General features: G+C 37.1%; 1 protein-coding gene across 1 annotated transcript in view; it reads right to left on the bottom strand.

The window, feature by feature from the left end:
• Positions 1-70,322: 70,322 nt before the first annotated feature.
• Positions 70,323-72,089, bottom strand: part of LOC307135971 (leucine-rich repeat transmembrane protein FLRT2) — a 5,624-nt gene continuing 3,857 nt past the window's right edge. The window contains exon 2 of the mRNA XM_079832710.1: positions 70,323-72,089. This exon is cut by the window's right edge and continues 888 nt beyond it. Within this exon, the coding sequence (XP_079688836.1) occupies positions 70,558-72,089 (1,532 nt within the window). The 3' untranslated portion in view covers positions 70,323-70,557.

The following is a 72,089-nucleotide window of genomic DNA, read 5'->3' as shown; positions in this document are numbered from 1 at the left end:
GTGCGGTAGGGTGCCCAACATCATATTCTTTCATAGGGCCCAAAATTGCTAGCGGCGCCCCTGCCCCTATGATTACGAGCCAAGGACCATTTTTGGAGTGTAGGCTGCACTCTACGGAGGTCAAATTTGTTGGCTGCATACATCACCAATAATGTCTCATTTGTGAGGAATTCAATTACTGTAAGTTTTTTCTTAATTTGCAATGTTACTTTTCTAAAATGAGGCAGCCAGAATGATGTATGTGGCAAAAGATGCTACTTCCAGAGGGTGCAGCCTTAGAAATTAGTCCCAATAAATGTTTTTATTGTTCAAAAATGGTTCTGAAAGTGATTCCAACTATTGTTCCTCGGTGGTTTTATCGCTATAGCTGTGTTGTGGATTTCCTTATTCACAGCGATTTATTAAAACTCAGTTATAGTTATCATTCTTGGTGTGAATGGGCCTTAATGGGCTTTTTTAATGGAAGCTTTAAGATCATATCCAGGTAAGATTATAAAATATTTTCAACTCAAATAAATACATGGGCATGGAATATTGATTTATTTGGTGAGTAGCCATGAGATAAGCTGGATAATGGAATGGCAGAATGGCAGAATAAGCCCCAAAAGGGTAGCAGAGGAGTAGGCTACATTTTATTTCAAACATGTAATGGCATGCATAAACACCCGGCTATATTTGGATGTTCTTCTGCTTCATGTGTAATGTCTTTAAGCTTATAAGCAGAAGGTGGGAGATGGCAGATGTGAGATTCCTCAGACATATCCCAACCGTCATTACATTATTGGTTCAAATGTTTACTGTGATAATCTTCTTACCACGACAGTGAATCCATGTTTGAGAAAACATTTCAATGTCTTGAAATGAATGAATCCGCTCCCTCGCCTTCCAGAAGCAATCACTTAAAGCGAAGGCCATGTATTTCATTGGTCGGACTGCAGAAAACACAAAGACTGCAAAAAAGGTCATTCATCTTGATTAAATATACATTGGCAGCAGGTCAGGGCTGCATAAGGGATTCAGATTTAAACTGCACCGCTTCAGAAATGAATTTGATAGCTTCTAGTGTTTATGTGAGTCTTTGTGTTTGGTTGTGTACATGTGTGCAGATGTGTACGTTTGTATATTTCATTCGAGAATAGTCATGACTTCTTTCATTAGTGAAGTGGACCTGAGTGCATTCATCTCTGTGTAAGGCCAACAACCTTGAGTGTTTATGACTCTGGAGGCACTGTCAAGCCACAACCATCACTTCCTCTTTTCACTCATTGCCTTTTAGAGAGTTTTCACTCTGTGTGGTTTTGTTAGTTAATTCTAGAAGACATTTTGTATGTTGTTTTGAAAAATAACTTCTATACATACATTACATTCATTAGTTACAGTGGAAAGATTTAGCCATTGTTATTGCACAAACCTTGACTGTGATTTATTTATTTACTTATTTTCTTGAAGGAAATGCTTAACATTTCTGTATATATTTTTGCAACAACAACAACAAAAGTACATTTCAACTGTTATGGCCCAGTAGACAAGATAATTGAAACATTTAAACAATGATGAAACTCGAAGTAATTAACCGAAAATCAGATGTAACAGAATAGTATGCAATTAATTGTTTTGGAATTGTATTAAATAAAATGGCAAAATATGATGAAATGCATGAGACAACTTCTCATCGATAAAAATGTAACAAATATCCCTGACATTTAGGAAATATAGCCTCCCGGATTTATTTATTTGTTTGCACTACCATTCAACAATTAGGGGTCATTTTTTTAATGTCAAGATTTTTTTTAATGTTTATGAAAGAAGTCTCTTATGTGGCTGCATTTATTTGATCAAAAATACAGTAAATATTGTGAAATATTATTACAATTTAAAGTAAAAGTTGTTTTTGTTTGTTTTAATATATTTTTTATTTGTGATTTGCAAAGCTGCATTTTCAACAGCTATTATTCCATTCTTCAGTGTCTTTTTTATCGCACTATCGCTTTTGAACAACAGTCTATATATTTTTCAAATGGTGTTTAAATGATTTTTAAAAGTGTGGGGGAATTTTAAATATTATGTTTAATAAATGTAATCAGCATAATTATGCTCTTGATCTTGATGCGCAAAAGACCATCTTGGCAGATGTTTGCAAAATAATTGATTTTCAGGCTGTTGGATAGCGTTGCCTAGTTTTGCTTCTCCAAAGACATGCGCTGTGATGGATAGTTTGCCTCTGAAATTAGCTTGAACATAGAGTTCCACTTTCATCCTTCTGCCAAGAGGATATTCTATCAGAATATCCCTCATTGATCATGATTACGTAAATCATTTCACTACCCTGTGCTATTATATAAACGTGCCGTGAATACATATTGAGGAATCTGAATTAGTGTGATCAGTCTGGAAAGTATGAATTGATGTACTTTAATACACTATCGGCTTTAAATGGGTACCAGACTTTGCTCTTACTTTTAAACTTTTATAGTTTGTATAAATTTACACTTATGTACCATAAGAAATGAATATGGTATAAAGACTAATCATTAGTACATCAGTATTTCAGAATATGTTAAGGGAGTAAAACTCCCTCATGTAACGCTTGAATGCGCAGCACAGAATGCAATAGATACTTACATCAACACATTGTTTTATAAGGGGCAGACTTCAATTTGCAGATGGCTTATGGAGAACGGATCCAAGTTTTTCTATCAATAAATGATGAAACCTGGATAGAGAGATGAGTGTACGACCTGCTAAAACGTAGTGTTTACTATTGACAGGATTAACCACCCATCACCAGTCATTTATCGGCCCTTTAGAATCTCTGAGAGGATCATTAAAAGAAAACAGCCATGGCTTGGCAAGGCTCGTTTTGGCATTTCCTATTTAACAATAATCTATATGCTTATCTGTGCTCCCTCGTGACCTTAGCATGTTGTGAATCCAAAAGAGGTGTATTGAACTGTGCTGAAAAGAAGGACAACAAGCTTGTTAATTCTCTATCTCTATCTCTATCTCTATCTCTCAAACTAGCTCACGACATCAACGTCATTGTTGTCAGCCAAGCCCTCTGTTCGTTGATTGGACCGGTAAAAAATTGTTTGGAGAAAACCTAAGAATATACCGCAGTCCCAGACGGAGTACTGAAGGAAAATTAAAATTGAGTGGAAGTAAATTGGAGGGTGGAGCCAGGCTAGGTTTTCATAGCCTGACAAGCCAGACCCACATCAAGATGTTGGGTCTGGGAACTCACCATTAGCAGGGCTCAATCCGAGGGGCGGGATAAACGGTTATCTTTCAAAACTCCCTCTGCATGCAATACGATAGCGCTACAACCAACCAGAGCAACGAAGAAGGTGAAGCGGGCTAGTTGATAGATTAAACTTTCGCCGTATCCGGTCGGCAAAACTCCGAACACATCTTCCTTTCTTAAGAATGACTTCAGTGCCATTCTTTGTTCTTTTCTCAAAGAAAAGCTTAACTCCAAGTCTTCCAGATTTCTAGGCTAGGGTTTTCATGCTTAAAGCTGCACTATGTAACCTTTGCGTCCACTAGAGGTCGCCTGTTCAAAACAAAGGTGTAGTTTGATGACGCCACGTTTGAGGGCAGAATCTTGGGACATGTGGTCTTCATCTCACAGCCGGTGGAAAAGAATCAGGATAGGACTCGGGCAGAAATCATGTTCATGGATGTGATTATTAACATTACTGTAGTATGAAGCAGAGCAGGACCGAGTGTTGTGGAGCTGAGCAAGGCCGCTGGAACGATTTGTTAACGAGAAGAGTGGCGGGACTTTTATTATGACAGTCTCCGACAGGACTTTTATTATGACAGTCTCCGGCAGGACTTTTATTATGACACAGTATCCGGCGCCACTTCCGGTTTTCAGGTCATGAGTATGAGGTAACGCAGCTCTGTTTATCATATTAGACACATTTGAGTGTGTTTAAAATGATGTTATGACCTTACTCTGTGCGTTTGCTCTGCGGCTGCTATGACACTTGTTCACGCTGCAGTGAGGGTAAAGCGTTTCTGCAGAATAAAAGCGGAAACTGAGGGTAATGCAGATATTACGCAATCGACAGGCGACTCCCTCACGCGTTCCGGTTCCTAGGTTAAAATAGAAATTTTCTCACGATTTACAAATAGTTGGAAACATTTGGGATATTGTAAGTAGTCAACTGAACAAAATATTTAACACTGACCTAGTGGTTTTTGGATATTTTACTCAAAATGTTTACATAGTGCACCTTTTAAATGTAAAAAAACAAACATTATTTTTCACATATTTTATATTGTTGACGCACATCTCTTCCTGGTCTGTCAACACTTCAGTTCCGCCCTCTATGAAGCTCCTACTTCTGAAAAGCACAATGTGCTCTGATTGGTCAGCTGGGACAGTGTGTTGTGATTGGTCAACTGCTTTAAGCATGTTTCAGAAATGTCACGGCTCTTACCATAACCCGTAAGTTTCAACACACTACTAACACGACTAAAGCTTCAATCAAGGCATTTCAGGGAGCTCAGAAAGAGTGCTGACTGATAGAGATTACAGTGGACTTAGTGTTTTGTAATTTTGCAGACCGTTTTCTCAAACAGCAACATTAAGGCCTGTACACACCGGGACGAATATCGCACGCGCTTATCGCCAGCATTTTTCGTGCCGTTTTTCGGCGCGTCTTGAGTGTTCACACCATAGACCGTAAAAAAATATGGACGACGCGACTTCATTGACTTCCGCTGACCAAAGTTGAAGCTTTCATAGGCCCGCTCACGGCGCTGACATCTTGGGACCGAGTCTGCGCAGTAGCGATCTCGGGACCGGAGTTGCGCAGTAGAGAACAGGAAGTAGAGGCGCGATTATCAAAAGCCCGCCCACACTCTCGCAGATGCAGAACAATTAATTATGTTGGTGTGAAATAAACAGTTATGGAAGTGTAGAAATTAAAGCTAAAGCTCCAATCTCCTCCCAAAAATCCAGAAAAAAGTCCGTTAGTGCCTCAGTGACAACTTCACTCAGAGAAGCCGTCAATCTCAGCTGTCAATCATGACGTCACACCCCTCGTTTTTATAGCATCAAATAACTCACTAAAACTAAACTTATTTAAAAAACGAACACTTGAAATGAAATTATTGTAATAAAAACTGCCTAAATGTTTTTACTTAAATTGTTTAGTGTGTCTCGCGCCCATTCTAATACATGGAGAGGCGGGGTTTAGGAGCTATACTGGGACCGGCCACTGGGGGGGCGATCGATGCGTGAAAGCTTCAATTTCTGACTGAAGCACTACAGGCTTGGTTCACACCCAAGCGATTTTCACTGGCGCTGCGCCGAGTGAACGTGCACATTCAGTCGATGCGCTCGCGGTACACAAGGTGGTGCTGCGGCACTTTAAGCCTCTGACACTCGCTTGTCACACAGAAGGAGAAGAGAGACAGTATTTATGTGCTTGCCAAAACCATAGACATATTATGTATATGGACAAAACCATTCACACACTTTTTGCTAACTGGCAAGCAGCATTAGCAGTTCATCTTCTTCTTTGTCTACTTACTACTTCTTCGTCGTATCAATGTGTGCTCGGCAAGACCGTTTTGTGCTTGAGCGCCACCAAGTCGTGTTTTACTGTCACTTCAGCAGCTCCAGGCACGTGAACAAAAGCGCAGATCTCATTGGTCGGACAGTTTTTTACGCGCCGCGTCAAAATAAAAAAACGAACCAGAGGCGTTTTTTTAAAAATGACGCTTTTACGCCTGGCGTTTTGCGCGTCGGTGTGAACACTCACATTGGCGCCCATTGTTTAGTCCCGAGGCGTTAAACGTCGGCGATAAACGCGTGCGAAAATCGTCCCGGTGTGAACAGGCCTTCACACACAAAAGGAGGTTGAAAATGTAAAAAAAAGCATAATGGGTCCTCTTTAAATCCATAAAACCTTTGTCGCTACCATATTTTCTAGCAACCACAGGTCCCATTTTTTATGTAAATTGCACAATTTGTTTTGTAATGTACTGTAGAAAAACTTAAAGGCACTATGTAATTTTCCCTCTAGAGAATGCTTATTTAAAAAAAAAAAATCGAAATCGAGGGTAATGCAGGGATGATGTCATTGATAGGTGACGCACAGTCATTGTCCTGGTTAAAATTGCTTATTTTTTCTGGATTTAAACATTCTTGGAAACATTTGGGATAATGTAAGAACACAAGTCAACAAAATATATAACATTGTTCTTGTGGTTTTTGGTTATTTGAATCCAAAACTCTTAAACATTGTGCCTTTTAAGCATAAATAAATATATTAGCTCAATGCTGTGACAAGCTCACTGGGCATTTCTTAACCTTTACATCATAGTGTTTTTTTGATTGCTGCTTCACGAGGATGTTTTGCCGGCTATGTTGAGAAATAAACAGTGGCACAGCACCACAGGAGGCAGCCAAAAACACCAAACTGGCATTCGATTTCCTCTTATTTTTGTTCTAAAGTGCTTCAGGATACAAGGCAGATGATGCCCCAGGGGCACCACCATCTGAAAGTGTACATATGGCCAGTGGCGGAGAAGTGCAGACGCTATTCAACCTCGACCCTGGGGTGTAAACACACAATGTGCCCCTGGACATAAAGTCTCACCACACTCCGTATCTAGAAAAATGATGAGATATTATCTCTCAGGTGTTGAAGGGGACAGAAGCGTCTACGTGGATATCAGGTTAGAAGTGGTTTCTTCATTGTACCGCTGGAGTCTGCTGAGGATCAGACCTCTCAGTCATACACACAATTTGTCACGGTTACACCAGGAAATGTGAATTTGATTGACATTGCTGAACCGCGCTTATGACAAGGACGATTACAACTGACATGTGATTGGCAGTTTACACGGATGTATCATTCATCCGTAATAATTGAAAATAACAAAAGAAAATAAAAAGAAAACAATGCGACAGCACATGCTGTGAAGAAAGAATAAGATTTGAGAGATGTTTAATGTTTATGCAAATGCGCCTGAAAAATACACACAATGGTGACATGACTCGCCTATGAATATGTTCTTAATTATAATATATTTGGTAAAATATTTAATCAATCATTTTGATTAATTTTGTGGGTTTTAAAGTCAAAATTGCCATTGTGGTGTTGCTGTCCAGATATTGTAAAAAAATGTACACTTTAAAAACGTTTTCATTTTAGTAAACTAAACTAAACTAAACTAAACTAAACTAAACGTAATTTAATGTGTGTATCCAATTGAATTGGTCAATGTATTTGAACTAACAAATAATAAAAAAAAAAGTTCTTAACTTTTGTGAAAAGCCATGCAAACAAAAGAAACAAAAAATTAGTTAAGATTTTTAGTGTAGTTTAAATAGTTTGAATCATTAATATTGTGATCAAGAATGTTGTGAAGAATAATAGTTTTTTTTAAAATTATGCATATCTGTTATGTTCTTTATTATGTATTATCATATTATAAAAGTATTTTTTACATTTTATTTTGTGCACTGAAGTCTATTCAAGGTGTTTACTTTATGGTATGGTTACATCACATTTTTGGAGTCATTAAAACATGTTTTTTTATTTTTTAAGCTTTGTGTTTTTTGTAACTTTGCAGACTGTTTTCATGCTCAAACTGCAACATTATACACAAAAAGCATAATAGGTCCTCTTTAAATCTCTAAAACCTTTGTTGCTGCCATATTACAATTCGTCCCGTCAAATGAGCAGAGCTGTTGATGAGGTCAAATCATCAGAGCCGCTTTCTATAAAATTGCATTATGGATCAATGGAATGGCTGATGAATTAATGCAGGCACCAAAACTATATAATCATGTTTGCTTGTTGGGCATTTTAAAGCTACTGGCATTTATCTTGCTAAAACTATTGGCTGTTGCATGGGCATTTTTCATCCACATGCAATCAGAAAAAAAACAAAACTGCAAACAAACTGACAGTGTTTTTAAATGACAGTAACTGAAGATGAAGGAATACAGTTGAGAGAGCATGAAATGGCTTGGCAAGCCATTTCATTTTAATAGTAACATCAGACACAAAACACAATTTGCTACGTGCTACTCATTTGTAGGTGGTATTAAAGCATGGGATATTCTCATTCTAGCGAGACAAAAATTGTGCAGGAAGTCTTTTTTTTTCTGGATGAGTCACTGTAAATGTTTATATATTTGAATTGTATATGTACTAGGGGTGTAACCGTATATTGTGTCACAATATATCGCAATACAATAATGCAACAATATGTATTGAGGATAGTGACAATCTGTATTGTGTTGGGAATATTTGTGGGTCCTGATAATGCCAAATATCTTGCGTTACCAGTAAAAAGTGGTTATTTTGTATATCTCATATTCAGCTAACATAATTCTGTATTTTCAGCATCAGAATCATGAATATTTTTATTGGTGTCTCCATTGCACCAAGTCTAAGCCTATTCATTTCCACCCCCAAATTAGCATTTCACCATGTCTTGTGGTCTCGCAATAATATTGTTTCGTGATATGTATCGAATCATGATATGAGGGTATCATTACATCCCTAATATGTACGATATTAGTAAGATGTAAGTGCATGTAGTAAATGTTACACCAAGCATATGAATAACCTCAAATCTAACACATGAACTAAAAGTCCTATTTTGGTTTGAGATGTAGGCCTATATTCCTATGCATTTCCATTACATTTAATGTTTTAGCAGATGCTTTTATCCAAAGCGATTTACAAATGAGGAGAGCAATAGAAGCAATGGTGTAGTATAAGAATCAACCTTATGGCTTACAAACTGTTTTAAAGAATGAACTCTGGGAATTTTGGAGCATTTTTATGTTGAATAAACATTAGCAGCCCTCATGCGCTACAAATGACTTGAGGAAAAAGTACAGCAGTCTTTTTTTTTATCATCTTCAGCTCATTATGCAGCATTTGTTCATTTTATTCCTTCACTTCATTGACTTGATAGTCCAAAAAAAGAGTGTAAGAGAAGAAAAGAGCTAGCAAGTACAAATACGAGTAAATGTTTTTCAGCACAAACCAAAATGGCATGTTTTGGTTTACCTAGGCTCACTTAACTGATTAAAAAAAAGGAATTGCAGAAACAAATAATTGGCGATTTGTATCATCAATACCACAATCAAACCGTTCGGAAGGAATATAGCCATCAGAGCACCGTACACATAAACATTTAACGTTTATAGATGACTTTAGCCTGCTTTATTGGCATCATTACCTGTTTACAAATGAAACAATCTAGCTTTTATGTGTTAAAATCGTTTCCCTTTCTTGACATGACCCGTTTTATTTGAAGTCCCGAGAGCCGATTTTCTGATACACAAATATGAGCAATCTCCATTGCACTCTGCAGCTCTTTTTGTCTGCAAGGCCGTTTTTGCTGATAGAGAAACACTCTTGTGGAAAATTGGAATGCTTGATATTTGTGGAGGCGATATCTGTTACTAATTAAAACTGAACATTTTAACTGCCAGAAGAGACAGCTCAGTATGACTTGTTGCACTTGAGAGGAGTTATGTAAGGGCAAATGTGAGACTTCTATACTTACAAGTCAGCATTTATTATCAAACGTCATTTGAGTGATTTAAAACTGTGCTTCACTCATGGGACCGTGATCTTTTTTGACTGTACACTGAATGCTCTGACTTGTTTGACTCACCTCAACCTCATGTTTTGCAGAATAACAGTATTTGTGCTCCTCCATGTGGCATTGAAATGTTGATTACCATGATATTCACTAACAGGCTTATTCAGTTCATATTTTTTACTTTAGATGCATGCATGACTGCACTTTAAAATGGAATGAAGCATTTTTATAAGCTACTTGTCCAAATTATAGTATTGTGGTCTGATCGAGTGCTTTTTTTTATTTTATTATTATTCTTTTTTTTATTTTTTTTACTTATCCGGATCTTGAATAATGCATTAAGGTAACCAAGTCTTTAATAGAACTGGTCTGAGCAGATCTTGCATTTTGTAGGCCAGCTAGCTATCATTGGTTATCGCATTGAACTGGATAACCACATTAATCGCATTCAGAAAGCAACAGTCGCATGTTTTCAGGTCCATGGATGTTGTGCAAAGCTGTAGGCCGTGTGCATTTAGCAGTGGATGTTTTAATGAAAGATGAGTATCTGTTTCTCCCCAGGCAGTCTCCTTGGTAATAAGCATTTTCACTTAAAATAAAGTGGGGTATTAATCTTCACCGCATCCTCTCTGTTATGTGTGCAAATTACTTGTCGGCCATAAACATATTACAGTAATTTGTAGTGAAAAATACAATATGCTGAGGATGAAAAGTCATTCCTTATACCATGCAAAACCTCAGATTATGCAGTGCAAAGGATTTTATTAAATAATATACATATGTACTCTGTGCTTCTCGACTGGTTTTGCTCCAGGACCCAGATTTTTATAGATGCTGATAAATTATGATCCAACAAAGTACAAAATAATTTATTACATAGTTTGATGAGTACTGTGCCAAATATTGTATTAGGCAGCTAAATATGCGAAAATGCGATGTTGGCATCTTTCTAATCTGGCTATCTTTTTGGCAAGCAATATATTGTTGTTATTATTATTAGATATTTTACAGGTAAATGGAGCAGGGATACACCGGACATGCTCATTTACATGGATGCAAGACCACATGACATAAACTGGATCATAAATTGATCTGGTTCACTTCTCACCCTGTTTTGTAAATGTGCGCATTTTATTACTATTATAAAGCAGTCATGGTTCACGGCTGATTGTTAATGTGTTGGTATAGCTGTAGACACTTAATGTTCTGACTTCTTTGAGTAATGAGGCTAGATTTTATGAGAAAGAATGGGGATGTTCAACATGGTGAACAAATTAAGATCTTAATAAGGATGAGAGGATCCGTGTTTTAATTGTGTGTAAAGAATGGATTTTGATAAGGGTACGTGTCATTAAGAAAGAGAACTCCAGTGGAATTGTACAGTAGCTCTCACATCTGATATCACTGATAGAAACGCTGGGGAATGGCTCTTATGTGGTTTCTGTCTCTTACTTCAATTTGGATAATAGTTCTTCCTTCCTGTGTTAAATCTGAAGTATTATGCAAACCCATGTCACCATGGCATAAGCCAATGCTTGATTAACCATCAAAACAAGCACAATAATCCTGGATTAGGCAAATTAATCCTACAGCGCAGTTTCTATGCTGTTTTTATTCCTCCAAAGATCACGTCTTTGTAATGTTAGGTATTTAGGGATAGTTCACCCAAAAATTAAAGTTAGCCCTTGATTTACTCACCCTCAAGTCATCCTAGGTGGATATGACATTCTTCTTTCAGACGAATAAAATCAGAGCTATATTAAAAAAGTCCTGCCTCTTCCCAGCTTTATAATGGGAGTGAATGGTTGTTTTATTTTTGTGATGTAATGTTTTTAATAAATGTGATGTAAAGTCCATAAAAGTGCATCCATCCATCATAAACTTACTCTACACGGCTCCGGGGGGTTAATAAAGACCTTCTGAAGTGAAGTGATGCGTTTGTAAGAAAAATATTAAAAAAAATTTACTTTAAAAAGTAAAATATCTAGCTTCCACCAGATCGTCTTCCGTATTCAACTTATGGAAAAAGTGTTGTGCCTCTTGCAGTTCAAAATGCTTATGCTATACGTCTGACGACATAGCAGTGAAGCTTTTTTCCCGATCTTGCGGAAGCTTAGATATTTACTTTATAGAGTATTAAATATGGATGTTTTTATACACTAACGCATTGATTAGCTTCAGAAGGCCTTTATCAACCCCCTGGAGCCGTGTGGAGCACTTATGTGATGGATAGATGCACTTTCATGGACTTCAAAAACCAAACAAGTCACTGCTATTATAAAGCTTTGAAGAGCCATGATATTTTTAATATAACTCCGATTGTATTCGTCTGAAAGAAGAATGTCTTATTCACCTATGACTTGAGGGTGAATAAATCATGGGCTAACTAAAATTTTTGGGTGGACTAACCCTTTAAAGTCATGATGTTTATATTTTGTGATTTTTAAATTACCTTTTTTTTATAGGTTTAGCATTTTCAGTTTGTTGTTTCATTTAAATATCATCTTTGTCTCAGACGTACAGTTCCCTAAGAGAAAAAAAGGGTACAAATGTGACAATTGTTGCCATAAATTAAGAGGTATAAAATGAATTCAGATAGCAAAACTAGCTTGGCTTTGGTAGGATTTGAGAAATTAGTTTATTTTAAAATATCTGGCTATTGATTGCTTAGTTTTATTTTTATTGCCAATGTGTGAACAGCTTGTAACGAAACAAAAAAAAAATTAGACCTTCCCCGACACTGTTTTCTCACTGCAGTCATTTTTGTTGTGTGTTTATTCTGTAATGAGTGAAAGCACACAGCACATATTTACATATTTATCTAAATATCGCTCTCAGCAGCACGGATGGCGTCGGGATGTCCGTTGCATTTAAACGTTGCAAAGGTATTACAACTTTTTTCACCAACACCGTGTCTACACCGGACACGGGCAGTGAAATGCGCCACGACAAAAGACAATAGAACCCATTATAATTAGTGATGTTGTCTACACTGGATGCGGCGTGGCGCGACACGACAACTCCCCAAAAGTCACTTTGTTGTCACTCTGTCCTGCTTCTAGCTGGTGTGGTGTGATGCAACGCGTCAATGGACGCGTCTGGTGTAGACTGTGTAAGTGAAGAATGGAAAAGAACTTTACCATGAGCATATTGGGGCATTGAATCGCGTTCACACCATGTCTACATTGGATGTGTTTGGTGCGATTTGACGCGACAATATAACCCATTATAATCAGGGTTTTTGTCTACACTAGTGGTGCAACGCAACACAACATGACACAACAGATCCCCAAAAGTAAACTGATGCAAGTAGTGCTCACTGCAGAGTCAAAAGACATCCAGCTCCACCTCTCTGGACATGGAATTGTGGGTAGGGTTAGGGTGTGGTTGGATATTCTAGCTCCATCCATTAGGCCCAAATTACATTCGCTCTTCCTCGCTGGACATCTAGTGAGGGGGAGCTAGACGTAAGCTCCACCCATTTGCTCTGCTGTGAGCAGCCTCTCCACTGATGCCTTGTTCTTGCGATACTTCTCATAGGAAGGACAAGCGGATTTGCAACGATCACGCTGTTGCGGTACGACACAATGCATCAATTGTCGCATCTGGTGTACACATGGTGTACACACTTGAGGCCCTATCATACACCTGGCGTAATGCAGCATTGTGTTTTTTGCTAGTTACAGCCTGACGCAGTTATCATTTTCACATCCTGCGCCATAATGTTTAAATAACAAATGCACTTACACAATGCGCATACACTTTGCTTATTACGCACACAGTGACACGCAGCAGCACACAAACATTTTTAAATATGAAAAATGAAAGGATTAAAATGTAAAATATTATTGTGTACATAAATATAAAAATGCCTACATGTCATAATGGATATTCATTTCATGTATCAGAATTGGCCTACCTATTTGCAGCAATGACAATCCGAATGATCCGTTTCCTCGCTAGAGAAGCGTTCAGTTTTTCCGCTTGCAATTTCCGCCATGTAAATAGCGAATCCGCCATGGCGCAGAATTTCAGTATGTGCAAATCCAGGCTGTTACCCTTACTAGGAGAAACTTGGAGAAAGTAGGTTTTTTTTTTCCACCTGAGCTATTTTCTTGCTTTAAATTCTCTAAAGGTGCCCCAGGGCATTTTGGACAATCAATATGTGAGCAACAACACCACAGCTTTGTGAATACTTAAAAAAAACACAAAACAAAACAAAAAAAAAACAAATTCTAGGATGCAAGAAAGCATAAATCAAAATAGGAGCTTCAGAAGTGTGATCGAGTGAGGCAGAATGAAACTCTTATTGCTGACTAGCTTCACTACAGAAGTAACAGATATGGATGAGGTCAACATACTGGAGCATTGCCTGAGGGTTTAAAAAGCACAATATTCCATCGGGACATGAAGAATGGCAAAAAGAAAAGGCTGCTACTGTTCAACATTGTCAGCTCTATCTGTAGATAAATAAAATACTTTTTTATTTTTCCTCCTACAGTTTATAGGCTCGAAATGGTCAGCACAAGTCAGAATTTAAAAAAAAAATATTTCATTTATTTATTTATTTAATGTTGTTGTTGTTTTTTTTTTGCAGAATGTCAGTCCAATTTCAGAATTATAAAAAAAAAAAAACTCCAATTTTATTTTATTTTAAAAAGCACCACATATCTCACAAGAGCTGTGGTGATAAAAGTGTCTGCCGCATTAACCTTGGAAGTGTAGGCGACTTGGCTAGATATGGAATCGACGTTACAGAACGAAGGTGGGAAGGTGACATCTTGACTCATTTCCACACCTGCTTGATATGTTCTCTTTGATATCGATAATCTGGACGTGTATAATACTGGCACAATTTTTAGTTTTAAATTACTGATAGAACTCCGTAAGGAGCAGGAATGCTCCCACATCAGTTGTAATGCTTTGCAAGCAATTATGCCCATAGCAGAAGGCAAAAGGTCATTATGAAGATAAAAAGACATTTTAAATCTAAAATGGGTGGCGAGAATATCTCAACAATGTTTTTTTAGTAAACCATTTTGGTACTAAGTGTGCTTTCTGTGAATAATAGAACCAAAGAGTCATTAAATCTTTTAAACCATAGACTCAGCAGACAAGAACAATTGCTTGTGATTTTAAAATTAAAATAGCCTGTCTTTTTCTTTTCTTCAACATGTTTTCATTTTTCAGAACACATCATTTTCATCACTTTACCTATAAAAAAAATCTTCGGTTCATCTTTTTTTTTTTTTTTTCATCTTTTTTTACATGAAATTGAGCATTGGTGATTAGTGTGCTCCTGTTTGTTAGGGCCATAGTTACTAAAATACAAAAATATACATAATTAATAATTATTTAGCACCGAAGACATAGTCAACAAAAATAGTCACTGTACATCCATCTGTCTTAATATTTATTTTATAGAGGCTCAAATATATATATATATATATATATTTATAATGTATAGAAAAACTATGAATATAAATGATTCGTAAATATTTACTCTGATGCTTTTAATGTTTTCAATACATAAATGCACATGTACAGTATGTGCAAATGTTACGTATATAAATACTAGTAGTAATAAGATCAGGCTGTAATTTGACTGTGAGTGATTTTGCTATTCTATGATTTGTCTCTGCCAACATACAGGTATTTAATGAAAAAAACAAAACAAACATGCGCTAGAAACCATGGCATCAAGTATTGACGCAAATCGACCCGAGGTTCGAATTCGCCTTTTGCCGAACGTACTCTACTCCCTTTTCCCATCACATATCAGATCGGAAAGGCTTTTATTTTCAAGAAAAATTCAGAAAATATTAGAAAAGTGGAAATAAAGTGTCTAACGTGTTTAATAATAAGTGTTTTTCGGTTAGGGGTAGGTAAACAGAAATGTGCTGAATTAGAGACGATTAAAGTAGGTGGGTCCAATATCATTGATCGTAAAAAGTGGGTGGGTCTTGTCCCATTACTGACATTATAAGCAAGCATGAAATCCCTTTATGTATGAACAGAGCATTAGACAATCAAAAGGTCTTGTACAATTGACCATAGGTCATAAGGTCAAATAGGTGTTAAATGCTCGATAGCATTTCCTCACATCTTCTCTGATGGGAACAAAAGCCCTGATGCAGAATCATCAAATGCAATTCAGACGTACTCCACAGTCCCCTGTGTTTCTTTATGCCGCTATATGAGTTCTTAAGTGAATGATTGGAGGATTATTTTGGGAGAAAATGAGTTGAAATGTAAAATCTTTGCTTGGGTGTGGTGGTTGCATAAAAACAATGATATTTTGGACTCTGTTGTCTTAGTAAGCTTTCTTAAACCAACCTCCTGGGCAAAACTAAGGCTTCAAAGGCTCCATATATTACAAACTAACTTGATGCTTTCAGCAGGCTGGAGAATGATTCAAGTAAAGTGAAGAGTCAAAAGTGCAACATATTTTTTTAGTGGGAGAGAATGGTCCAAACCCGGCCCGTTCAGATTCTACCTTGAGGTCTTGACATGGAGCAGAGGGAAAAAGGGACACTTGGGAATGAGGTGGCAAAATTGGGGAAAAAACAAAAGCGGTGTGTAAACAGTAACTCAGAGCTTAATTGCTGAGAAATGGCACATTTCTGTGGCTCTCGGGAGACCGGGGTTGCGTTATTAGATGGTAATGTGTGGTGATTGAGAACTCCAACAAGCATAATTCTGCCTTGGGGCATCTTCCTTCTCCCGTTTAATTCCCTAGTCGAACCTCAGTGGGGTAATTTGGAGGAGCCCAATAGATGGCTCAGCTCATTACAGTGCCTTTTGCTGGGCGAGTGCTATGCTGAAAACTCGATGTCCAGGGTCTACCAGGCAGGGACGTATTGATCCGCTGCCAAGATGCGTAATATCACCTCCTGTGGGCAGATTTTGCAGTCACCAGCTCTTCATCTTGCAGAAGTTCCTTAGAGTCTTCTCCTGTTTTATAACAACCTGACAACAGAGGCAGATGCTTTAACTTCTGTAATTAATCTTTTAATGAGGAATTTAGCCACACATTTGCACGCGTGTGTGTGTCTGTGTGTGTGTGTGTGTGTGTGTGTGTGTGTGTGTCTTGTTGTCTGATTTTTCGTTTTGAGATGTCTTTTAGCATCTGCAACATGACTGCTAATAACTGAAACTGGGCATGACCCCCTTAATGGCCCAAGGGTGGAAATAATTAACATGGCAGACTTTCGCATGCCAGAAAAATTTCATCAAGAGGCTCTCTCAACGTTTTGTCGTCCTGGTTTCTGACTCCGGGACGTGTTCGACTAATTAAGCGAAAATTACAGTGAGACTGTTACTCAAAAGTCCTTTTGTGCCAGAGCATTTCACGCCTTGCATTTTAATTGTAATGCATTATCCATTGACTTACCTCTGTTTGAAGCCCATGTCTAATTAACTACAGAAAATTACAGATGAGGTCACAGAACAATAGAATGCATCCTGTGCTTATTATTATTATTATTATTATTATTATTATTATTATTATTATTATTATTATTATTATTATTATTATTATAATTATTAATAATAATAATAATAATAATATAATTATTATTATTATAATTATTATTATTATAATAATAATAATAATAATAATAATAATTATTATTATTATTATTATTATTATTATTATTATTATATGCACACTTTTGGTACCAATATGTAGCTTTTGAGGTACTAATATGCACTCTTTAGCTGCAAAGGTGTACCTTTTTAAATGTGTTAATAATTGCAATGTTAATGTTTAATTTAAATCATGATTGACAATAGAAAATCCTGAAAGTTGATTTTTTATTATTATTATTATTATTATTATTATTATTGTTATTATTATTATTGTTCTTGTTGTTTTAAAAAGTCAGTATTACTTTAAACAAATTTATGGTACATTTAAAATAATAATCCATGATTGTCGTGTTAATGTTAGTATTTAAATGATAATTGACTAGCAAGTCATGGAAGTTGATTTATTAAACATTATTTATTATTATTTATAACAAATTACAATACATTAAAACATTTAAATAAAAAAGAATCACAGTTTTAATGTAGCAGTTAATCTTTAAAGGGATAGTTCACCCAAAAATTAAAATTCTGTCATAATTTCCTCATCCTCAGGTGGTTTCGAACAACTTATTGAGAAAAATATCTTATTTTGTGTTCAGCAGAAGAAATAAATTCATACAGGTTTGGAACAACTTGAGGGTGAGCAAATGATGGCAGATTTTTCATTTTTGGGTGAACCAAGTTAAATTATTGAAATAAAAAATCCTGAAAGTTGATTATTATTATTATTATTATTATTATTATTATTATTATTATTATTATAGAAGTTATTTTAATTTTATTTTTTTTATGACAGTGAATAGTAAAATGGACACATAAAGGATGTGAAGGACAAAGGGCTTAAAGCATGTGCTCTCAAGTTAGTAGCAACCATTCAGTGAGTTTAAGTGGTTTTTGTCAGTCTCCCCTGGGAAGATCAATATCTAGAGTTCTGGCCTTGTTTGGCAGAGTGCACTATAAGTTGACCTTGGTCTGTACACTGAAGCCATGTCCCCAGCTACTGTGTTGGCTCATCATGTCACAAACCAAACTAGTTTTAGAGTATTTCTTTGATGAATATCTTGCGGGCTGTAGCTGAAAAGGTTGGCTGTATTAATGAAAATTCCATATGTTTTGCATGATTTGGCATATGGCCCCATTTTTAAGATGGCAGAAAAAGGGCACCTCATTTTTCCATGATGAATCATCAATGAAGAGCCCCTCCCCACCCCAATGAAAGGTTATTTTTACTTGCATAAGAATGATGTGTCTGCATTTGCATTGAAACTCTAATGTGCAACCCTGCAATTCAGAGATACTGTTTGAAACAACAGTGCAATTCTTACTGAGGATGAATTTGTGGATAATTTGTATTGTTTTGGTAATGACAACAGTATCCATTTACAGCCGACAAAGCGATATAAATGCAATACGACTTTCACAGATCATCACAAATTTCCCACAGACAGTCATCTTTTAGGGACAGAAGGCAGAAAATCCTAGACAAAAGGCTGTTCTCTCTTAATCTGTATTAAGTTTTTTGGTGCTCACTACTATCTCACTACTGCACACCAAGATTTAATGTATTCTTACTCTAGTATCAGTGTGTTGATGCACAGTAATCAAATACAATTAGACACGCAGTTCAAATCTGATTTAGACTTCTCAGTAGTTTTTAGTTACTGCCCCTTTTGCATAACAAGCAGACATATCCTGAACTTATTTTTATGTCATTAGTTTCACCCAGGAGTTACTGCTGAGTCACAGTTAATAACTTTTAGAGAGTGTATTCAAAGCTAAAATTATGTTATAACAATACAGATTATTGTTGTTCAACCATTAGATTCTTATTTGCTCTTGACAAACTGTAGCTTTAGAAAGAGATAAGACTCCAGCTTCGATATTGGACCATTTCAGGCAGTCCTTGAATGAGTCTGTGCCCCACATTGGCTATCCTAATCGGAAAAAAGGCTACGTATGCCACTGCAATAAATGTCTTTCCATCTACTGTAACGGCTCTTTTTATCAGAAATTTTAACGATCATGTTTGAGAGCTGTTGAGTTTTGTAATGAGGCCCAGCAGAACAAGCTATGGTTGCCTTCACACCTCCAGCTCTCTCTCCTGATATCTCTCTCAAACACATGTTCCCTCTGAGCCTTAACATAGACCATGTGAAATTTGGTGGGGAAAAGGTGTTAAAATACACCAACAGGAAGGCAGCATTCGAAAGGTAAAGTTTAGTTGCTCTGTCTCCGCAGTACAGTCTAGCCCTAAAGTGCTTGGGCGACTGTGTCAGAACTCTCGTAGGATTTAAACGTGAAATGAATAAGCTAAGGAAGAATAATGTCATCTTGGCTCTCTGGCACGCTGCAGTGCAGATTGAAATTCTGTCCTGAGAAAATATTGGCGGTTCAGGTCAGAAATTACTGTCTGAGTGCATTTCCATCAGACAGCCTCATTGAGTCGTGAGTGTTTCCTCAGTTGTGGCTCATTGTCTATCATTGTCAGTCATCTGCTGGGTTTTACATGCAATGTGAGCAAAGTTTATCTTGCTTCTACAAGTCTCTGATCGCTTTTATATCGACTCGTGTTTCACAGGACTTGTAACCAAGCTCTTTGTATCGCAATACTGTACCAGTTGAGCAACCGAGCAAGTTTACTACATCAGAAAAGCCATACATATGCTGTTTATGTGATGCAAATACAAATAATGCACTATGGTAAAAGTGTTTTGAGGTCATAACATAGTATTGGGCAAGGAATTGGGCCTCATCCCTCCCTCACAACCTGTAACAAATTGAACTTGTATATAAACATTTTTTTTTCTATTTTCTAATGCAATATTTTGGAGATGTTATTATTTTATTTACCTTTAAATTACTAGATTGTAAATAATATCAATAAATCAATAAATAATATAATTTAAGCACATTCTTCACATTGTTTCAACTTAAAGGTGCTATAAGCCATGTCACGCATTTTTTATGCCAAAACATGTTTTGTCACATATACAGCAAACATCTCCTCACTATCCGTTAGCTGCCTGTCCCCTGAACACACTGTAAAAAAAACGCGGTCTCTGTAGTCAGCACAAGCTCCACAAATGGCAACAAAAACAAACTTGGGCAGTCTGCACAGCGAAACATAATAAACAGTGCTCCAGCCAATAACCGACAAGAATGATTTGGGGGTGGGGGTTTGGGGTTAGTGCGCATGCACATGAAGGGGTGTGTGTAGAAGAGAGAAGCATAAAGAGGGAAGTTTGAATTGATATATATATATATATATATATATATATATATATAATACAATAATATATATATATAATACAATAATATATATATATAATACAATAATATATATATATATATATATATATATATATATATATATATATATATATATATATATATATATATATATATATATATATATATATAATACAATAATATATATATATAATACAATAATATATATATATATATATATATATAGATAGATATTATTGTATTATATATATATATATTATTGTATTATATATATATGTGTGTATGTGTGTATGTGTGTATGTGTGTATGTGTGTATGTGTGTATGTGTGTATATGTATATGTATGTATATATAATAAAATAATATGTATATATATATATGTATGTGTATATATGTGTATATATATATATATATATATATATATATATATATATATATATATATATATATATATATATATATGTATATATACATATATATATATATGATTTTGATATGGCCGACACACGACCAAAGAGACGACATTCTGATGACAACTTGCAACGAATAGGGATAAGGAGAAGGAACGCGTAAAGTCCCGAATTTACATTGGAAAAGCCTTCGAAAGGTGGCGAGAACTCCAGTGGCAGAAGGGCTTCCAATCAGGAAGCAGGGAGGGGAGGGGAGGAGAAGAGGGTATAGCTAGCCTCTGTTTTGTTTGACAACACTTCGAACGTCAACAAGAAGTTACTCCAACCAGGATCGCTTAGAGCACCTTTAAGTTCAAATTAACTCTCCAATACATGGATAACCCAGCTCAAAATATCTCACATTGGTCAATTTAGGTGTCTCTGCCGACCTCTTGTGGAAAATAATAATAATAATATAACATGATATTTCATGACTCTTGTCACCTAGATGGCCATTGTTACGTCCCAAAGGTGGCTAAGGGCATGAGGAACACAACATAAAATAAATAAATATTTTCCTGGATCTTAACTCTGGGAGACGTTCAGTGGTGCAGGTGCAAAAAGAACACAAGAGCAAAAATGGAGTTTTAAATGAAGCGGGGTAATTTATTCACAATAACATTTAGGAGGGAAACTCAACACAGGAGGTTGAGAAAACAAAACAAAAACCGATGCCAGGGAGTAGGAACTTAAACGGGGCTAAATCAAAGAAAACAACAAAACAAAACCCCACACATTACCTATCCCATTCCCAACTAAACTACTTAACACAATAAAATAAAAAGAAAAGGAAAATCTTCAGCATCCAAGACGCCGTACATAAACTACACTAACTAACAAACTCAAAACATACAATGGTGGCACCCGTTTCTTACCTAGTGTGTTAACACCGCGCATCCCTAGATGTTTTGCGAAATGGAAGTCACGTGACATGCTTTCTTTTTCCCTACTCCCTGGTCGGGGTAAAATATTGGAGGGAAAAACAATAAAAAAAATAATAATGGTTCAAAGTACCAAACTAACTTAGGGACAAACCACCAAAAGAAAGAACAAAACGAACGGATTAACTCATCAAAATCATACTCTTCAAAGAGCAAACAAAGAATTAATGAAAACAAAAACCAAAACACGCAAAAAGACAAAGCGTGGCCGGCAATCAAACAAACAATCCCGCTCCTTCCTCCTCCTGCCGTTTCTGGTTTGCGTCTGCCCTTTTATCGCCACAACGCCCATTCAGGTAGGCCTACAGGGTCGTAATGATGACTGACAGCACACCAGCCAATAGTATCGCCCTGAGAGGTGATAGCGGAGAAAGTGAAAGTAAGGGAAAAAACACAACAGCCATACCCCAAATCCTCTGAGCACGTAACAGCCATATAGCTCTAAATGGAGCAAATGAGCTGTTCCACTGGGTCCAAAAGTCAGTTCTTGAGTTTATCTCTTCAGTATTCAATTCCATTCAAATGTATTTGTATAGCGCTTTTCACAATACATTTCGTTTCAAAGCAGCTTCACAGAAAATGCATCTACATTACAATTTAAATTGATTTGTACATGTTATGCATTTCAGAAATGCACATATACAAAGCACACCGATTAGCTAACTATCTATTATTAATCAATATAATAACTATGGCACAGAAATAAGAATACATGTTGTTATGCATTAAGGTACACATGTAGACATTTTATAAAATATTTTTTTGTAATGTTTTGGCATTCTTATAGTTTTTAATTTTAAGAATTTGTTAGGTTTCCTTTGTATACTGAATCATTCCTCACATCCCATTCATTCCTAAGGGGGGTTGAATTGACCCGCGAGGAAAGGATTTGTTACTTGTTTTTATTAACCACATAAACTTGAATCCAGTCAAGTTTGTGTGTATTCATGGTTCAAGTGCGACAAAAGCTCTTGGACCACTCCAATGAACACTCAATTTTTAATTTTGTTTTAAAAAATGAGTTATGGGTCAACTCATCTGAACTCATCAGAATCATCATTTGTGTGAAAAGGAATAAAAGTTGTTATTGTTGCACTACCACAAACTGTTGTGAAATGTACTGTAGTTTTGGAGAAATGTTGCATGTTGTGTTATAGTCAAGAGCAAGTCCAGATGATAGTTGGCTAGATGATGCAAGTGTTTCAGCACTTCCTCCTAATAATCTATGGCTATACCTGGCTTTGACAAGGCCTGCCTTGAGGTTAAGAAAAAACTGAGGTTGCTCCAATGGCTGGGAGCTGCCAACGGGAGCTAAACACAACAGCCTTCCTCCAGCCCTTCTGTTTGTGCCCCGAAAGCCTTGTGTCAGTCAAGCTTTTGTTTTATAATGTGGAAGAAGAAACCCTAGAGTGTGTCTCACTGTATACAGGGTGATTTCATACCACACTTTGCTCCTGGAGTCTCCTGATTGATCTCCTACAGCTGAACAAACTTGCACTATCAAGACGTATATCTAATCTGCAATATGCACCATTAGTAACCATTATGTAGCCCCGTTGCACTGCAGTCTTTGTGGCTTCAGTGTTTACTGATTCACCTAAAGTTTAAGTGCAGGGTGGTTTATATGCAGTTGGTTTCCCGGGCCGTGAAATTCTTCAAGATAAAATACTACGAATTTGGGTCAGCTGTAACCTGTTTATTTATTTCCACCCGAAACTTTAATTAAAAGATATCATCTCTCCCCTAAGCCCTTATAAACTTTACAGCCCTGTGTCTATCGCCCATGTTAGCCACTGGAAGGCTATGCTGATGAGCGGATCTGGACAAGGGAGGACTTTTGCATGACTCTTACAAGTTAAGAGCGTGACTAACATCAGTTTCCCCTCTGCTGTTTTTATCACCTTTTGACCTTTTCTTTTTCAAACCCTGAGTGGTGTCTTTTTTTATCCCTAAGGATTTTAGGGATATTGTGCCCATTCTTTTTCCAAGAAATTGTAATTGTTACTTATTAAATTTAATAGATAATCTTAGATAATGCCTAGATAATTATTGTTAGATAATGCCTTTACTTTCTCTTTTTATCAATGTAATGTGTCCTTGCAGAATACAGCTATTAATTTAAGGCCTTATATATTAAATGTATTTTTGTTGTTAAATAATATTAACCTCTTGAACCTCTATAGGTCTCAAGCAACATTGTTGATTTGCTTAGTCTATGATTTCCGTCTGTTTTTCTCAATGCCATTTTAAGCCAACTCAATGCGCGTATTACCTTTTAAATCAATCTTAACTAAATTGCCTCAATACACAAACACAATATGCCATGGTCTAAATATGCCACGGTCTAAAGAGTCTCATTTCGTGTCTGAGAGAGTAAGACCAAACAAGAGTAGGCTATTATCATCAAGGCCATTTGCATGAGATCCAGTTCAATAACTGGACACGTGCCACAGTCCGTCAGACAAGACAAGGTTATGGCAAGGATTTATGTTAAGAAACCTTGTAATTACCTTTGCAAACAATGAATTGTGATGAAGGTAAACAGTATTGAACTGTTGTTGATTTATAGCTTTCTTAAAATTCACTGCTTCTGATGTGTATCAATCACTGTGGTCCCACCCAATTGCTTTTGCATGTTTTTGAGCATCGCACAAGTTTCTGTAGAATGCAACAGTAGGTTTCTGGAATGTATATACAGAATACTCATTATTTCACAATATTAAGGCTGATTCACACTGTGCTGACAAGCGTAGACAATCACCAGATTACAGTACGTCACTTCTCAGACATTCCATGACTCGACAAGCACAGACTGATGTTCAGGCAGCATAAACCATATCCGACAGACGGCAACAGACATCAACAGGGGTAACACACTGATCCGACAAAACCAGACAAAGTGTCTGTTGCCATTTGTTGGTGTCTGTCGGTGCAGTGTGAATTGGCCTTCGCATACGTCTGGGAAGGTAAGTGTTATTCTTATTCCTATGATCCTCATGAGAGATGCACCAATCAAAGTTAGTGTTCCCATTGAAATGAAAACATAATGTTTTGCATTACATGTAAAATATATTGTTTTTAAATAATCAATTAGTATTTTAGTATTTCAAGTAGTATTTTTAAAGCTTTAAATGGGTGAAGTAGTTAATTGATATTTGAATGATTTTGCAATTGTAAAACAATATAATAAACAACTGCACCTTTTATCTTTTTACAATTTTTAAATACTTTTTATAAGAAAAGATTGTAATATTATGATTAATATCAGAGCTGTTTTATTTGGTTCATGCTAGATTTCTTAAAAAAATTAATTCCTCTGGGGAATGAGTGGGAAATATATTTTCATAACCAAGGTTGCTGAAAAAGTGGGCGGCCATTTTTGTGGTTAATTTTTATTTTATTTTTTTTATCACTGTTTCTATTGATATGTTGGCCTTGAGGGACAACATATGACGTGGTATTTTGTCTAAATAGGCATTGTCAATAATATAATCAATAGCCAATTGTAGCATTATGATCTATATTTCTCATGAAGATGGTGTTCTGGTTCAGCTTGTAAAGGATTGCGTTCAATCTGCCAAATAGCTAGCAATATTATTGCTCCAGTTGACCATAAACAGAGCCACTAGGATAAATAGCAAGATGTTGTGGAAATATGATTTGACTAACTTCAGTCGAAATGAGAGTGCTCACAGATGCATCGATAACTCTTATTGAGCTATGTTTGCTGTTTTTAAACGAATAGAGTCGATTTTATGAATGTTTGGAAGCAATATTGTGCTGGTAGGATCTCATATTGCCTCATATGCACATTAATTATTTATTCCTTTTCTGACATTTCAGCTGCCCTTTACCGAGCCACTTTTTTGCCAGCCACAGTGTATCTCCCTCAATGCACATCAAAGAAATGTATGTTGCATCAAGATACCAAATTTATTTATAGATATTAATTTTAATATCATGTTTGGGATTTGTGGGAGTTTTACATTTTGAGGCTCAGGGCTTCAGGCGAATCCCTGGTTGAAATTTTAATGCAATGCAGTGGAAAGAAGTGGAATCAGATTTAATCAGCAGAAATACAAACATCTCCTCCATACCCATGGTTTGATATTTTGAACTTTCACCATGTGAAATCTACATAAATATGTGAATTAGTGTGTTATTGACAAGCTGAGAACATGATGCATCAGAGGCTTTGCAAAGATGATTAACTTGAGATTTTGCTGTAAAAACATCACTCTCTAGAGAGGTTTAGCACTGCTGCTATGCATGGGTTGCTCAAATACCGAACTGCAGTGCTTCTATTCGCCGAATGTTTACCATTTACTCAATGTGAATGTTGAGTTAATGTCTCATGTGTTAGAGTGCTTGTGAACTTGTAACCTTAATAATGCAAGATACATTTCATCACCCTCCTTTTTGAGCATACAGAAATCTGAACTTAAATGGTTGTCTCTCATGAATGCTTTGGCAATAAAAATAAAATAAAACCGCAAATAAAAAAGTGTGCCAACTGTCCAGCTACCGGGATACGACTGGCTTGGGTAAACGTTGAAATTAAGTGTTAATGTGTGATTGTGGCAAGCAGCGAGGCCGAGGGACTGTGAGAACGGGCCTCGGGTCTCACGGAGGAGCTCGAGCGCATAAAAGGAGGAGCGACGACAGTGATGGACGAGAGAGGACCAGGCCCTCAACCGGAGGAGGATTGAGCCGTCCACCGAGCGTCCATTACCATCGCATGGCACCGCAAGGAAGAGCGGCAGTGTGTCCGGAACCGGACCATAATTTTTTTTTCTCCTCTTCCCCCCTCTCTCATCTCTGTCGCTCCTCATGCTCCTCCGGCTCCTTTTCTCTTGCTTTGTCTGTCCTTACCCCTAGATGCTGCGGGAAGAGCGCAGTCTTGGGAGTACCCCCCCATCCTGTAAGGGGTGATGGGGGTATGTGGCAAGCAGCAAGACCGAGGGACTGTGAGAACGGGGAGGAGCGATGACAGTAAAGGACGAGAGGGGACCAGGCCTGGAATTTACGTTGTGTTTTGTTTGTTTTGTTATGTGTGTGCGCGGCAGTCGTCCGTGAGGGGCTACTTTCAGTTTATTTATTTTTGATTAAAGTTTGTTAAACGTCCGCCGGTTCCCACCTCCTTCTTCCCCTACCTACAAACCCTGTTACAGTGATGTTGAATAAAGGGGTCCTATTATGCCCCTTTACAAGATAAAATAAGTCTCTGATGTCGCCAGAGTGTGTATGTGAAGTTTGGCAGCGGCTATTTGCACTAAGTGCAAATAGTGATAGAGGCTATTTACACCAAGTGTTAATAGCAACTATATTCTATTTCACTCAGTGAAAATAACATATTTTCTTAATGATAATTGCTCTTTACTCTAAGTGCAAATAGCAATAGATGCTATTCACACCAAGTGCAAATAGCGATAGATGCTTTTTACACCGTGTTAATAGCAACTAGATTATATTTACACAAGTGAAAATAGCATACCAAGTTGATATATTCTATTTCTATACAAAAGTAGCAGTTCTTTGCAAAATGTGTAAATAGTAATTACATGTAATTTATACTTTATTTTGACAGATACATACTATTTGCTCCTCAGTATTGTTGTACATTAACAGGATGCAATAATAACATATAGAGTAAATAATAAAAATACAACTTGGGAGTACAGGAAGCGATCGGTCATGAAGAGTCGAGTAAGCACAACAAGTGCCTGAAACACTGAGTCCGTGTACATTGCTCAGTGTAGCACAGGCTAGAGTAGGGAGGGAAAGGGGGAATAAAGAGGAAAAGAGAGGGTTTTTTTATTATGAGGTTAAGTGATCACGGAAGAGATTAGTTTTTAGTTGACTTTTGAATGTTGTCAATGATTATGCGTTTCACCAGCTGGGAACGTTGAATGAAAATGTTCTGGAAAGGGATTTTTTTGCCTTTCTGTGATGGTACCACAAGCCGTCACTCCTTAGCTGAGCGAAGGCTTCTGGTGGGGGTGTGGACTCGTAGAATCGAGTCAAAGTATGCTGGAGCTGAGCTCGTGGTGGCTCTGTAGGCAAGCGTCAGGGCCTTAAACTTGATGCAAGCAGCGAGTGGTAGCCAGTGCAGAGAGATGAAGAGAGGTGTGACATGGGTTCTTTTGGGCTCGTTGAAGACGAGACGTGCTGCTGCATTTTGGATAATTCGAAGTGTTTGGATCGCACAAGAGGGAAGTCCAGCCAGAAGCACATTACAGTAGTCAAGTTTAGAAATAACCAGGGCCTGGACAAGAAGCTGTGTTGCATGCTCTGTTAGGAATGGTCTGATCTTCCTGATGTTGTGGAGCGCAAACCTGCATGAGCGAGCGGTCTTAGAAATGTGTTCTCTGAAGGACAACTGGTCATCAAATGTTACTGCAAAATTTCTGACTGACTTTGATGGGGAAATCAAGGATGTACCTAACTGGATGGTGAAGTCGTGTTGTATAGTGGGACTGGAAGGGAAGACAAGAAACTTAGTCTTTGCCAGGTTGAGCTGCAGGTGATGTTTTCTCATCCATGCAGAGATGTCCGCCAGACAGCTTGAGATTCGTGCAGCTACTGTGGGATCATCTGGTTGGAATGAGAGGTAGAGCTGTGTGTCATCAGCATAGCAGTGGTATGAGAAGCCATGAATGATGGGTCCCAATGAAGTAGTGTAGATGGAGAAGAGGAGAGGTCCAAGCACTGAGCCCTGAGGAACCCCCGTGGTCAGTTGATGTGCTTTGGATTCCTCTCCTCTCCAGGCAACCATGAAAGACCTACCCGTGAGATGAGACTCAAACCAATGGAGCGGAGTCCCTGTGATGCCCAGTGATGAGAGGGTGGACAGAAGAATCTGATGATTGACCGTGTCAAAGGCAGCAGATAGATCAATGAGGACAAGGACTGATGATTTGGAATCAGCTTTAGCTATCTGCCGGGCTTCAGTGACCGACAGTAATGCGGTCTCTGTGGAGTGGCCCCTTTTGAAACCTGATTGGTTGACGTCCAGTTGAGTGGTCTGTGAGAAGAAGGAGGAAACCTGGTTGAAAACAACTCGTTCAAGTGTTTTCGCTATGAATGGTAGGAGAGAAATAGGTCTGTAATTATCAATGAGTGATGAGTTTAATGTGGGTTTCTTAAGCAGTGGAGTTATCCGAGCCTGCTTGAATGTGGTTGGGAAAATGCCGGTGCAGAGAGATGTGTTGATGATGTGTGTGAGGGCTGGTAGGAGTGTAGGAGAGCTTGGAAGAGCCAGGATATTATTTTAATATAACTATGATTGGCTGAAAGAAGAAAGTCATGTACACCTAGCATGGCTTGAGGGTTAGTAAATTATGGGATAATTTTCATTTTTGGGTGTACTAACCTAATAACAACCCTAAACTTTTGAATGTTAGCATTTATAGAAGAGTTATATTTGTTGTTGTGATCTCATTTGAAGATTAACTTTTCTTGTCTGGATTTATTGCTGTGGTAGCTTGGCTAGTTTTTAAACCATACTGCTTTTCAGAAGCATAGCTACCGTATTGACAAAGTAATCAAGTTGTCTGTTGTATATCTTCTGTCAGCTGTTCAGAATCTGAGCCCACAATGCCAGATTCACAATCACGAATGAATCGCCCTTTTGATGAATCCGTCAAATAAGTTGGCAATCTAGATCACTCTATTTGATTTGACTTATTATTTGCTAGTGCCAAGTCAACAACCATATTAGCATTTCTTTCCTTCTAAATGAGGATTCCTTTCTGAAATATAAGCATGCAGGTTGCTTTGCTGATTTATTTTCTGTTCAAAGTAGGATGCTATACATTATTGGAGCATCACAGCTGGTGTTTTAGTCTCTACAGGAAACGCCAGTAGTATGCATTAGTTTCATAAAGTCCCCTCTCATTGTTTGATTCTCCAGATTCTCCAAGGAAGAAGGGGTGTTTGCAGATATGAAGCAATTATTCATTTGGGGGAAGGCTTAAAGCTGACAACGAGTCAGTGCAATGACCCACTTAAACCAGGGCATATTGTTATTGAGAAAGTATTTGCACAATAAAGATGAACCCAAGTCCCGCTAGGTCAAGAAATCGTTTCAAGACACTTCACCCTAAAACTTCTTTGTAGAACTTTTTGCAATTAAAATGTGTAATTAAAGGGTTAGTTCACCCAAAAATGAAAATTCTGTCAGTAATTACTCACCCTCATGTTGTTCCAACCATGTAAGACCTTCGTTCATCTTCGGAACATAATTTAGTATATTTTTGATGAAATCTGAGAGCTGTCTCACTCCTCCATAGGCTTTCAGAGGGACTGAAACTTGATGGCCCAGAATAGTAAGTAAAAACGTCATTTAAGGAGTCCAAATGACTACAGTGGCTCTGTATTAAGTCTATCATGAGACGAAAATACTTTTTGAGCGGAAAAACAACAAAAATAACGACTTTATCACACTATTATTGTTGTTCAATTTTAGCCGACGAGACGAGAGTTCACGGGAGTGCCCCGACGCATGCGCGAGAACTGAGATTACGGCGTTCTTCTTCTACTACTACTTGACTGGCTGCTCACTCTTTCGGAGTAGGGTTAATCTCAGTTCTCGCGCATGCGTCGTGGCACTCCCGCGAACTCTCGTCAGAGGCTCAAATTGAACAACAATAATAGTGTGATAAAGTCGTTATTTTTGTTGTTTTTCCGCTCAAAAAGTATTTTCGTCGCATGATAGACTTAATACAGAGCCACTGTAGTCATTTGGACTCCTTAAATGACGTTTTTACTTACTATTCTGGGCCATCAAGTTTCAGTCCCTCTGAAAGCCTATGGAGGAGTGAGACAGCTCTCAGATTTCATAAAAAATATACTAAATTATGTTCCGAAGATGAACGAAGGTCTTACATGGTTGGAACAACATGAGGGTGAATAATTACTGACATAATTTTCATTTTTGGGTGAACTAACCCTTTAAGTCCCAAGCGGAACTTGTCTAAACCTTCAACGGAAATTGAAGCTGGAAATAATTGCATCTCAACAGTAAAAAATATGGTTTGCTGAATTTACTGACAAAGCTTTGCTACGACAGCTTATTCAAAGCCAATGGCTAAGTTCTCTCCAGAAAACAATAGACACGTAATACAACATTTCTTATCAAGTGACTGATATCTTTGACTTATTGTTAAAAATTTGCTAATTTTTGTCATGTCATATTGATCAATTTTAGTCACTTTTACTCTGACTAAAATGGCATCAAACTGAATTGACCTGACCAATATAACATGTTATTTGACAAGAAATGTAATCTAATTTCAGAATATTTAAATATTTTATATATTACTGTTTTTGTATTTATTATGTGAAAACCTTTGAAAAATACCTTCAAAATATTCTAAAATAAAATTCTAATAATAAATATACTATTGTCATAAAATGTTGTGAATTCTTTATATTTCTGTATATTTATTTGTTGTCTATGTTTTAGTGCGTTGTGAGTACACTCTTAAAAATAAACCTTCCAAAAGAGGTTTTCATTGTGATGCAGTAGAATAACCATTTTGGGTTCCCCAAAGAACATTTCTATTAGCCTAATTGTTTTTTTTTTCTTTAGTGTGAAGTTGTCTGATAGTTCACTCAAAAATTGTCATTTACTCACCTTCAAGTTGTTCCAAACCTGTATGAGTCTCTTTGTTGGCTGAACACACACAAAAAAGATATTTTGAAGAATATGGGGAAATAAACAGTTGATGGACCCCAATGACTTCCACAGTGAGGAAAAACAATACTATTGAAGTAAGTTCACTTGTGAATGCATTTTGTGCAGATGTGAGTTGTAATATAACATTTACTTTGTGTATACATCATATTAACCTCATATGTTTGGGAGAGAATGGTCTATATAAACTGACGTTGAAGCATGAGGCATCAGATCTGGTGCCTACAGGAGGATTGTTCGGCTTGGCAATATGACAGAGGTTAAGATGTCGAATTTGCAGCAGATAGCAGCAGAACCTTTCTGCAATAAAATATCTCTGATGTGCCTGCACAGGCAGACCCATGTCTCACCTTCCCTAACCATAAAATACTTCTCTCAATGTGGAAAGCAGAGGCAGTGCAGGCCTCGTGAATGATGCCAGGGGAAAGACGAAGCTGGAGCCCTTCATAGATGAGTCACTTATTATGAAGAGAGAGATAAAAATAGTTAGCAGCAAACCCTTGTGGAAGAGATGCCAGTGTCTGTTGTTCACAAATCACCTTGAGAAATGAGAGGTTGGAAATTGCTTTTCAGATATTTGACGAACTGTGAAGGAAACTTTGTGGGTGAATGTTTGGGCTGTAATGATTATATAATTCTGCAAAATGGCAGCAACATTTTTCCTGACTTTACCCAATTAAATGTCTTATTAGCCATTCTCTCTGTCCATTACCTTGGCCACTTTACACACTCATCATTAACTGCGTGTGTGGAGTGTTTAAATATTCACTCAATGGCAAAAGATTTAAGGTTTTTAAGCTAAGTTTAAGCAACTTCCAAATTTTATTTTATATTTCTTAAATGGAGCTTTTGTAAGTAGGCACAGGTAAAAAAGTAAATAGTATACAGTCTTGCTCAAAAGTTTACTCACCCTTTGCAGAATTGTGTGAATAATTTTAGCTAAACAAGAGAGATCATACAAAATGCATGTTATCTTTTATTTAGTACTGTCCTTAATAAGATATTTTACATAAAAGATGTTTATCCACAAGACAAAATAAAAATAGCTGAATTTATGAAAATGACCTTGTTCAAAAGTTTATATATTCTTAATACAGTGTGTTATTGGATGAGTCCCTTGTTTGTCCTGAGCAGTTAAACTGCCCAACGTTCTTCAGAAAAATCCTAAAGGTCCTTTCATAACCTTTCATAACAAGGCAAAGTAAAAAAAAAAAAAAAAAGTTTTGTTTAGATAATGATACATAATTAAAAACAATTATACATGCATATATGTTTGTACACTATATTGCCAAAACTTTTGGGATGCCTGCCTTTACATTTACATTCATTTTAATGACATCCCATTCTTAATCCATAGGGTTTAATAACCCTTTGCAGCTGTAACAGCTTCAATTCTTCTGGGAGGGCTTTCCGCAAGGTTTAGGACTGTGTTTATGGGAATTTTTGACCATTCTTTTTGAAGCGCATTTGTCATATCAGGCACTGATTTTGGACTAGAAGGCCTGGTAAGACCACTCTAAGTAAGCGGTCTCTTCGCAAAGGTGTTCTATCGGGTTGAGGTCAGGACTCTGTGCAGGCCAGTCAAGTTCCGCCACACCTTGCTTTGTGCACTGGTGCGCAGTCATGTTGGAACAGGAAGGGGTCATCCCCAAACTGTTCCCACAAAGTTGGGAGCATGAAATTGTCCAAAATGTCTTGGTATGCTGAAGCATTAAGAGTCACTGGAACTAAGGGGCCAAGCCAAAACCCTGAAAAACAACCCCAAGCCATAATTCCCCCTCCACCAAACGTTACACTTGGCACAATGCAGTCAGGCAAGTACCATTCTCCTGGCAACTGCCAAACCCAGACTCGTCCATCGGATTGCCAGACAGAGAAGCGTGATTCTTCACTCCAGAGAACACATCTCCACTGCTCTAGAGTCCAGTGGCGGCGTGCTTTACACCACTGCATCCAATGCTTTGCATTGCACTTGGTGATGTAAGGCTTGGATGCAGCTGCTCGCCCATGGAAACCAATTCCATGAAGCTCTCTACGCACTGTTCTTGAGCTAATCTGTCAGCTGAAGTCTGGAAGTCTGTAGCTATTGACTCTGCAGAAAGTTGGAGACTTCTGCGCACTGTACGCCTCAGCATGCGCTGATACTGCTTTATGATTTTACGTGGCCTACCACTTCGTGGATAAGTTGCTGTTGTTCCCAATTGCTTCCACTTTGTTATAATACCACTAACAGTTGACTGTGGAACATTTAGTAGTGAGGAAATTTCATGAATATACTTATTGCACAGGTGACAACCTATCACGGTACCACGGTTGAATTCACTGAGCTCCTGAGAGCAACCCATTCTTTCACAGATGTTTGTAGAAGCATTCTGCATGCCTAGGTGCTTGATTTTATACACCTGTGTCCATGGAAGTGATTGGAACACATAAATTCAATGATTTGGAGGTTGTCCCCATACTTTTGGCAATAGCCTTGTGCATTTTCTTATTGAGTTGTCTTTTGTTTTTTTTTTAGATATCCCTACTCAATAGTATTTTAATTAATTTGACTCACTTACGATAACCTCCCTTTTTTGACTTTGATCTCAGGACTATTGTTTTTTGTTTTCAAGTGGAGTCCCCTGTAGGATCTTTTTTTGTTTTTTGCATTATTGCAGAGACATGTGGCACTGAATCATACCAGGCTTAACATGCAGCCATCTTTCTATTCAGATTTCTTATTCCTAAAAAAGCGAGACCTGAGGCATGGGCACTGGATTTAATCTGCCTAATCCTCCCACTCAGCTTCCCTTCTGCAGTGCGTTTGTCTATGCATACAAACGAGTGTGTTGGCAAGGTGAAAGAGTAGTTTCTTCTTGCTTTGTGTAAGAAAGCCTTCTCATCCTCTGAGACCTCACGAAATTTGAAAAAAACATTAAGAGGGTTCAAAATTATTTCATGGAGCATGCTTTGAATTGAGCTCTTGTATATGTCATCAGATGTGCTGCTTTGTAGCGTATTTTATAGACACTGCTCATAGTTTTCAATCTTTTTGGCAATTACAAGAGCAAATCACATTTTTAATAGAGCATGGGCATATAATTGAACTTGCATGCTTGAATGGGCATAGAAGTCATTTGTTCCTTAAAAAAAAAGAAAACGAAAACAACTTGAATATATGTCAGTTCATTTCATTAGTGTGGAAGGGAGAGATGAGGAGGCGAGATTTCTTATTGCTTCTTAAAGGATGTCCATGTCTCTTGGGTTTCTCCAGAGCTTGAACTCATTCGGTTATTGATCATCTTATATTCATCACCATATAGTCTTGTTTATCTCAAGTTAAACCAAAGCGTATATTTAACTTTTAGACATTAATGAACAATATATTTTGACCCTTTCATACCAAACACCTCAAAATGGCACTGATTTGAATGATAATATAATTAAATGTAATATAGTAATCAAGAATTTGAAGTATAAACTTAGAGCTATCTACACCATATAGATTTTTTGGTGTATTTGGTAGTCCCCAAAGAACGAAAGAAAAATAGAAAATCACTCACTGCTCTTGACTAAATAACATTTGTAGCTTTACTTAAGGATTAACCCTTTAAAGGATTCATCTAGATTTAATTTATAATTTAAGCAGTGAAGACTGTGAAATGTTTGATAGCTTTATTCAATTTCCGTTTCCTACTTGTAAGACCTAAACATTTTAAAGCACTGTTTACAAGGTTACATGGGACAAAAACAACGAAAACAATGACATTTTGTGCATTTTGATAGGGCAAGTAAAAATCTAAGCCGATTAACTGGGCCAATAGAAAAAAATTGAGTCCTGATATATTGAAGGGCACAGGCAAATGTGACATTTATTATAATGGGTTTATGTGAAGATTGTTTTATGTTCACTTAAATTAAATGGAATGTCTATTTACACTTAGTGCAAATAGCCCGCCTTGTTGGCAAATGCTATTTGCACCAACTCCGCCCACTGATGTCTGGGACGGAAGACACTAGTATGTGTACAGCAGCAATAGCAGGGGTACAGCGTGCTCTAATCCCTTTTCCCATCACATATCAGATTGAAAAGGCATTTATTTTCAATAAAAAAAAGAAAATATTCAAAAAGTGGAAATAAAGTGTCTAACGTATGTTTGTGTCTATCAGTTAGGGGTAGGTTTAGGGAGGGCTTTATTGTCCCAATAAGGAGGCATTCATTTAATAATTTTAACTAATATAATTATTTGCACTCTATTATTGCATACTGTTTAATGTACATCAACACTGCAGGTACAAATAGTATCTGCCACTATATAACGATAATCTAACTTGTGTAAACAGCAGATCACTAAGAAATCCTGATATTTTCGTTTAGTGTAAATAGAATTCATTGCTATTTAAACTTAGTGTAAATAGCATCTATCGCTAAGAAAATATGCTATTTTCACTTGGTGTAAATAGAATCTAGTTGCTTGGTGCAAATAGCCACTGCCTAAATTAAAAGTTGTTTTATTATTTAATATAAAATATTTTTTGTATTATAATTTTTATATAAAAAAATATAATTTATAAAAAATAAATGTTATGTAAAAAAATTATAGCTCTCAATTATACTGTAATGCTGAATGCATATAATTAATGTCTAAAATTGAGAAAAATTAATTTAACAACATCAGTAGCTGTATTGGTATCATTAGCCTGACGAGCCAGACCCACATTAAGATGTTGGATCTGGGAACTCACCACTGGCAGGGCTCAATCCGAGGGGCGAGATAAACGGTTGTCTTTCAAATTCCCTCTGCACGCAACAGGATAGCGCTACAACCAACCAGAGCAACGATGAAGGTGAAACGGAACTAGTTGATAGATTAAACTTTCGCAGTATGCGGCCGGCAAAACTCCAAACACATCTTCCTTTCTTAAGAATGACTTCAGTGCCATTCTTTGTTCTTTTCTCAAAGAAATGCTTAACTCCAAGTCTTCCAGAGTCGTGGCCAAAGCCGATTCGAAAGACTGCTTTTCGCCAGCCTCTTTGTTTACGAGTAGCACGCGGAACCGCCGCAACTCTGCCGTCATTATGTTAAAGGGGTGGTTCCGTGTTTTTTTTCTAGGCTTGGTTGTGTTTATGGGGCGCTGTATAACATGTCTTAATATTTTTTTTTTTTTTTGAATGTCATATTTTTTGTATATTTTACCTTAATTCCACACCGCTGTCTCCACTGTCCTTTGAACGGCTCGTTTGCTTCCTGCTTCTATAAAGCCCATCCCTCCGAAAAACGCAATGGTCTTAGATTGGTTAGATAGCCAAATGTAGTTTGTAGTTCTGCAACAGCTCTCTCTCTTTCGTAATGACTGCGACGTGGCCTCGCCCACTTTGTTGCGTGTTCGCGGGGGCAGTGTTTCTGTTAATAGCAAGGGTTTATGATGTCACCAACCCGGGAAGAAGCTTGTTGTAGTCCAAACCGTCCGTTTTTGTAGGCAATAAACTGCCACAACTTTAAAAGACAATATCTCCGTTTGCATTGAACTTTCAGCGTTGTAACTTTGCAGATACTGTTTATGCTCAAGCAGCAACATTACACACTAACTAAAGTTAAAAAAGTGAAATCGCATGCAACCACCCCTTTAAGCCCTCCCTATACACGATGTAATTGGCCTGACCAGAGTTTGTTTTTTCCAGCTCGCAAGCCAACGGAGAGTTGCTAGATTACCCTGGCTGCAAATTAGATTTACTGCCACTAGGGTGCGTTTAGATTTCTAGGCTAATCGGTGATGCCTTCTTTCATAAAAAGGTGCCATTTAACATATTTTGTTTCATGATTAATTACAGAAAATGTGATGAATGTTATTTTTGTAATCGATTGACAGCACTTATTATATTATATTATATTGCATTAATCTGTTATATTATTTATTATATTTAGTGTTGACATCAACATTTTTTAATATACGTTAATCAGTGAGTTACTGATTACTGACAGTAATTGCATAAGTTACATAGGGTAGATGTTTAAAACAAACCTTACCAGAAAGTTTGAGGAATACATTACAAGCAAACCCAGATATTTTTCTGTCGCATGCTGCTTTCAAAATGTAATTAAGTCCCATGGTCGTCAACATCGAGATTAGACTCAGATAAGAGCGACACCTGCGGCGTTAGCAGAATGCTTATGAACACAGCACTGTCAGCATCTTATAAAAGCAAGAAACAATAAAACAAACACAGCGCAGATGCCTCTGATGGGGAGACGGGCCGCTCGGTATAAACCGTCTCCCCAAGGACAAAGTTTGGCAGTAACATCACCAGGAAAGATGATTGATGATAGTGTATAATTCCACACGTTGACTCTCACCTCGGAAGCAGACTTTTCCTTCAACTTACATAAAGTTGGCCCCACTCATTGTAAGCTTTTTTAATTTCCTCTGTTTGGCAAGGGGTTATCTTGAAGGATGAGTGTGAAAGACATTTCAAGGGCACAATGATGCTGTAAGGCAGGGATTCAGTCTTTGGTGTTAAAACAGTGTGGGATTTGTGTCTCACCATGTAATGAATGAGAAATTGCAGTAAGTCTGGTTAATACACTGTGAAAATGTGTATGAATAATGTTTTGTTGTTGTTTTTTACATGGCGAACAAAACAAAGCACGATGGAGTGACGCCGGTTTACTAATCCACCATGTTGGTTGTTCATTATTAGCTAGAACTTCAATTTATTGTTAAGGGAGCTTTGAGGCCCAAAGGTGCTGAATTATGGTTGAGACGTTCATCGATATCTCAACTGCCTCCCCAACATGAAAAAAGTTTGAACATTTAACATGGAAATTGCATGCATCTTGGCAGATTGTCAATGTAAAAGTTATTTAACATAAGTAAGGATAATAATGCTTTTCTAACAGTGGATCAGTTGTTTTTTTGTTTTTTAAGTAGGCCTGCATTACCTTATTAAATCATGTAGTATGTAGAGACTGCTGAGTAGAATTTTAAAGGCCATCTATCATCCATCCATTCAACAATAATTTTTCCCCTTATTTTTCTCTGAAAAATTGTAAGTTCCATTAAAGCTGCACACACTGAACTTACAAGTGGCCCGAGGGTCTTGTTAATTTACAAAGGTTTTTATCTACTATTTTATTTTCTATTAGCCTACTGTCTGCAGCTTGTTTCACAAAAAAACATTAAGTAACATTTTAATTAGTTGGTGCTCTGGGAAACCCAGCCTTACTTTTTTCTCTTCCTTTTTTTCTAGTTTACTTTTTTTTAATGTGCAAATTAGACAGGTAATTGTTACAGAACATACTGCATATTTAGTCTGTGATAAAAATTGTGTTTGGAGCTGTGAAACATGTGAAATGGAGCTGTCAGGAGAACACAGGTATTGATCGTACTGTTATGTAGGGTGTTTCCTTTCAGTCTGCTTTGACAGGTGTTGCTAGGTGACACACACATTTCACTTCACTATAGCTTGCTCATTCCGTCTGCATGAACAATTGATTTTGAAAGTCAAAGTTCAAGGCCTTCACATCACATCCTAACATATTATTAATTGAGATGTGGATTATTTATATACAAGCTATTTATTTCCAAAAATATTTAGTGTATAAGGAAAAGGATTGGCTTAACATCTAATGTTTGGATCCAGCATAACAAAATAGCACATTATTTCTAAATGCATGAAATGCATAACTCAAAACTAAGTCTACACAATACCAGGACACAACCTAATGAGGCAATTCATGTAGTGTAATTACCCTGCTCACTCAGAACGGTCTGCTTCGTCAAATATAATTTGATATTAGTCAAAAGAAATCAAATGGCATAAGTCATCAAATAAATCATTCATAGTTGGTCAGGATTTTTTTTCCCTTTGCACTTGCTTCATGCTTCAGAATCACAAACAAAACATTATCACAATGGATGATGGTAATCAGCACAAATTGCTGGATTCATGTAAATTTTTCGGCTATATTTTATTTAGTATTGATTGTTTTTGTGAAGTTTTAATTCTATTACAAGCTTGCGTTAAGTTGGTTTGCTCACTATCTTCATGAATTCCCCATAAAAGTAAAGGATGATTATTAAAATTACTCATGACCTTTTTGTTAACAAAAATGAAGAGTGAAATTTTTCAAGTTTAATGGTGGTTACATGTGTATATCCAGATCTAATCAGGTTTTACACACTGCAAACCCGAACAATTCGGCAAAAATTTGTAAAAATGTTTTAATAAATTTTTTTTAAGTTAAGAAATTAAATGTTTAAGTAAGCAGAACTTGCAGTTTTTATTCTGTACTCATACATTTGAATTGCTCTTAACTTCAAATATTTGAGTAAGCTAATTCATACATTTAAATTAAAGTTATAAACCTCCACCGTAACATTAATCTTGAACAAACATTCATAACATTATATAACACTTAATTTTAGCATTTACTCTCCCTTTTGAGTATCATGGCAAAGCATGCTGTGAAATAGAAATTCCAGCCCAGTTCATTGCTGCGTTCCAGTTTGTTTTTATTATGCCCTTCACTCGTTAACTTCCCTCCGTCTCGTTCACTCGGATGTGCGTCATTGCTTGCGTTGCATGAGTGCCCACTACTGGAGGAACATTTGCAGTGGACTGAACTGGAACGTCCTAAGCCCTTGATCACTTCGAATCCACTATGGAGTTGATTTATTATTTATTTGTTTCCTTTACCAAATTGTTTAATGCAGCATTCTATATGTATATACTGTAGGTGTATTTGGGTTGTCTTAAAGGGGCTATATGCAACTTTTTCCCCAAAATAAACGTAACAATAGCCTTTTTATTTTACCATTTATGACTCAAACATCTCCTGATGAGCATACTGACACCTTGTCCGCTCACAGTGGGTGCACCTATAAGCCTGTCTCCTATTTTTCCTATTTTCTGGCGGGTCGTCTTTTCCCGCGCTGTCTGCGGATGTGACGTCACCACCGCTGCGAGAGCGAGCAGAAAATGAGAGCAGTTCTGTTTTTTGGCCACAAGTGTCAGTCGCGAGTTTAAATTTCAGAAAAACGCATATAGCCCCTTTAAATGTTTTTAAAAATAATAAACAAAATCATAGAGTTGTTTGTGGTGGGGTAAATTAAACGCGATATCATGTCGCATTGTGGTATATGAAGCTGCCTGAAGTGTACATATGAAGTAGACTCAAAATAGAGGGAGCAAGGGTCTGTCCATATAAACTTCCCATTTCCACTTCACGAAGTGGAACGCACTTCAAAATAGTGGCGTGGATTCACCCGAGCGGAAGTGCTTAGGGAAGTTCGCAAGTGCATGTCTAAAACTGGAGTGGAACGCAGCCCATATCGAGTGAATGTGCACATTCAGTAGATGGCGCTCCTGGTACACAAGGTGGTGCTGCGCCACTTTACACTTCTGACACTCGCTTGTCACACAGAAGAAGAAGAAGAGAGACAGTATTTACGTTCTGCCAAAACCATTCACACACTTTTTGCTAACTGGCAAGCAGCATTAGCAGCTCATCTTCTTTTGTCTACTTACTTCCTCTTTGTCGTATCAATGTGTGCTCTGCAAGACCGTTTTGTGCTAGAGCGCCACCAAGTCATGTTTTACTGTAACTTCAGCAGCTCCAGGCACGTGAACAAAAGCTCATTGGACAGTTTTTAATGCGCCGCGTCAACGCCTGCCGCTTTGTGGTGTGTACATGCCTTTTGTTTAGTCACAAGGTGTTAAACATTCGCGCGCGAAAATCGTTCCGGTGTGAACAGGCCTTAACGGCGTGTCCTAACCAGACGCGATGCGACAATTTTTAGAGGCAAACCAAACTCGACCCCGAGATTGATCAATCAATCAAAAATCAGAGCCAATCAGAAGAGAATGTGGGTGGGCTCTCTGTAGGTGCACTGACTGCATTCACAACGATATTGATAAGTACAATATTGAATTCCTAAATCGTACACAATTTTAGCATGATTAAAAATACATACTGAGTGACTGAAAAATATTTTTTTAATCACAAAAGACACTTGTTTATTCACCTTGACAGTTTGAACATAGTTGTTTCTTTTTAATTTATTTTCAAGATCTGAGGTAAATTAGGCTATTCATTGTTGCTTTCAATAAGGCTATGTCTATAAAGGTCACGAAGAATGATATTCAAACTTGCTTTAAAGTATTTTTACATTACTTTGTTGGTTGTTCCAGCCACAACGCCACAGAAATAAAAACAGTAAAATAAATATATTTTCTCTCGTGGCGCGTTCGGTTAGGGCACAGTGAAGGCTTATATGGCTTATATGGCTTATATATATATATATCACATCATCATTTCCGTATTTGCATTATGTCTGTTAAGTCCTTTTAGTGGATTTTTGTCCACATTTTGTTAAGATAATGTTATTATTTGGGAATGTCGTTGTATGGCCAGAAGGGCTCATGCCCGATAGTTTTTTTTGTGAAACGCCACCACTGCTTCAGTGTCACATAATAGGCATATTTGTTGCTCAAGAAACATATTAATATCTTTTGTGGAAACCATGATCTTTTTTTTGTGTTCTTTGATGAATAGAAATTTCAAAAACACAGCATTTATTTGAAAGAAATATTTAGGAACAGTATACATGTCTTTGTCACTATGGATCATTTTAATGCCTCCTTGCTGAATAAAGTGTATTTTCAAAAAAAATCTTATACTGAATCTAAACTTTTGAATGTGTGCACTTATAGTGACATGACATAAATAGGCCACTAATTGTCAATTTGTCAATTATCATGACTCCTTTGTATGGAAATTCATTAACTTTTAATTCAAATTGTAATGCTTTTGTAAAACATTTGACAAAAACACAATTTGTAATGAAAAAAGTATTTAAAGTAGTAAAAATTATTTTATTTTAAACTTTGGTCTCAAAAGCTCCTCTCCTCTCTCTCGTTCTCTCTCACGTAACCAATAGTTTCTCTTAATTGTACTGTGCGGAAATGGAACGGCCCCTCAGGCCTAAATAATGATTTTGAGAGCACGACAGAGTGCTGACTGGGGCTTTCAGCAGACACTGTAACCTCAGCTGGTGTTGCGAAATAGGGACTGTCAGGGACAAGCAGCGGCAGACGGCCTGTCTGGAGCCTTTGGCAATTGCCCTCATTGATTGAGACAGATGCAAGGGTGTGCTGAGGGACGTTTTACAAATTGAAGCTGATACTCGGCTCATAGAAGCACAGAGAGTGTGCCAGATTCACACCACTGATATCAGCTGGGGGTAGTGTGGATGCTACGGATGGACTGAGCTGCGTTGCTTCTGACAGATTGTCTTTTTACAGGGTTTGTTTGGATGGATGGCTAGTTTGCTGCTTAGGAAATTGGACTTTCTTGCCTGCGTTTTTCTGTTTAAAAGAGCATAAGAAATAAATGAAACATTTCTGTTGAGATAGTGCACAGATAGAGCCTCCGAAGAGAGGCATTCTGGGAAAGGTCCTTGTGCGAGTGACTTACTCTTTTCCGCTCTGCATCAGCGCTGAGCAATTACATCTATATAAATATCATGCGACCTTGCACAGCCGTCCGTATCTCCGTATTACTGTAACTGAGCGCTCGGCCCCGGCCCAGCAAACCGGCTGCAAACTCCATTAGGAATTTGGTTGTCCCGCTTCAGTAGCTGCAGTCGATCCTCAGGAGTGACCCTGGCATCACCCTCCATTTTTCACCCCCAGTCAGCCACATACAGAGACATAAAAGCACTGACAGGCTCTGAAAGCAGAAGCCGTCACCCTCAAAGGGCCGATATGTATCTTTTATGGGTCCCTGGGCTTTAATCTTTAACATAGACGTTTGTCTTTTGAGCGCACTCTTTTTCTTTGGTGTTCGTACCGCATGTTAAAATGTGTCAGAGGATCAAACTGTTAAAAGTTTACCTTACAATGGCAAATCAATCATTTGTAGAGTCTTGGCTTTGGGTTTGAAACGTTAGCAGCTTTCAGTGCCCACGCAGCTGTCAAATTATTGACTGTACTTTTGTCGCCAGATGGTTGCATTACTGGAGAAAATAATTAGACACTGTACTGGGGATTTCAACAAAAGAGGTACAAAAAAAATACAATTATTTTTTATTTTATTTTTTGAAATGGTGACATGTATCTCTTGTTCACTACTAATTTGTGAATTAAATAAATAAATAAACTATTATGAAAAAGATTAGAATCAAATCATTAAATGGATTTTAAAAAAATCAGTAAGATATTTCAAATGTTTTTGAAGGAATTTTTTTTTTCTCACCAAGGATTTGATTAAAAATATGGGAAAGCCATTAATATTGTGAAATAGTTTTTATTTATTTGAAATAAATGTTTTATATTTTACCATATTTAAAAAAAAAAAAAAAATTCTAATATGTTATTTTGCTCTTGAGAAACATTCTCTGTTGAAAACAGTTTTTGCTGCTTAAACTTTTTGTAATAACTCTGATTATTTGATGAATAGAAAGTTCAAAAGCATTTATTTGAAATCAATTTTTTATATTTTTTATAATCTTTTTCTGTTTTATTTTAAATACTCTTACTCTTTACTGTAACATTCGATCAATGTATTGCATATTTGCTGAATTAAATATTTTTTTACTCATTATATGTACAAAAATAAATCACAGATGTATATAATGAATTTTGTTCACCAATAAGATTTAATTATTCCAATATGAGCAGAGCATCATTTATCACAGATTCTCAGAAGTGCATGTCAGAAAATATATGTAGAAAAAAAGTTGTCATCTTCGGGATTTGCATAACATTGGGGTGTTTTAAATGGCTACTACACATTACTGTTTAACATGAAAGTGTTCTGAGAAATTCATCATCCGTGTCCAAGTACAAACAGTTCTACTGCAGTGTTATCTGGACATAAGCCAGCGTTTTTTTTGTGCTGTATATGGAAATTGAACAAGTTGTGGTTTATTTGAACAACAGTAAAAAGTCCTTGTTGCAAGATTCCCATCACCCTTTGCTGTATGTGTCCCAAGCACACCCACCCCCACTTTGATGGCAAATATATGATATAACTACAGCACTCAGCTGATTGGAAATCATCTAGCTGTTTCATTTTGCATAAGATTAGCTGCTGAAACCTCACAGAAAAGGTTCTATAAAGAACCTTTAAGAGTTTTGTCAGGCACTTCATATGAACACTTAAAAAAAAGGCAGTTTTAAAGCGATGCCATAGCAGAACCATATTTGGTTCCCCAACCTTTTAATGAAAAGTTCTTAAACCCTTTTTTCTTAGTTGTAAAAACCCTTTTTCCAATATAAAGAACCTTTTGTGCATTTAAAAAGTCAAAGGGTTCTCTGTGGAACTACTGATACCAATGAAGAACCAAGAGTGGACCTTTTAGGAGTGCCCAACATTGGATAATTTAATGTATTTAGTTTTAATGAATTCATTTAGTTTTAATTATTTTGATTTTATTTTGATTAAATGTTATGCATTAAACAGCTGGTAAACATTCTTTATCACTAGAAAAACATTCTTTATCACTGTTTAAAAATACCCAAAAAACGTCACGTCAAACCTGAAAAACTGAGTCAAGAATCCCAGGATTCTATAAAGAGCCCCTATGAACCTTTTTTCTGAGTGTGCTTGGTGTTTATATGGAGTACTCAGACTTCCAGGATTATTGAATGGTATTCTACTATCTTTGCAAGAAAAATTTCCTGTGGTCTTATGAAAATACTTAATTAAGTTTTAAAACGTCACAGCATGACCTGTTCTCATAATGGTATTCTATAATTTCTTGTATCCTCCCTTAATATGTTTGTGTCTGCGCCGATGTGAATAGTGGTTTTCCTTTGCCTTTTCAAAAGTGAGTCTAAAGTTTGTTTTTAGCTGCATGCCCTTTCCGTCTCTCAGCAGAAAAGGGCATCGTGCTTCAGAGAGCAGAATTGGGCCATGCCATAACAATGCTTTAATTTACAAGATTTGTGTACTTGCCATGCCTAGAGAGACAAGCTATGAATCTTCACCTCACCGTTTAGTATAGACACGGCTGGTGGCAGGAGGTTCGCATTCTCATTCAGCTCAGAAGTGAGCGAAGATCCCTCTAGCGCCAATCGATGCGATACAGGAATCTGATAAACATGCTGAAAACCCCCGGTCTGGCAAGTTACATTAAATAATGAGAGGACTCATTATTTCCAGGGGGAAATTAGGGGGCTCTTTGATGGATGGCATATTTCAATATCTGAGTGAATTATTGTGCAGCTGGATCATAAAGCAGTCATTTGACTCCTTAGAGTGGTTGGAGGCACAGAATCAATCACCTGTTCCTTCACACAAAATTAGGAACCTCAGGTGCTCTCGCATTCTTTTAGAGGTGTCGGAGCAAATGAGAGCCGTAATGGCATTTACCTGGCTGAAATGTGCTATTGATAACAGACTAAATTAGCTATTTGTCAGGTGAAATGTTTTTGTCATGATTGCAGAGAAAAGATGTGACGCATGTGAATTCAGTGTCATTGGAACGGCCTTTGCAAATGTTGCAAGGTTTAAATGCAGAACTGACATCAACCGTTATATAAGACGGCTCTATCAAAAATGAATGAATAATATATTACAACATATGGGTTCTCCATGCCAGCCTAATTACGTGGAATTTAATATAGATTCATGCCATGAAGTAAGAATAGCCCTTTCATTTGGTCCCATTGATTAATTGAAAATATAGAGAAAAACATGCAAAGAACATTTGTTAACCAGCTGTTTTAAATGTTGCAAACATCTGTCAGATTTACCCATTACTTTAACCTAGGCTAAACATTTAATGTTAAAAAATATATTTCTTTTTATTATATGGCTCCATATTATATGGAGCTTTTTGGTATTTTTGTTGCATGAACAGTGATTACTGTAATTTATTTACTTTTCCCTTGAAAAAAGTAAAGTAATGATTACTCTTAATTTTTCTGTACTTTAATTACCGTTACTTCTGATGTAATTGCACTGAATAGACCAGTCACTATAGAACAATTCTATATAAAACAATAGTGGATTTAACATAAAAATCTAACATCTAATGTTAAAATGTATGTTTTTAATGTAACCTTCTCCCTTCTCCGTAAAATTACTGGATAATGTCTGGGTAATAAGCTGTTATTTAACAGATTTATTTAGGGTGCCCAATGCTGACCCCTCTCAAGGTTTCCCAGCAGAACATTGCCCAAAGCATCACACTGCCTCTGCCGGCTTGCCTTCTTCCCATAGTGCATCCTGGTGCCATGTGTTTCTCGGGTAAGTGATAAACACGCACCCAGCCATCCACGTGATGTAAAAAAAAACGTGATTCATCAGACCAAGCCACCTTCTTCCATTGCTCCGTGGTCCAGTTCTGATGCCCAGCCTTCACTCCCCACATGCATCAACGAGCCTTGGCCGCCCATTACCCTGTCGCCGGTTCACCACTGTTCCTTCCTTGGACCACTTTTGATAGATACCGACCACTGCAGACCGGGAACACCCCAAGCTGCAGTTTTGGAAATGCTCTGACCCAGTCGTCTAGCCATCACAATTTGGTCCTTGTCAAACTCACTCAAATCCTTATGCTTGCTCATTTTACCTTCTTCTAACACATCAACTTTGAGGACAAAATGTTCACTTGCTGCCAAATATATTCCACCCACTAACAGGTGCTGTGATGAAGAGATAATCAGTGCTATTCACTTCACCTGTCAGTGGTCATAATGTTGTATATATATATATATATATATACATACAGCAGCTGATGTGCTGATTTTTATTATCAATGTTGAAATTTGTGTAACCTGAGATAGATTTTTCTTTTTTTTTTCAGGATTCTTTGATAAAGTAAAAAAAAAAAGAATTTTATTAATCTGTTGTTACTATTTATAAATGTCTTTACTGTCACGTTTGATCAATTTAATGCATGTTTTTTTCTTTTAATTTTGCATCCCATGGAAGGCTCTTGAAGCCCATGATACTTGCTCTCTGTTTTATGTTCTCGTGGTATCAAACCACCATGACAAATGAAGTCCACTTGTTTTTTTTTTTCTTCAGTGCTTCTACACTCAGTATAGTCTCAGTCCAGTAGAAATTCAGTCTTGATGATTATTAATTATATGCAAACACCTCCACATCTGCTGCAGGGTAATGAAAAAAAAGCACTTTTGCCTTTCTAAAATGAGCCTTTAAAAGAGCAAGACTATGTAGCCATTGTTCGATCGCCTGTTTAAGGTACCTCTAAGCATCGTTACATTTCAATTCTGCAAAGAGTGACATACAATTTGTAAGGGGTAGACTCCAGGGAAATTAACTCCGAGATGACAGTTCACAAGACCAAGAGTTCTGAAAGCAAAAGTCAATTTTGCAGCCCGCTAGTATAATTATATGCCACCATCTTTGATGGAGGAAGATATTTGCACTTCATTCCCTGAGAACAAATGTCCAGGGTGGAATATTCATATGTTCTAGTATCATATTTAAAAAATGCCCATAATTACAAATGCAACTTGTTACTTGTGCAAGACGATGTTTTGCATTTTAAGGGTATGAATACATTTGATTTTGCTTTTATTCGATTATGATATGCTTGGGGCTGGGATTTACCATGCAGTTTTAATATGCCGTGCGTTTCGGATAGCTAAATGTTGGTTGTAGTAAGCATTCAGATAAACATATAACTCTTAAGGGAGGGAGACTACGTCTTGAAAGAATCTGTGTCCCTCAAGTGTTGAATCTTTGCAGTGAATAGACGTTAATCTCTCACGGCCGAGTCCTCGAGCATGTGGTGTAATTCAAATGCTGCTGGCACACATTTGATTCTGTGAATCATATCTTGGTGCAATCATGTCAGAACTACAAATACGTCATACAAACATACAAACAGTCTGAGCTACTCAAATGTGGGTATTTGTGCTGTGAGATGCAAAGAAATTAGGTCGAAGAAAAGGTGTATCACTCAAACGTATATACTTTGACGTTTATTGCCATCATAGATTTAGCCCATCGTGTTTCATTTCTTGTGCGATCTCCAGAGCACGTCTCTCATTCTTTCCTTTTATCGTTTATCCTCCCCGCCTTATTCACGTGGGGAACGTTGCTCTAGTTTTACCCACATATCTCTCCTGATCCTGTTGCTTGTTTTCCCACGGATGGAGTGGAGAACTATGGTAAATGTTTGGATTTGATCACAATTAGCTTTGATGGAATATTCGGTTTTATTCAGACCTTTGGAAACAAACACAACCGCTGAGAAAACCGATTCTGTATCTGAGCTTTCAGATTGAGAACATGCCTCTGTGTGAATCCAATGAAGTTTTTAGTTTTTTCATCCTCTTGGTTGAAACAGGCTCATCACTGTCACCCATAGATGACTCATCCTATCTGTTCTGTTCAGACTCTTGTCTGTTCTATACAGGGCAATCATTTCTCACAAAATCAAACACAGCTGCACAAAGCCGAGATAAGACGAGCAGACAAAAAGTGTCACACAGGCAAATGTTCCACATGAAACAAAGCCTTAACTGTCCTTTATCCTCTGCTGATGTTCTAGCCAAAGATTATTCTGAATGGTGCCTGGCAACAGTTTACTTGGATTAGAAATTATGATTTTTGAGCAATATTTTATCCATTTGTAATGGATCAAGGGATAGTTTAGGCAAAAAATACTTTCTGAAATTCTGTCATCATTTACTCAACCTCATGTCGTTCCAAACCTGTGGAACATAAAAAGAAAGCATTTTGAAAAACATATTTTTGTCCATTTAATGTAAGTTATTACGATGTTGTTGTTAAGGATGCTATGGACTTTCATTGTATGGTCAAAAACATTTGAAATATTATTCTAAATATCTTCTTTTTGTGTTCTACCAAAGCAAAGAAACTGTAAATATAAGCCATACTGTGTATATATTTATACTACGGGGCTGTTGAAGGCTTGAATAGAAGTGGTTGACGAACGTTCTATGGTGTGCAATTATTTTCAGGGAAACGCACGGCTAAAGTAGTTCCAGGCAGGTCTTGACCGCATTACAGTTCCATATCATTTCGCCAAATGATTTAAGTTAAAATAGTCCATGTGACTACAGTGATTCAACCTTAATTTTATGAAGGCTAGAAGAAATTGTTGAATAAAGTTGTTATTTTTGCCACTATTAAGTATTCTCAGCGCTTCAATTAAGGTTGAACCACTGGAGTCACATTTAACGATGTTTTTACTACTTATATGGGCCTTGAAAGTGTTAATTAAGTAGCTGTCTATGTTTAAGGGTCAGAGAGCTCTCGGATTTCATCAAAAATATCTTAATTTGTGTTCCGAAAATGAATGAAGGTCTTACGGGTTTGGAATGACATGAGGGTGAGTAATTAATGACAGAATTTTAATTTTTTGGGGAACTAACCCTATATTAACTGCATTAGTCTGCTATTAGTGGCTCAAGCCTCCGTTACTAGCTCTAAAATGATGTTTTGGATTTAGCAACGGAGGCATTAGATGCGTAAGAAATTAATCCTACACACAAGAGCATGTTAAAGACAAAAACCTGACACATGTCTTGAAATACATCATCTGAACAATGTTTTGAGGTGTGGTAACTGTAGTATAAGTGGAATAATTGACTCCGGGCCATTGAATTATTAGAAAAATTATGCACACCCGTTGTGTAACTCCGCCACATTAACACCTCGGGTGTGCATTATTTTTAGAATATATATATATATATATATAGACTATCGCTTTTAAGTCAGTAATATTTCAACACTAACGTTCAAGAGTTTGGGTTTAGTACGATTTTTTTGAATAAATTAATACGTTTATTTAAAAAGAATGCAGTAAATTGATCAAAAGTGATGGTAAATACATGTATTGTTACAAAAAATGTGTCTATTCATCAAAGAATTCTGTAAAAGATTTATCACAGTTTTCAAAAAAATAAGCAGCACAACTATTTTCAACACTAATAATAAGGCGGCAGCAACTAGATTTTATTTACACTCAGTGAAAAAAACATATTCTTAGTAAAAATTGCTATTTACACTAAGTGCAAATACTGTGGCGATAGATGCTATTTACACCAAGTGTAGCCTACATAGCAACTAGATTCTATTTACACTAAGTGAAAATAGTGATATGTTCGATTTACACCATGTAAAAGTAGCAGTTCTTTGCAATATGTGTAAATAGTAATAACATTTTATAAATGTATACTTTATTATGACAGATACATAGCCAGCAGCCATATCGCCCTGTAGCCCAAGACAGGTTTCCCACTGAAGCTAAGCAGGGCTGAGCCTGGTTAGTACCTGGATGGGAGACCAAATTAGGAAAACTAGGTAGTTGCTGGTAGAGGTGTTAGTGAGGCCAACAGGGGGTGCTCACCCTGTGGTCTGTGTGGGTCCTAACGCGCCAATATAGTGATGGGGAAACTATACTGTAACAAGCACCGTCCTTCGGATAAGACGTTAAACCGAGGTCCTGACTCTCTGTGGTCATTAAAAATCCCAGGATGTCCTTCGTTAAAGAGTAGGGGTGTAACCCCGGCATCCTGGCCAAAAAAAATGTGCCCTGTCCATCATGGCCTCCTAATCATCCCCATATATATATATATATATATATATATATATATATATATATATATATATATATATATATATATATATATATATACGATTGGTATCATCCCTCAGTCTCCTCTCCACCAATCAGCTGGTGTGTGGTGGGCGTACTGGCGCAATATGGCTGCCGTCGCATCATCCAGGTGGATGCTGCACATTGGTGGTGGTTGAGGAGATTCCCCCCTTCTATGTAAAAGCGCTTTGAGTGATTGCCTAGAAAAGCGCTATATAAATGTAATTAATTATTATTATTATTATTATTATTATTATTATTATTATTATTATTATTATAGGCTACTATTTGCACCTCAGTGTGTCCCTTAAGTATTAACAGGATGCAATGATAACAGTGTAAATGATTACATTTATCAAAATTATTACAATTATTAAATGGATGTTGCCTTAATGGGATAATAAAAGCCCACCCTACACCTACCCATAACCCTACCCAATAAATGCTTTTATTATTATTAAACATTATGTTAGGCACTTTATTTCCACTTTTAGAACATTTTCTTAATTTGTATTGATTATGTGACAGGACAAGGGAGAAGAGCGAACTCGGCAAAAGGCGGATTCGAGCCCAGGTCGATCGCATCAAAACCTAGATCCTTAAGCCTTACGCTTTACTGACTCCACCACTGAAGACATTGAAATATCTGCGTTAAAAAAAAAATTGTATCTTGTTTGGCCCAATCGGGCATTGTTAGGCAGAGCTAGTGCAAATAGCACTTGCCAACAAGGCATGCTATTTGCACTTGGGGTAAATAGACACTCCGTTATAGGCAATGCTTCTTGAGCAGCAAATCAGCATATTACAATGATTTCTGAAGGATCATATGAAGACTAAAGGATCATATGAAGACACTGAAGACTAAAGTAATGATGCTGAAAATTCAGCTTTGCCATTACATGGATAAGTTACATTTTAAATATATATTTAGAATCACAATATTCCTGCTTTTTTTCTGTATTTTTGAACAAATCAATGCAAAAACAGAAAGAAAAAAAAAGCATATTGACCCCAAACTTTTAAACAATAGTGTAATTTGACTTTTCGTTCTTTAGACTGTGCAGACATAATTCATAGGTGACAGTTAAGTGGATCGTAGTTGATCGTAGTGCATTTGTTTGTATCCTGGTTTGCCAAAACCTTTGGGAGTGACAACAACAAACCTAACCTCCAACCCAAACAAACCCCAGAGGGGCCGGTCGGCTACCACACACAACACCACCAATTTACTGCTTAATGTCTCCTGACACAGGCTATGAGTTCCTGCGGAAAGCAAACTGCATTACCTAAACGAGGTGTTTTGGAGATATCCACTGCAAATGTATTTGCAGACTAACCACAGTGGAATTCGTAATGGCACAACTGTCGCTGTTGAGCCCAAGATACATGATAAACAAACAACTAGCTAGTAAACATTGCCTATAATGTTAGATGTGCGCACACACACAATGTATTTAAAAAAATATATTTTTTAGAGCTCAGATAAGCTATTGCCTACCTAACATCTATTTTTCATCCTGAATGAAAGCTGCAATCTGAAATAGGGAGTGTAAAATCTGTCCAACCCATCATCTGATTAGTCCCAACTGGAGCTCAAAATGAGAGAGGAAAAAACCCCACAAGATTAATAGGCTACAGAAAAATATCATTTATTTTGTATAATAAATCCATCTGAAATTTTCTGTGAAACTGCACTCTGAGTTTGCCAAGATGAGGAACTATGGCACTACTGTAAAACACAATTTTTTAGCAATGTGACAGGCTGCATATGCATTTTAAAATCCTACAGCTGAGCTCAGATGTTGCTGCTGTTCTGTTCCTGTAGGCCCTGTAAGCGGTAATCCGATTGGGAAGATTACACAAACACATTTCTCAACCTTTCATTTAAAGCAAAAGCACACAGCTGAGCACTGCATCCTCATCTAGAAAATACTGTGATATTTCTTTCACTCGTAACATCTAATATTTTCTGTGAAAAATTCATGGAAGGTCAGCTTGGTATTACACTTGTCGTCTTTGTTGCCCAGAGCAACATTGACAAACGTGAGCTGTGTCTACCCTGTTTTCAACTGAATCTATGATCTATATCGTTCTATCTATCATATGCCTGTCTTTAAAATGGTTTGATGTTTTATTTAATGGAGAATGTGTTGTTGATGATGAATTAATTTAGCTAATTCTTTTATGTCTATTTGTGCAGTTTCTGCACTATAAGCACCACTGACTGCTGTAACTGATTGTTACTATTTGCTTTGAGTCTGGCCACAGTGCGGCAGTTGTGGACTTGTCTCTGATCAACTAATCACGAGCTTTGATTGCACAGCAGAGACTATTATTTGCAATCTCGCTCTCTCACCATATTAAGTTCTGTTTTTCCTCTAACCTTCCTTTCTCACTCACTTTACATTTTTAGTCACACTTCCTCCAATTTTAATTCTTCCCAGGTAGTTTGGTGGGCTAAGTTTCAATCAATTCCCATTATTTAGATTAATCTCCAGCCTCCTTAATTCAGTATTGTGGTTTAAAATGGTGGGTTTAAAGCTATCCTTGAATCCACTTTAAGTGATATATATTTCAGCTTCAGTGTACTCAACAGCTCATGTTATTGGTGACTCTCCAGAGGAAATGGGTTGTTGAGTCACAACAAATTGAGTCACTCGCACTGAGTGCAGGTTAAAAAAAATATTAAGGGTTGCTGTGTGTAAATTCTGCTTCATCAAATGGAATTACAGTCTGCAGCCCAACATAATAACATTGGCTCAACAATTGTGTCATCCAGTTAGCCCTGCTTGATAAATGTCATCATACATTTATGGGTGCAAAAAGCCTCCTTCTCTTTTGACGGCAATTTAAAAGTAGCTGAGTATTCTGACAAAAGCAATATATTGTACACAAAACAATTATATTATAGTTTATAGTATTTGCTATAACATTTATATTTTACCAGTGTCCAATTTTCTGGAGGAAATGAATGCATGCTGATGAGCAAAGATGGCAGAATTACAAATTGCATTCTTCTGGGGAGTCCTATATGCTTCCGTACAGATGACATTGGGATAAATGTAAAAGCTGGCAGATAGATGTCTTCACATTTTACTGATATCCTTGGAAAGTAACTTTGTCTGGTTCAAATCCACCATCTCAATTCGAAAGGCTGCATACGAACTCCGGACGTCTCATTAGTCGGCAGCATATGTCATCGAGGATGTCTCATTTCAGAACAGTACCTGTTATAAAATTGTTACTCCTGTGTAATTATTGTATCTTTGGGATACAATGGTTATTTTTCTGAAATGAGGCAGTCTCAGTGACTTGTGCAGCCAACATGTTAAAAAGTATGTTAAAGTCGGCATGAAACAGAAGTTGCGATAGTCTTTTCTTTCCTATTGTGGCCTATATCTAATTGAAACTGCTTCTCGTACAAGATTTTGTCCATCAGGTATTATTGAATCGCTGGATCATTGTAGTTTGCTACTACTGTTATCATTGTCTTTCAATTACAGATTACCAGGGCAAGTGAATAAAAATACAAAAAATAGCGATGAGCACATGTAAATAATTTATAATAAATACTGCAATATTCCATAAAAAATAACAACTGTCAATTTTGATTTCATGTTGCCTTACAGTTTTATCGATTTTATATTGACTGAACAAAATGGATATAATGGATACTCGATAAAATGGACACCTTGAACAAACTGTAAATTGCTTCAGGTGAAAGAAAAATGAAGAAAAAATATTATTGTTGGTTAGTCAGTTGAGCTCAGTTGATGTATCGTATATACAGAAATAACAGCTTTTTTGCATAATAATTAGCTGTTTTATGTTTTTTCTTGTAGGTTTAAAAATGGAAGTACACTCTAAAAAAAAGGTTCTATATGGCACTAGTTACTTTGTGTAAAACAAATGCCAAAGTAATGCATGTCTCCAGAAAGTAGAAGTAGAGACTCTAAGCTTTCATAGGGGAACCACTTTTGGTGCTATATAGCACCATATCTTAACATGTTCTGTATATGGTAGCGGTGTGCTGAAGAACCACTGAAGCAGCAAGATTGGTGCTATACAGCACTTAAATAGGTTCCCCTATGATTACGACCCAAGAACCACTTTTAGTGCCATATAGAACCTTTTTTTTTAGAGTGTAGTGAATTTGACAGTTCATACATTTAATAACAAAAGCATGAATTATGTTCGTAAATGAGCAATTTTGAATAAGAGATGTAAATGCAATCAAAGTAAAGCTTTTATCTTGCACAAAAGGACATTGTTCACAAAATTCTCTAATAAGGTGAATTCTCAAAACATGAAAACATACCAAGCATTCACTTTGTAGAAAATGTAGTCGCCGTGTTACTTGAGTTCTCATAAATAGAGTGTCTGCCCTCCAAGGAGTAACTGTCATAACATGGATAGGGGCCAGTGGGCAGGGAAAAGGGGGTTTGGGGGTCATCATGGGTGTGTTGGTTTGTGGGAATGTGTTAACTTGGAACTTCTCAGCATCTTCATTTAAAGCTGATTTGATTTAAATTACTTTTTAGATGTTGCCTTGTGGGTCTCTCATTAACCATTAGCATTTATAGAACTGGGTGTGGGTCGTCATTTTAGATGAATAGAGTCAGGAAGGCCTAGTAATAAAAAAGGAATCAGCTTCTGTTATATCATCATATAATTTGCAGCGAAATTTCAGGAGGTCTTGGGATTGCAGACCCCAGATTGCACTTCTAAACTATATCCTGAACTAAAACTAACTAAAGGCAAAGTTTATGCGATTGATAAGACACCATAGACCCATTTTTCTACTATAGGAAACATAATCGAACGTCTTTCAATAGATTTCTTGCTACTGCCCTACAGAAGATGAATATGATAATTATATGTGAGCTCTGGGCAAATGGATGAACACATCCTACTGCTGCTAGACTGCCTGCAGTTCTATACACTACATCAGCTTCCATTGCTTGATTATTGTGTTCAGGCAAGAATTTATAACATAAATTGTTGGAAAGATTTTTGTGTCTAATATTTGCCTCACAAGGCGGTTAGAGGGAAATGTAATTATTGATAATTACACAAGGACATAGTGTCTTATTTCCTCCATTGCAGCCCATTAAAAGTGAAATACAAGAATCTTGCTGCACACGAGTTCAAACATGAGCCATATAGTCATGCATGTTTGAGTTCATATACAGCAGGTCATACGGGCAAAAGAGAGCTAATGTAAGAGACCCATCATTAAGATCCCCAGCAATAACATGGCAGATAAGTATTCGATAAATCAGAAATATGTAATTTTCTTGCTGATCTATCAAACAGGGCTGTCTAATGAAGAGAGCAAGCGCTTTGCGTTGCACATTAAGAGGAGATCAGTCCATCTATTCATCCAGGTGATGCTCTGCCTGGAGGCAAGTACGCACTCCTTTTGAATAATTTAGCTGGCGCTCTTAGACATCATTATTTGTAACTCTCTTATGCTGAAAATTCAAGAGTGCCCAGCTAATTTTCCTTTGATTTGATCGTGACCTACTGGTTAGAGAATCAGACTGGTAACCCGAAGTTTGCAGGTTCGATTCTCAATGCCGACAGGATGACACCTGGATGACTGAAGAGCCTTTGAGCAAATCACCTACCCCAAATTGCTCCCCTGGCGACATAGCAAAAATGGCTGCCCACTACTCCGGGTGTGTGTGTGTGTCCACGGTTTGTGGTGTGTGTGTTCACTACTCACTACTAATATGCGTGCACTAACTTGGATGGGTTAAATGCAGTGGACAAATTCCGAGTATGGGTAACCATACTTGGCCATGTCACTTTCATTTAATTTATTTCAAGTCACAAGTTTCATGCCATTTTGATAGCAAACTTAAATGTTATTAAACATCAGTTCTTTTTCACATTTGATGCATTGGCATTTTAATTAGTAGCCACATTTCAAATGACACCATAGAGTTTGTTATTAGTTGGAATTATGCTGCAAATATCAGTTTATTCCACTTATATTGGCTCTTAAACAAAAGCTTAATCCTTTGAATAATTGGAGATGCAATTTTATTCAACCAAATGATGGTGATATTTGAAACAACCACATTGCTAAACAATAAATAGTTTTTTAGGCTCAAGAAGATAATGAAAATCTGTATTGAAACCGGCTCTCTGTTGCTAATTTACTTTTTGTAAGTGCTGAAAGCTCTTAAAGGGGTGATGAATTGAGAAATCAACTTTCCTTTGAGCCTTTGGAATATAAAACTTCATAGTGATATAAGAATATCCTGCAAGTTTCAGAGCTGAAAACGTCCTTGTTAGTCAAAGAAAAGCTTTTATAGACATCAGGCCCAGAAAACGAGAGATCTCAGAATATGTCGACCACTGACGTAGTAGGACGCAGAAGCACCACCTCAAGCCCGCCCACCGACTCGTGGAGCTAAACGATGCGGAATCGATTGTAAACAAGATACAGGTCGAGACTGGATTTGCAGACGTATTGAGATTAAAACACAATGCTGTGCCTCCTATATTGGATTCGACAGGAATGGTGCAACACACTTATGTGAGTAAAACATGTTTTTATATGTGTTAGTATTGCATTGTTACAGATCGTTTGATATCTATTGATCCCATACCTTAGCACACGTTCACAGGCTAGAGAAGGTGTTATCGGTTCATTCGTGATCAGACTCAGACTTGTAATGCCAGCTCGCAAAGCCCAAAGTCCCAGGGCTATGTGCTTTTCAGACGGGCTTGCGTGTGTGTGTGTGCGGTTCGCGGTTATATTCACTGATGATCGAGCAAAATGATACAGAAATAAAATACCAATCAATCGCGGGTGGATGAGAGATGAATCATTGTGTTTGTTTGATAAAGACATTTTGCGAGCCCTGGCTGTGGGCTGGGTGATTCATTCCGGTTGCCGTTTGCCATATCATGTCACTGACCGGGGGAGCTCATTAAATATGCAAATCTTATCCAATCCTAGCCGTGGGCGTTTACTTCCAAGTCTTCAGTGCGGCACGCCCATCAAAACCAAAAGGCAGAAAGTAGCCTATTACTTATTCATTATGATGTTTTTGAATGTAAAAACCACGCAAACGTCATAAGTTGACCTCAGACAACAGTATATATATATATATATATATATATATATATATATATATATATATATATATATATATATATATATATATATATATATATATATATATATATATATATATATATATATATATATATATATATATATATATATATATAAAAAAGCCAGTTCATGACACCTTTAAATATTCTTAAAATTTCTGTGGGGTTTGGATGCCTTGCTTTTTGAGTTTTACTGTTTTCATTTTCTCCAATATTTACCAGAAGTATCATATAATCAGCTCCCATTCAGGACTACCCAACCCAATCTCACGGCAAAACCTTGTAAAGATTTTAGGAGATGGCTAATTCGTACAAATTTATACGACCTAACGCGTACAAATTCGTATGATTTACCAGACAAGTTGCCAAATTCAATGACCTACCTCTAACCCCACCCCTAAACCTACCCATCACTGCTGTTTAGTCAAATCGTACGAATTGATTCATACGAGTGAGGTCATACACTGTAAAAAAAAATTGGGTGGAAAAATTGTGTAAATTGATCATTACATATTGGCCCAATAAATGACTTCCAAATAATTATCGCCATGCAAAAAGATGCATTGTACTAATCATAGCTTAAGGTCTTCACTAAAAATTAAAATTGTATATTCACCGAACATATTTAATTGTGCTCAGTCAATCTATGAAGTCGAAGTGAAAAATCCATGTTGGCTGAACAAGTCCTCCGTCCGAAAAACGGTATACGCATGCGCAAAATGCGCTTGAAAAAAAACGTTTGTGTGGAGATTTCAAACGCGGAGACGCAGGAGCGGCAGCGCGAGCGGAGCCGAACCAGCAGGTGCTGAAGACCGAGACACATTCCCGAGAGAATAGAGATATTCATCTCACAAAGACTTTGGTGAGTATTTAGCACTGAAATTATTCTCCAGAGTTTTGCTTTATGACCGGGTATGAAGTTTAAAAGACATTTTGTAGAATCACGAGTTCATGCATTCATTGTTTTCATGAGTGTGTTCTCGTTTACCACATAATTATCTAATGGTAGCCTGTAGCCAATAGTTTTATTTTCCTCATGTCTTATATGTCTAAAACAATAGGTAATAAGTAAATTAAGTCATTTGTGTGATATGTGCGGCATGCGACTGTTGAACACGGTGCGTTTGGCGTCGGCCTCTTTCTGGGCTTAAGTTATTGCCTTTTAATATCAAACACGTCAAGCTCGTGATTTTCTTATGTCCATTAATTCGTCTCATCCTCATTATATAATGAAGAAACTTCTGTTCTGTCCCTTGCCAGATGTGATGCAGGGGAGCTTTGTCATTAATGTTAGTTTTTATTTTTATTTGCAGGTTTTTAGCTTGCCGTGCCGTGTTTTCTTCACCACAACAACACATCCTGTTATGCAGAAGACTTCTTGAATGTATTCAGAGTTTTTCCTTATTGAAAATAAGGTATTTTCACCCAAATATCCTGTGTTGGAATTTACTTGTTAATAAAGTAATGTGATAAAATGTCAACCCTGTTGTCTGTTTCTGTATTTTGCTTAATATATTTATGTTTTTAGTCATTTTTGTCTTTTGGGACAGTGAGAAATAAACAATTGTTACTACAATTTAAAATATTTAATTGGACCAACCACACAGTTTCACTGTAAAACATTTCTCCAATTCAAAATTTTCCAGTGACTGATCACATCTAAATTTTTCAATTTGGCCAACTAAAAAATTCACTAGAAAATTTTTAATTGGAGAGGTCTGACATTTTTTACAGTGTTGGTAAATTACATTTTTCCATTAGCTCAACACATTTCTAATTGAGCCCATGTTAACAGGCTGTTGCCACAATGGATAAAATTCAATTCACAGAAATTCAATTTGGCTAATTGAAAATTTTAGATGTGACCAGTCACTAGAAAATTTTGAGTTGGGAAGATTATACATTTTTTCCATTGGCTCAACATATTATTTCCAATTGAGCCCATGTTAACAGGCTCTTGCCACAATTGATAAAATTACATTTACAGAATTTCACTTGGGCCAATTGAAAACTTTAGATGTAAACAGTCACTAGAAAATTTTGAGTTGGGAAGATTATACATTTTTTACAGTGTACGAATTGGTCGTGAGATAGCGTTGCACTACCATATGGAAAGATCAGTTTTGTTTTTCACCTTTGTGTTTTTGGTAACATTTTACAATAAGGTTCAATCCATTTATCCAAAGCAATTGGTTAATTCACATTCCCTCATAATACATGGATGTTATACAACTTGAAGTGTAAAAAATCTTAGTATTTGTAGTATAAAAATACTTTTTTAATGCAGTAATTAACATGAACAATTTGAAACTTATTGTAATTTTATGTTTTTATTTTATTGATTCATTTGAAGAATACACTTCCTTTTGTAATGATTTGTTCTGTATGGAATTTATTTTTGAATATGGCTTCCTCCATTATAAGAGGCACCGTGGATTTCATGACCCCCTGTGAATCAGATATAATGATCTGAGGTCTAACTCAGGAAACCAGCAATCATGACATTAAGCGTGAAGCCTATCGATATTAGCACATCCTGCTGTTGTAGACTGGCCCGCTGTTATCATCATTTATTTTCAGCTTTGCACTTTATTTGCAATCTGTACTGCAAACACAACCCCTAACTGCAAAAGTATGACACTGATTAAAGTCCTGGCGACTTGTGAAGCGGAAACATTTATGGACTGCATTTTGGTTCCTCAAGCACTTTTGATGCTGCACAGCTTTGCACAATAGGGTAGGTGGGCAATTTGTTCAGCTGACTTGGTTTCCACTATCAGCTCACGTTACGCTGTGTTTATTCAATTCATTCCTACACACCCAACTGTTTTTTTCACCTTAGGGTGCAGCTCAGGCCCATTGTGACAGATCAGGTCCGCTAGAACCCTCCGGCATGCTGAAATTAATATCCCAGGCAGCCACCCACGTCCGTCTGCCATCACAGCGTCTCTCAATGCATGTCCATGCCCATCTCTGAGACATTACTCTGGTAAATGACCTCTGATTACACCAGAGGTCACGACAAACTTTAAAAGGAATACAACGAGTTCAATGCAAGGTAAACTTATTTGACCACATTGGGAATAATGTTGATTACTAAAAAAATATTTTGGCTTGTCCGTGCTTTTCATTAAAAAAAAAAGCCTTTTTTTTAGATGATTTAAAAGCAAAAAAAAAATTATATTAACTTGCATATTATTTACAGTTGTGCTCAAAATATTTACATACCCCTTGCAGAATCTGCAAAAATGTTAATGATTTTATCAAAATAAGAGGGATCATACAAAATGCATGATTTTTTTATTTAGGACTGTACTGAATAAGATATTTTACACAAGACGTTTACAAGACAAACAAAAAAAGTTTACATACCCTTGATTCTTAATATTGTGTGTCGTCGGATGATCCACAACTGTTTCTTTGTTTTGTGATGGTTGTTCATGAGTCCCTTGTTTGTTCTGAGCAGTTAAACTGCCCAACGTTCTTAAGAAAAATCCTCCAGGTCCTGCAAAATCTTCAGTTTTCCAGCATCTTTTGCATATTTTAACCCTTTCCAGTAGTGACAATATGATTTTGAGATCCATCTTTTCACATTAGGACAATTTGAGGGACTATTTTGAGGGCACATCTATTTAAAAAAGTTAAAACATTGACTGATGCTCCAGGAAACACAATGCATTACACGCAAAAGGTTCTATATGGCACTAAAATTGGTTCTTGGCTCGTAATCATAGGGGAACCTTTTTAAGAGCTGTATAGCACCAATTTTGGTGCTTCAGTGGTTCTTCAGCGGTTCTTCACCGGTTCTTTTGCTAAGGTGCTATATAGCACCGCTACCATACTGTATAGAGAACATCTTAAGATATGGTGCTATATAGCACCAAAAGTGGTTCCTCTATGATTACGATGAAGAACCACTTTTAGTGCCATATAGACGGTTTCATTGGACGCACGCGCATTGCCACGGTTACGCGCCTGGCCCGAAGTTAACTTCCGGTCTGTGTTTGTTTATCGGTCTGGCAAGGGGATAGTATGGCGCACTACTCAGTAGAAACACATTTTTGACGTACTATTCTATGATAACATGATATAAATATTAACAATCAAGCAGAGAGAATATGACACCAGCGCAAAAACAGTGTGTGCGACTCACCAAAAAGCCTTAAATGCTTCATAAATATCCAGCATACGAGAGCAGCGTTTAATGTAATTTAGACTGTATGTCTAATGTAATTTACCTGCTATTTATTTTGCTTGTTATCAGAAATAATCTACTCTAGATGTAACTTATTCTGGCTGCATTTACACTTGGCATTAACATGTGATCACCGTGATCATCAGTCAGTCAGGACACTGCGAGTTTACATTTGTTCACATCAAGTGGTCGCCATCTGGATAACTGATCGGATTTATGTTTCCCGCAAAATATTTAAATGTGCCTTTATTACGGAGTGCAAAACAACTTTCGCTTTGTCCTCTATTAATGGCAAACGAGCACAGGATTTTTTGTGATGCATTTATATACAATCAATCTCAAATAGGGTACTTTATCTACAAGTTAACTTTCCCAACATTAATCTTGTTATGAAAAAAAAAGAAACGTGTTATTCCGATGCATTGCATGATTGAAGGCGAGCGCGCAAGCATTTATAGATACTGTACAGAAAACGGCATTACACGGTCCTTAAAGGGTTAGTTCACCCAAAAATTTTAATTCTGTCATTATTACTCTCCCTCATGTCGTTCCAAACCTGGAAGACCTTCGTTCATCTTCAGAACACAATTTAAGATACTTTTCTTCTTCTCTATGGTCTTATGGGTTGGGGTCGACATGAGGGTGAGTAATTAATGTATGAATTTACATTTTTGGGTGAACTAACCCTTTAAGGGGGGCGTTTCCCCCACTCTATATTGCAGACAGAAATGGGAGATTATTTATTATAAACATGCTGAAACAATAAAAACATATAAATTAAGATAATGCTGCCCAATTAAAATGAAAGATGATAGCACATAAGAAAGATAACGCAGCCTCTGTTGTTATTGATTCTTTGCGGACGACTACCGGAAGTTAAGTTTGGGCCACAAAAGTGCGCATGCGCAGTAACGTTTGTTTATGTTGTTGCCGTTGAAACCGTCTATAGAACCTTTTTTTTTTGAGTGTAAGAGCAGCCATGGGTCATCCAGGTAGTGACACAAAATATTGAGAAGGGTATATGTAAACTTTTGAACATGTTTTTATCTTTTATGTAAAATATCTTATTAAGGACAGTACTAAATAAAAAAAATAACATGCATTTTGCATAATCCTTCTTATTTTGTTAAAATCATGAACATTTTTGCAGATTCTGAAAAGGGTATGTAAACTTTTGAGGTTATAATTTGGAAACTGAGTTTTTTTTTTAAAAAAAATTTACATTTATGGATTGATTTTTGCTTTTCTAGAGAATTTTTTTTTCAGTAATCCACATTATTCCACAACTTCTCCTTCAATTAACTATAGGTACAATCATAGTAGAGTTCTAGGGGGAAAAACCGTCTGTAGTGAAGAGAATAGCTTTCTCAGATGGGAGTGTGGACACTGGTAATAATAATGGAACTGCTGTTTGAATTGATTGTAATGAAGCATGCAGTCAGATGGTTCTCTCCAATGTTTGTTTATGATTACAAATGGGCGCTGCTCTGAACCCAGCGACTGAACTCATAAAGCAGTCGGGCACTCCTGGCCTTTCCCTGGGTCTCTGCGGTAGGACAGCGAGAGGTAAAGAATGATGGTTTATTCTCTAGCTCATTTAGAGCTGACCACACAGCTGGAGGGCCCAGATGTACCGATTTAATGGCTAATTACTGTCTCGCACACACACTGCCTGATGAGAGTGAAAGGTCATGCTGAGGAGCTCCGGGTGTGAGTTTATTGTGTTATTTATGCATGTAAATTATTAGCCACAAAATTGCACTACTCAGATACTGTGAAGCCAAACTAATGATGCAATCCATCATAAAATAACCTAGTTCTATCTATATATGATGCAATTGTAGGCCCTTTTAGAAAGAAAGAAAGAAAGAAAGAAAGAAAGAAAGAAAGAAAGAAAGAAAGAAAGAAAGAAAGAAAGAAAGAAAGAAAGAAAGAAAGAAAGAGACAAAATTTGCTTTCATGTATTCTGTATTTGATTAGCCAAAAAAAGTTTCTTTCTTAATTTCATTGAATAGTTTCACTAATAGTTTCATACAAGTGCTTGCTTTTATGATTTATCTTTTTTTTTTTTTTTTTTGGTAACATTTTAAAATAAAATTCACTTTGTTAACATTGGTTATTGAGTGGTGCAGTGGTGCATTTTTGTAGCCCAAAACCCGGAAAAGAGCATTTTAGCATGTCTGGTTCCATCATCCTGAAGTCAGTGGCTGCGTCCGAAATCACATAGGGGAGAGCGGGGCACAACCTAATGCTTTTTAAGTCTCAGTTTGTGTAAATCCACTTGAGGTTCAGAGTATTTATTTTTTCCCACATTAATTTCCCACATGTCTAGTACAATTATGTGGTTTTGTTTCATCAATACAGTTTATACTTTTTTCATGATTTACCCCGAAAGAATGGAAGTGAAATATGACAACATGCCCCATAGGTGGGGTATATTGTAACATGTGAGGGGCACATTGTCACATGACCAAATGACAGCTTAAAAGGTAACCTGATATAAAAAAAATATATATATCCAAGACAAACTATAATATTTTGTCAATACAATACAATTATGAACTTTTTAAAATAAGATAATGGCATTTTTTAATCATTAAAAGTAAACTAATTTTTGAGTTTGACAACAAACACATTGCTAAATACAGCGATACAGCATAGTTAAAAACATAATAATAATGAATAATTTCTGAACATTGACTCTCAGTCATTATTCACCCTTTTCTCATGGTTTCTCAAAATAATTCATAAAATTATAGAATAGAATAGCAGAGTTCTAATAGGGGCTCATTATAACGCAGTGTTACAGTGTACACAACAGGGATTTAAACCGCGGCTCGTGTCTTCTGCTGTTAGATCAGCATTAAAGAACTATCTCAACTGTTAAATAACAGATAAGATTAAAATAATATCAAATTTGTAAACACAAAAAACTGATGAAAAATAAACTTAAGAAATTTACTTTCGCTATGGTTAAATAAATGTTCAATAATTTTGGCGCAATTTTTTCTCTTAATAATGTTGATATTGCAAGTAAATACACTAAGATTCGTCATCCTGGCATGTGTGGAAAGTTTTAAACCGTGCGTGTTACAACTAACCCTGCGTTAGGTTGTCCCCCGTGCTCCCCTCTCTTGAGTAGGTACTTATTTCAAATAAATAAGTAAAATACTTCACAACTTCTAAAAAACTATGTTCTATGTCGTATGATTGTGTGCAGTATGAATGTAATCTGGAAGTACTACATTCAGCATGTTGTCAATATCACGTTACATACCAGCGTCAGTTACGTTGCTTCACTGCCATTCATAAATCCTCTCCCGTGGCCTCATGGATAAAGTGTCCATGGTATGCACACTTCAGAATCTCGCCAGAAGTTGTCGGTCATACGGGTACTTTATGCTTACTCTTTTATGAGAAGTGTCAATTTGGTCATACTACTTTTGTCACATACTGTTTTTCGTTTACTATATAGTAGGGAAGTATGCGATTTTGGATGCAGCCATGGGTTTTTTGGTATACATGAAATAAGGTCTGTGGTGATCACAAGCTCAAGATAGTTTAACATTTGATTCTACTATATAAAATACATCAGTAATACCCTTTTATTATTTTTTTTCTTCAAGAATTTACTCATCTTGTGAAAGGTGGTTGCTAACAAGTGGCTAAATGGGACTACAGAGGTTACATCCTCACACGAACAGGTAAACTTATCTACTCACTGGTCCGGTTCCACAGCCTTGTTGTGTTTATAATCACACTCTTGCAAACTATTCTAACTCGCACTTTCAGGGAATATGTTTTTAAACAAAGACTGAAATAGTTTGCGGAAGCTTTGGTGATGTTGACTTTGAGTGACAGTGGTGTAGTTTGTTTATAGCCTACCTTTAGCTTTTTACTTCTGCTGAATGTATTTATGCTTCTGAAATCATAAAAGTTGTTCATTTGTGAAAATAATCATAATGAACAAAACGTGCAAGAATCATAAAATGCAATAACCCAAAAGCCAATGGAAAAATTCTACTGGGTTTTTGTTGAGGGAACCAAGCTGATGCTAATTTCTGGTTTGGCCTACACGTCATCACTGCACAAATCTGTTGTTTGGGTCTCTGGAATATGTGAATCTGAATGGTCACTCGCAGCATTTGAAAGTCTGATTTTTGTTCTAATATTTACTGTCATCTATGGCAATACTGTGTGTGATGAGTCCGCTCATCCATGTAACTGAAACTGCCGCTTTCATGTCTGTCGTATCACATCGCGGATTCGCTCTTGCTTGTATTGTACAAACGCTACTGCCGATATCTAGTGTCTCACTTATCGATTGTTGTGAAAATGACCTCCGAGGACTTCAGTGGTATTAATTTTACTGTAATGTCATTGTAGTGTTCATCTTGTCGCTAAAATTATTGTTTTGGATGTATTTGGACTGTTTTTTTCCTAGTGTACGGACAATATGTTCATATTATTATGAAATAATGAATAATTTCAACTCTAGGTATCATGCACAAACATAGCATAACACTTTTACCAAATGTATGAATCCAGGTTAATAATAATGACTAATAATCTACATTACACAATAGGATGAATTAAGGGTGATTTGGACAGTATAACTACAGAGATTATTTTCTCAACTAATAAGTGAAAAAAAAAAATATATATATATATTTTTTTTGCTGAGCCCTAGCTGTGAGACTACATAATCAAAATTGGATGCCCTCATTGGTGTGACATCATGTAGGTGGGCGGGGCAGGCATCAAACAGGAAGTTGACCCTGAAATGCATGAAGTGAGCGAAATTACATGATTTTGCTAGTTTTCATAATAAGGTCATACAATTGTCAAAACTACTATTTTACACAAAACCTGATACACAACTTCAACCAAATCCATAACAATGTCTACATTTTCATTTCGTCCCATCCACCCAAACAGGGTTTTTTGGACCGACCTGAACCATTTTTCTTAGTTTTTTTCTTACTTGTTTACACTATTCAATGACTTTTGGACTTTGTGTTGTACTGTACTGTTGATAAATTCATAAACACTGAGAAATGAAGTTGAGCAGAAATAAACATGGACTGAAATAAACAGAAAAATGAAATCTTGCATTTGAAATTATATCAAAGTATAAACTAACTAGTGTAATAAATATGCTTCCACTAGCCTAAATCAATGATAAGATGTGCTGTCCCATTCCCAATCCCCCAAAGGTCATGTCCCAATCACCCAAATGTTACCAAAAGTGTTTTGGCTCAGCTTACATAGAAGGTATGGAATGCATCATTATAATGTAAACTTGTTTCCTTTTCAAATGGATAGGTAACATCATCAGTATTACAGAAATGTATCATGTGTTGGGCTGATGTTTTTAATTTATGGCAAGAAACCTTACACAAGGCCTTGATTCACCCTACAATTTTTGACATTTCAAGTTATATTAATTAACTTTAATTTTATAGATAACTAATGCTAACAAATGGAACCTTATTGTAAAATGTTACCTTTTTTTAAGTAGAGGAAAACATGTTTGAGAACATTACTGATCAATCACACGCATCACACGCTAGCCAATGAGCCAATCATTATGTGAGTTATGGGTGCTTGTAAATCGCTTCACGCATACATATCATGAATGTCATAAGCACTTTAGCCATAAAGAGACAGAACTGCATGTATAGCATCATATGTTCATGCGGAGAATTGTTTGGATGTAGAAAACGGGCTAGATCAGGTGAAGAATTGTCGTAAAACTGGTCAGTGGTGGTATTAACTCTAGAGTCTTGTTTATTGCTGTGCTATGGCTCATTGACACCTGCTCAGAGCTCTGAGAAGATCTCATTTCAAAAAGCCATTAAAATGCTGCAATCTTCTCGTGCTGCTGGAGAGTGTACTGGGTGCTGTTAAGACTGGGAAACAAATAACAAAGTTACAAGTTCTGCCTAACTGGAGTATGATAATTGGAGCGAATGTGAAAATGGTTGTGGGGCACATGTCGCTTTCAAAGGACACATTTGAAAGGGTTTTAGTTCTGATTAGTAAAAGTGTAATTCCAGATTTGAACAATTCTGTTCAATCGTGTTTTTTAGCATGTATGTGCGTTTCCCAGCAGGCACATAACGTACCCTTAAAGGGATAGTTCACCCAAAAATGAAAATTAGCCCATGATTTACTCACCCTCAAGTCATCGTAGGTGTATATGATATTCTTCATACAGACGAATAAAATCTGTATTATATTACAAAAATCCAGGCTAATCCAAGCATTATAATAGTAATAGTTGCTCTGTTTTGAAGTCCATAAAAGTGCATCTGCCCGTCAAATAACGTGCTCCACATGGCTCCGGGGTGTTAATAAAGGCCTTCTGAAGCGAATCGATGCATTTGTGTAAGAAAAATATCCATATTTAAAAATGTATAAAGTAACGTTTCGGCCGACCGCCTTCCGTGTTCAATTTATGGAAAAAGTGTTGAAAGGTCCTCTGCCGAACGAAAGACTAACGCGACCAGGTACGCTCGTCATGACATCACGTACGCATCTTGAGTTTCACTTTCAACTTTCAACACTTTTCCACGGAGGGCGATCGGCTGGAACTTTACTTGATAAAGTTTTAAATATGGATATTTTTCTTACACAAACGCATAGATTCGCTTCAAAAGGCCTTTATTAACACCCCGGAGCCACGTGGAGCACGTTATTCGATGGACAGGTGCATTTTTTATGGACTTCAAAAACAGAGCAACTATTACTGCAATTATAATGCTTGGATTAACCTGGACTTTTTTAATATAACTCGAATAATATTTGTCTGAAAGAAGAATGTCATATACACCTAGGATGACTTGAGGGTGAGTAAATCATGGGCTAATTTAAATTTTTGGGTGAACTATCTTTTTTTAGGTGTTTAACCTTAAACAAACATTCTGGTAACCAGAAAGAATATTTGGATATTAAAGAATCTTCATGGAACCTCACACCCTGGCAAAGAACCTTTATTTTAAAGACTCTACTTTATGTACTTAATTACAGTAATTCCTGAGTGGATTTAAAATCAAAATGTAATGTCTAAAATGTATGTTTTTAATGTAACATTCTCCCTTTAAATACTTTGGTCAGTTCAAGAGTAATTTTTACAATTTTATATTATTTATTTGAAACAATTAAAAGAGCAGTTTGATTTATATCCTTGTATTGTTCAACTGGTCGAGGTTGATATGGGATTTAGAAAGTAATTAATAAGTAATGCAGTAGGCTACTTTTTAGAGAGAGTAATTAGTACCCTCATTATACTGTTGAAGATGTAATTAATTACTTTTTAGAGTAACTTACCCAACATTGACTGTTTGTATTTGTAAAGACCTTTCTAACTAAAATGTATGCCATACACAAGCAAATTTAGCCTTTGCATTGCCTTAACATTAAGCTATTCTTATGCAAACATTGAATAACAGCACTAAATACTGTCTAAATATTCTATTGTGAAGATATTTTGCTCATTGAAGCAGATCTGCTGCAGTGTGAGAGAGCTGTTAGGATGTACAGGAAGACTGCTGAGGAAATCAACCCTGATGCTGAATTTCCTAATATCATTCTAGTCCTGTATCAATCAAGGTCGATCAAGGTTTCAGCTGTTTGGCAGGAACCGACAGTGTTCAGTCCTTGTGATCTGAGCTGTTACATAAATATGCGAGATGCTGGATCAAAGAGTATAGTTTGAGATCTCAAATTAATAGTGGTGATGAAAACAGACGCCACCTTGTGATGCAAGTGAGAACTGCTTGCTCATCCTCACTCCTTTAAACAGACACAACACACTCTCTTTCAATTCCTTCATTTCCTACTAATAACTTATAAGTAAATGATTAAAAAAGGGGCACTTGACATCCATTTGTGCTTAAAGATTGCCGATTGCTAAGATCAACTTACTATATTTTTTTATGAGCTTGGATTGTAGAAACAGAACATAGAAAGTAAATATTCATAAATCATTTTAGTTTTACTAAGCGATAAAAAAGAAGGCGATATTGTTCAGAATATAAATTACATATTTTACAGCCTGTCTTTTGAAATACAGTGCGTTTAAGAGTCAGATCTAAATACAAAGGACATTATCTTTTTAAAATCATCATTTATGGCATGTATCAGATTCTGGAACACTGTTTTTGCTGTATGCTGTGCTATTGTTTCTCCTTTGAGAGTCACTGTATCCAACACTCCCATTAGGGGTGTAAATCGGTTGAATGCGAAAGTCCCCCTTGAGCAGCTGCTCGTTATTCAAAGAAACTATCTGAAAGCTAGTCTCAGTCATTTCCAGAATAGAGTTATCCTTTTTAGTCCCCGCTTCGCAGTAGTCATCTTTTCTTCTGCCCCGACTGTATTTCCATTTTGACGAGTCTGACCTTCCCTTCTTGTGCATGTGCCAGCAGAATATGCTCAACAGGACCACCAGAACAACAAGCACCGCCCCGCCAATCAGGCCAGCCAGTAGGAAAGGCGAGCTGGGGTCCTGCTGGGTCGCCTGCTTGGGCCCAGTGGTGTTATCACCGGAGTGAAAGGAAGCGGACTTTGTCATAACCTCCGAGCAAATCGTATCGTCTCCTGGGAGGTAATTGTTGAACGCATCCAGTGGATCTATGCAAATACGATAGGTGGACTTGGGCTCTAGGTTTGCCAGTGCGATTCCCTCACGTTTGCCCTCCACAAGTGACTCCTGCATGGGGCCTGTTATTAAACTGTGACCCAGCTTGACCCAGGTCACCTTATAGGCTGTGACGGCGAATGTCGATACCCAGCTTACCTGAATGCATGAACCGTTTAGCACCGCAAAGGAAACGCGCAGCGACTCCTGCCTCGGGCCGACCGGGTCGTTCGTCCTCTGTTCCCTGTCTTCGCCTGCAGTCGGCGGGAGAAGTGTGAGAGGCGAAGGGGTGGGTGTAGGCCGGGAGCGTGCGGGTGTGAAGACCGTTTGAGTGGCTGACTCAGCGGTGGAGGAAGAGAGCAGTGTGGGCTGTGGGACTGTGGCAGTGCTGTTAGGACACTGGATGAGCTCCAGGGTTAGCTCTCTGATTACCATGCCACGTACCCTCTCTGGTTTCTGGCACATGAAGCCACGGACATTGAGGGTAGCTGGCAGGGACTTTAACCACAGTATGACCCATTTAATGTTGCAGTCACAGAGCCAAAGGTTGTTTCGAACAGTGAGCTGTCTCAGACCGTGGAGGCCGTCAAAGACCCCCTGTGTGAGAGACTGCAGCTGGTTGTTTGAAATATCCAGTCTCTCCAAGCGATGAAGGCCATGAAAGGCTGTCAAAGGAATCTCATTCATCTGATTATCCTGCAAGTTGAGCTTGACTAGAAACTCGGCAGGCAGATTAGGAGGAGGAACCGTGAGGGAGTTGCGCGCCATCGACAGTGTTTTGAGATTTACGAGGGTCTGGAGAGCCCCGGGGGCAATGCCCTCGTCCGTGAGCAGGTTCCCATCCAGGAGGAGGCGTTCGAGGCCCGTCACATTCTCAAATGCGTCCTCGGTTATAAATGCAATGCGGTTCTCATCCAACCGCAGCTCTCTCAGCTCCTCTGGGAGCCCGATGGGGACACTGCTCAGGTGGTTCTTGGTAAGGAAAAGGGTCTTGAGACTGATGGCCTCCCTGAAGGCCC

The sequence above is a fragment of the Gobio gobio genome (assembly GCF_949357685.1).
Source record: "Gobio gobio genome assembly, chromosome: 13".
Lineage (NCBI taxonomy): Eukaryota > Metazoa > Chordata > Actinopteri > Cypriniformes > Gobionidae > Gobio > Gobio gobio.
Note: the sequence above shows the minus strand (reverse complement) of the source record. Positions and strands in the feature narration are given on the sequence as shown.